The 72,089-nt window shown below is 36.6% G+C and overlaps 1 protein-coding gene across 3 annotated transcripts; it reads left to right on the forward strand.

The window, feature by feature from the left end:
* Positions 1–5,398: 5,398 nt before the first annotated feature.
* Positions 5,399–33,092, forward strand: VSTM2A (V-set and transmembrane domain containing 2A). Of its 3 annotated transcripts, none has more exons than XM_058812159.1 (5): positions 5,399–5,862; positions 8,863–9,029; positions 9,976–10,026; positions 13,357–13,693; positions 29,425–33,092. In XM_058812159.1, the coding sequence occupies exons 1-5, from the start codon at positions 5,784–5,786 to the stop codon at positions 29,499–29,501; spliced, it is 711 nt and encodes a 236-aa protein (XP_058668142.1). In that variant the 5' UTR covers positions 5,399–5,783; the 3' UTR covers positions 29,502–33,092. The 3 variants fall into 3 exon arrangements, with proteins under 3 accessions (XP_058668142.1, XP_058668134.1, XP_058668151.1); XM_058812151.1 differs by having other exon boundaries at positions 29,547–33,092; XM_058812168.1 differs by lacking the exon at positions 29,425–33,092 and adding an exon at positions 29,287–29,424.
* The last annotated feature ends 38,997 nt before the right edge of the window (positions 33,093–72,089 follow it).

The raw sequence follows: 72,089 nt of genomic DNA on the forward strand, positions 1-72,089 counted from the left end.
CTCCCAGCCGCCTAATGGTACAGAGACAATGGTACAGAGAGAGCTATAAAATGTTCTACTATACGTAAAAAGCTGTACTGAAAGACCATTTTTAAAGTTTCAAATCAAGTACTCAAGAGACAGCAAAGCAAGAATTAACTTCCTCCCTTCGTATCCAACAGCAATGTAGTCTTTAAATATTCCATGACACAGGGATTTTTTCTAGATCCTCCCCCCACCTCATTATGGACATGTGAAAAATGGAATTAATTAATCAGCAAGTTTTCAACATTTGGCTTATTTTTATTTTTCAGTGTGTGTCCCTAGGCCTCAACCAAGCACACCACTCCAACACTGAGCTGAAGACAGAATTATTCATTCCCTTCTGGGCTTCCCTATGGTGCTCATCATGCAAAGCTCTGAGAGCTTCCTGAAGGTTAATTTATCTTAACAAAACCTCTCCGAAGTGACAAGGTAATATATTCCACTTCACAGACAGGCAGCAGAGACACATAGACAACAGCTAGTACTGAACTACCCAGGGTCCAAGTTGTTGGATTTTGTCACATTTTATAATAATCTGCATCTTCAATCACAGCATCTCTTCACTTTAATTGCAACTGCGACTGCTCAGTGGTTCTTCATCTGAGCCATCAGGGTCCTGAGGTGGGCATTCAGAAATGAGAAGCACACTGTTATTGACCCTGTGTGAAACATCTGATGTAAGGGACTGTGGAGAGTCCCTCAGGAGCTCTGATGGTCAGAGACACACTCTGCTTCCAGGCAGAACTTACCTTTCCTGGGAGGAAGACATTAATTCTCTTCCAATACATCTAAAGTGTAAGTGCCACATATGACAGCATCCATTACCTTCCAGGCCTAAGCAAGAATCCATTCTTAGACTAGCAGAACTTTGTCTAATGAGTGAAGTATGAATCCAGGTTAAAAAAAAAAAAGAGGGATTCACCTGAAGTAGATCATAATTGCCTGGAATGAAAGGAATGGATTAATATAATGGACAAATTTCATTATAATATTTTCTGACTTTCAACCCTTTCCTTGATGCCTCATTTTGTTGTAGAATCTTTCTTTTCTCTTACCTTTCTCCTGTTTCTCCAGATACTAATTGCAGGGGGCAGGGAGGATTGTGCAGCTAGATCCTTTGCATGTCTGCTCACTCTGTGAAAATGTCATATATGTGCTAAGTCAGCATTCAGGGCTTTGAGGAATTTAGGCACCATGAATGAATACAGATTCTAAGGGATGTGAGCTGCTATTGAGCATATGAAATCCATTTTTATTCACATTTTTGATAATGGCCAAATGTGCAGGAATTTTCACAAGAGTGAAATGTCCAAATACAAATCATACCTCTATAAAATATCACGTTTGTGATTTGAGGAGGAAGAGTGTAAGAGTATTTAAAATAAAAGATCTTTAAAGTAAAATAGAACTAGTTTCTAATATTTTTATAATACTGTCTTCTTCCACTGCTGGTTTCACAGATAGTTGATATACATTTGAATAAGTGGAGAAACCCCAAAGGTAACAACCACCACTTGAAACCCTGAAAGGCAAAGCTAGCATAGAAGCATTACAACCCAAATGTATAGTTTCACAAAATATGGATCTCCAAACTATGAGTATGGCTTATGTTTATGCAGAACAGTAATCAGAACAAGCAGTCTCATGGAAATAACAAAAATCCGCACTTGGCAAGTGTTCTTCAAATAGGCCATTGTCTCAAATGCTACTCATTTTGAAGGATTCTACATTTATTCTTGGTCATGAGTTAGGTTAGGATATTGCTTTCATCATGAAATTGCAGCCAATTGTATTAAATTTCAGGGAACCCACAGTGACATCTCACATATACAAATGTGAGAAATTCTTGTACTCAGAGAACTGATACAAAAATTTGTTTAGATTTTCTCTCTTTAAAGATCACAAATTCTCTGAGACTAGACAAGGCTATCATTGGATTGGGTATTAATAATTCTATGTGTGTCTTATCTCCTTTGACTGCGTAAATGTGCAATTGTGTAAGAAGTCCTGATACTCTCAGGTTTGATAGTCAACCCTGCACAAGCTGTTTTCCAAATTATTACCAAAATAATTGCTACTGAGTTATGGTGCTACTTCCGACATATAATTGCATACTATTGAAAAGAAACAACGGTGACATGCTGGGAGAGCTTCATATGAGCACTTGGGTTAACAAAACCAAAGAGCAATCCCCAGTGAGGAGAATCAGCCTCCATTTCAACTTTTATAAGTCACAAATTTCATCAGACAATAAAAAATTTGCCTTGAAACTGTAAAGAAATCATTGAAATAATGATGGAAGAGCTGAAAATATCAAACAGTCGACACAAAATAATTTAAAAAATAACATTTTTGTTTTCATTTTTAGTTTGACTTGTTGGATAGCAACACAGTCATGGTCTCAAACATCAGCTGATCAGTTTCCTGCAGGGCAAAGCAGCCCATATCAGTCCATGTCTTTATGGGACCAAAGCACTCCAACCTTGTTGCTGATTAACCAAACAATAACTTTCATTTCTAACCTTCACTCATCTTGGAATCTCCTCTTCCATAATCACTTTTTTCCTTAAGAGTTAGAACAGATGCATAGACCTGGGATCTCTAAGCTAGGCAGAGTGGCAAACATGCAGAGCCATTAATGATTTTGAAGGAGCATTTGATATGGAACATGTATAGCAGTCACAATAAGATACAGAAGAGATCTACATAATTCAGCTCCAAGGTATCATAAATGGGTCTTCCATTTTTAAATTTCATTGGCATGTTTGAAAAGTAATTCCACTGTGCATGGACATTTTTTTTTCTGACCTGGGAGGATGTCCTGTGATGTCTCATCTGTTAGAATCATTGAGAGGGAGGAAAAAAGGCACCAGGAAGCTCACAGGTGCCATATCATTCATGTTATAAAGCACAACTGGTACTTCTCACTTAAGTTAGACTATATTAAAAGCCTTTCTACAGCACAAAAGGCAGACATTTCATGCAAGGTAACTAGAGAAATTCACTGCCCAGATTCATACAGCATGGTTGATTGTGGAGAAGTCACACCCACCAGGATGAATTTTAACATTGATAATGCTAGGTGGATTATTTCTGCTTTCTCTTTAAGGTATTTCATAGAATCATATGGCTTGTTGCAGCACATGGAAAAAAAAAACATAATAAACATGTAAACAAGTTAAAGGATTCTTTCCATTAAATCCATTTCCTAATACGTCTTCTGTTCTGATATATTAATAACCATATATATTATTTTATATGTCCCTGGGACATTAATTTAAGATTTCATTAGTTCCATTGACTACAAGTTATTTGGGAGAATTATTCTTCTTTTTAAATAAAAAATTGATAAAATTAAATTTACCTATTAAGTGTCTTGAATTGGAAGAAGCAAATAAAAGAGAAAAAAGTGACCTGTTTTTGTTTTCTGCTTTCCTTCTAAACCAGGTGATACTGCTTAGATTCTTTTTCCTCCTGTCTAATTTACATTTAACTTGGCTGCTGATAATATGTCTCTAATTTGTAATTTCAACTGATTACTGATGACGTACATGGGTTTGAAGTGAATCCTATAATCAGCCTTCATTTTCAGGAGTGACTTAGGATTTTGGCTACCCATCTGAAAAGGAACTGAGTTCTTTTACAGAAATTATTGAAACATTCACCATCTGAACCCGTAAAGATCTCTACAGTGTGTTTTTAATCATTGAATAACTGACAGACCTTGACTATTTCAGATAATTTAGTTCTACCACCTTTAAAGACTGGTGCTTCTCTTTGGTTTAAAAGGCTTTCTTTGGTTTTGAATATATCCATCATGACCTCCTTTAAAGTAATTAAATCTCTGTGCTAATAGGAAATCTTTCATGTAACACAATTGTTTTCCCATTTGGGGGATCATTTTAATAATTTAAATTATATTTGATTTATTGTATTAATTTTTTTATTCAGAATTATTGCTAAGCTTAAGTTATTACATGAGTGGAATAGGCTAGTGCCATGGAGAAATGGCTCCCTTATTTTCATAAATAAAAATGGGAACTCATGCAATTATGAAAAAGAAAAAGCTAAAATTTAGACAAAAAGATTGTTCTCCAATCAGATACCATTAGTCCTGTGAAAGAGATCTCTGCAGCTATGTCAGATGTTTTGTATGCATGCAATAATTTGACTAGTGCAGTGAGTAAGGTGAAAGTTGAATTTTGTGCCATTGTGCAACTGCTGCACTCCCATTGCCAGGAATGACAGAACCTGTCCTGTTCCAGAAAAACATACTGCCAGTGCAGATAAAATTTTCTTAATTTGGTACCATCTTGTAGCTTTTTTTAGTTTGTGATGTGTGATTAGCAGTTAAGTTCAGCTATTTGGCTGAGTGATTATCAGGTGCTCTTTTCAGTTTCTATTTAATCTCTGTCTCAGCTATCAGAAGGTATTTGGTGATTGCTTAGTGCAACAAGCACTTTCTAGATGGCTTCTTACTGCAAGCAGCAGGGCAATTTCAGCCAGAGAACTTCTCTCAGTGCAGATATGTTTCAGGGTGTTTTGAATACCTAACACAGTCAAGGTTAGTCTCTTATCTGAACATTATTAATATACATAGGCAGAAAACAGGAACAAGGAAGAAAAGATTCACTGCAGGAGGAAGCATTCTTTAATATACTGTAAACACCTTCTCTGGTGCACATAAATATATGCATTAATGTCAGTAATCTGTAAGATATGAAAATCCATTTTTATTTAGTTAAATATTTTCTGTAGAAATGTGTATAAAGCAACCTAAGCACTCTAAGTATCATCCTCTTTATCTGCCTTTGAAGACAAAATGAAGTAATTTTAATGTAAGATGCTAGAAGCATAGTTATTTGGAGCAGGCAATAGCAAGTGCGACAGGATTACTGAGCTACTATTTCCCCCTCAGATCCTGTAAGAGGAAAAGAAAAAGAAGAAAACAGAAACAGCTTAACTCACCAAAAATCAAACCACTGCATTGCCTCTTAGCCACTGAGTGTTTTGGGATGAAAGACTGAAGATTACATCAGTACAATAAAAGCTCCCTCTGTCATAAGCAGTACACTATTCAAACACCCCCCCCCCCAACCAAACCCCAAAGAAAAAAACAAAAAAGCAAACCCACCAAAAACCCCGCAGATTTAGCCCAGCATCAGAGGCAGTAGAAGTTAGACAAGTAGAGGTGTAGAGTATGAGGAGGGAGAGGGAAGGGTTAAAGGCATTATTGCAGCCATTAGAAGGAAAAGTTGTGGCAATACAAGCACAGTAGACTTTCTTCCCCCCCCCCCCGCCCCCCTCCTTTTCTTTCCCCTACTCCTCTCTTCCCAAGCTGGATCAGTGTGTAGGGAGGGCAGTCATCACGCCATCCTGAGCAGCAAGAGCTGACGTTGGACGAAGCTGCCAGGTAGCTGAAAAAAGGCACAGAAGGCAGCTGATACCCACTTTTCAGCGGTTTGTGTTTTTTTTAGTCTGTATCTGGACTTCAAGCAACACAGCGCCTGAGACAGCTCATCTGAACCACGCTGTATTGCAATACTCGCTCTTCTCAAAGAAAAAGACTCCACTGAGCAGCAGAATGCTGCCAGTGTCGCAGCCAGGTCTACAATACAGAGCCTTTTTGTAACATTGCACATTTCTTTCTGTTCAGATATTTGAAATACATACATACACTTATATATCAGTTCTTTCTTTTCTGAGGACACCTTTGGCTTTCTTTTTTTTTTTCCCTGATGTGACTTTTTCATCTTGGAATGATGGGGATCTTTCTAGCTTATATTGGATTCATTTTCTTTTCAGTTATGTATATTCAACAAGGACTTTCTACCCAAGGTAAGATCATTTATTGTCAAATATGTGTGTGTCTGGTTTTCTATGCTAAAACAGACTGAAAACAGGCTGGGGGGGGGGGAGGAAGAAAGGGGAAAAGAAGAAAAACAACGAAAATGTGTAAGAGATGAGAACACCAAGCATCAGGTTTACATTTAGTTTGTACAGGCAAGATTGCCTGTAAATAGAAAAAGAAGTGAGAAGTTTCCCCAAAGTAGAAATAGAAAAGGCTTCCTTTACCCAAATGCAAAGAGGGACATAGCAGGCACCTTGCAGAAGAGTGAAGGGGTGCTGGGGAATGGGCATGCATGTGTTTGAGTTGTGCATGTTGTTACAGAGGCATGTTTGCATACAATAAACACCTACCCGTGCATGCATAATTATTGCATTCAGACCAAGTACCGCCTGGCTAAACCTACTGCTTCTCTTAAAATATTGCAGTGTCCTTATTTGCTGCTTTCCCTTTCCTCTCTTATTGCCCTGCAATCCTCACAGCCAGACCTTCATTCCTATTCCGTGACTATGTGCGCTTCTACCACTCTCCCCCCCCCCAAGAAAAAAAAAAAAAAAGGGAGAAAAAGACAAAATCGACTTCTTTGAATACCTCCCCCACCCCCGTCGCCTCCCTCCCTCCCTCTCCGCCGAAAGGCGCGCCTTGCATTCCAAGCAGCCCCGGCGCTGCAGGAGCCTGTCGTTCGGGACCCCGAGGCTGCGGCGCCGCCGTCAGCACCACGGACAGATCGCGCCCGCTGCCGCTGCCCCTGCCCGCTGCCCCTGCCTGCTCCTGCTCCTGCTGCCCCCTCCCACCGCCCCTGCCCGCTGCCCCTGCCTGCTCCTGCTGCCCGCCTGCTGCCCCCTCCCACCGCCCCTGCCCGCTGCCCCTGCCTGCTCCTGCTGCCCGCCTGCTGCCCCCTCTCACCGCCCCTGCCCGCTGCCCCTGCCTGCTCCTGCTGCCCCCTCCCACCGCCCCTGCCCGCTGCCCCTGCCTGCTCCTGCTCCTGCTGCCCCCTCCCACCGCCCCTGCCCGCTGCCCCTGCCTGCTCCTGCTGCCCCCTCCCACCGCCCCTGCCCGCTGCCCCTGCCTGCTCCTGCTGCCCGCCTGCTGTCCCCTCCCACCGCCCCTGCCCGCTGCCCCTGCCTGCTCCTGCTCCTGCTGCCCCCTCTCACCGCCCCTGCCCGCTGCCCCTGCCTGCTCCTGCTGCCCGCCTGCTGTCCCCTCCCACCGCCCCTGCCCGCTGCCCCTGCCTGCTCCTGCTCCTGCTGCCCCCTCCCACCGCCCCTGCCCGCTGCCCCTGCCTGCTCCTGCTGCCCGCCTGCTGCCCCCTTTCACCGCCCCTGCCCGCTGTCCCTGCCCGGTCCTGCTCCTGCTGCCCCTTCCCACCGGCCCTGCCTGCTGCCCCTGCCCGATCCTGTTCCTGCTGCCCCCTCCCACCGCCCCTGCCCGCTGCCCGCTTCCCCTGCCTTTTCCTGCTCCCCGCCTGCTGCCCCTTCCCAACGCTCCTGCCCGCTGCCCCTGCCCGGTCCTGCTCCTGCTGCCCCCTCCCACCGCCCCTGCCCGCCGCTGCTGCCCCGGCTGCCCTCCCTCCCCTGCCCGCAGCTCCCCGCGGCTTCGCGCTTGGCGGTGCCACCGGGGGGATGCCGGCAGCGCTCCCCTCGGTGTCCCCAAGCCGCTCACGCTTACTGACAAGGAGGGAAGAGAAGGAGCAAACGGAAAAGAAACCCCAAAACAAACTTACTAGCACCGAACACACAAAATGCACGGTCCTTTTGGCAGTTTAAGTCGGTGACTAGCAATGGCTGGCTGGTGGGCGGTGGGGGTCTGAAAAAGGGGCACCGTGTAATATAAAGCTAGCAGTTTTGAAAGTATTTGTTGCCAGGCACAGATGTAAGGGTAAAGAGAAGTAATACTGGTTGCCAAAATATCCCACCAATTTCAGGTTGGCTAGGAAGACTGTATATAGAGAGGGGAAGAGGGGAGGAGACAATGAGCAATATCTCTTTTGCATCACATTTCCTTCAGATCATAATGTGCCCTAGTCAATCTGTAGCAATTCATAACAGAAAGTGACATTGCAGCGTCTTTCCAATTTTTCCTCTTCTTGAAACACCGCATTTATTTATTAGATTGTTTGTCTGCAGTCCCCCTCACTTGACTATCATGATTCATTATGTAGCACAATTTTAAAGTCAGTGATAGGAATGATGAGAAGGAAGTAAAGATTGAGACTTAAAGAATTACTGATGTCTTGGACAATGTCTATCAGCATTAGCTTTTATACCTAGCAGTAGTAAACTGAAATGGGCAGATCCTGTTGAAGGACTGAGATACAAATATGAAGGTTAGTTCTAGAAAGTGTCTGCTGGGACTGAGAGACAGAAGGTGAATTCACTTTTGGTCTGATTATGCAAGCAGAGGTTCTCAGAATCTGAGTAGCTAAGTCAGGTAAGGCCTTTAAAAAGGACATTTGAGGAGTGATTGTAACACTTACTCGGAAGAGTACCCAGAGGTGCCTGTGCCAACAGCTGCTTCAGCTAGCTGTGGAATGTTTAACAATTTACAGGTCTACAGCTCAGCCCTACAAAATACAATAAATCACGTTGATTTTTTTCCTCTCCTAAAGTGGTCTTGTACAAAATCCCTCAGTGAGTCTGGTGAAATACTGCATTCTGCCCAAGGGTATTTGGACCTAATTTTGTGAAACTTCACCAGCTCATGGGAGCAAGCAGGGGGATCTATAGCATTTCCCAGGAGCAGAATTGAGAGGGTAAAGAGGGTGGATTTGTGCATAAGAGAGGAAGAACATACCCGGGTGTGAGAAAAACTGGGGGAGATAATGTGTGGCACACTCAAGAGATAAAAAATGAAGAGAGTGGGAATAAGAAAAGAAAACAGAGAATTTAAAAGGGGGGGAGTGGAAGGAACAATAAGAAAAAAAAACACAACATAAGAAGCAGAATATAAATTATTAGAAGTTAGCAATATGTTATGCATTTGTTTTACAGCAAAATTCACAGAGTTTCCCCGAAATGTCACGGCCACTGAAGGGCAGAATGTGGAGATGTCTTGTGCTTTCCAAAGTGGCTCTACTTCGGTGTACCTTGAAATCCAGTGGTGGTTTCTGCGGGCAGCTGAGGACCCAGAGGCTGGAGCTGAGGTGACAGGCACTCAGGTACTCATCCTCTGCCATGGGGTCTTAAAACCACGTGGAGAATGCTACAGAAAGGTTGGGGAGGAAAGGGGAGAAGGAAAGAAAGGAAGAGCAGAGGGAAGGAGCAGAGAGAGGCACTGCATTTCCCTAGGGACTTAATTTTGACTATGAAATGACAGAGCAGGAACCTGCAGAGAAAAATGCCCACCTCAAGGGTTGGTGCTTTTGGTGTCTGTCACTTCCACGATGCAGCTAGGGCTGTTTACAAAACCATATAGGTTTCCCAAAGTCTATTTCCTGTCACCCCCTTCCCCTATTATTATTATTATTATTATTATTGCTTTTCCCTATTTCATTTTCCCTTGGAAAGCAGCTGTTCAAAGACTGCTCCTCGTGAGAATTTTATATTTCCCATGTGGCAAGATCCTACACGTGCCTTCCAATTTCCAGCTAGCGCAGTGGAGTTGGCAGCCCTAACTCCGTAAGCAGTTGCCACAGGAAGGCACACGCAGGAGGGGGCTGGGGAGGCAGGGGGTTACCAATGCCCTTAAAGAATTTAAAACCCAAAATCAGTCAAGAGCGTGATTTCATCCTTCTGAGTGGGACAGGATGGGCCATGTCCATTCACACTGCCATCAGGGGACGCTCCTATGGCCGCTGCTGTCTCCTCACCAGGGGCGGCAAAAGACGCCCATGCGAGGCAGGAAGGGCGGAGGGTCCGCGGGTCCGCGTCCCTCGGCCGTCCGTGCCGGCCGTCCCCGGTGTCCCCGGCTGTCCTCGGCTGTTCCCGGCTGTTTCCCGGCTGTCCCCGGCTGTTCCCGGCTGTTCCCTGTCTCTCCCCGGCGCGGCCCGCAGGTGGCAGGCGCGGCGCGCCGCTCCACGGGCTCCGCGGCGGGGCGGGAGCGGGAGCGGGAGCGGGGATCGGGGCGAGGGCCGGAGACCCACGGCGGCGCTCCTTTCCTTGCAGATGGAGTTCCTGCCCGAGCGGGACCTGGACAACGACGGCACGAAGATCAGCGTAAGTGTCGCCGCAGGGCGCGGGCAGTCCCCGCCGGCCGGGCGTCCCTTCCCCAGTGAGGGCCTCCTGGGGTGCTGTTCCTGCCCCGCATCTCCTCCCCATGCCACCGCAGACTCCGGGTGGCTGGCAGCCCGCAGCTCAATGGTTGGACTCAATGGTCTTAGAGGTCTTTTCCAACCTAAATAGTTGATTTTATAATTCTGTGACTACTTCCTTAACAGTCCTGGCAGAGGGTGTTAGGACAGCCTTTCCCCATGCAGCCCCCACACCCTTGGACGTGGAGGCATCGACCAGCGCAGTCGAGGCAAAGTCCACTGGCAGACCCTGTTTGTACCTGTGAAAAATTCAGCCTGCACCAATCCTTGCATTTCTTGTTCTCATTTACCCTGGGCAACTGCTGAGTCTTCCCCAGCAGGTCTCCAGAGTTGGTTTTAAGGCTGAAATTTGTCCATGAAGCTGCACTTTCCTTTAGTGGGGTGTGCGACTGCTGAGATGGGTGTTTTGTCACGTCCATACCCACTGGCAGAAAGAGAGCTCAGAAAGGCTTTGGACAAAACCTCACCATTGGGAGCAGTCTCAGCTCTTTGCCACAGAGACTCAGTTTTACGAAAGTGAGATTCTGACACCAGTTACCAGTCTGCTGCTTGGAGATTACACCAGAATCTTAACAGAATTATAAAGCAGCGTTGCTCTATTCCCCCTGCTGCTGCTCCCTGCAGGGAGAGGATCCCTTCCACAGCCAACTCATGTCCTGAGTCAGGCACAGCCAGAAGGCTGCTCCTGACCTCAGAATAGGTCAGGTCCTCCTCCCTCAGCATCCCAAGAAATGTGTGGTGGTGGGATGATGGTGTGGTGCTCACTGCAGTGGAAAGACAGAGATACTAAGCAGATACTGCAGCATGAATATTCCCTTTGAGCCCAGAGGGGTTTTCCCTTTCTCTGGCATAATCGCTTTGGAAGTGTTTTTTAGCTGCAGACAAGGCTTTAAGTACCAGCAAAGCTTAAAACAGCAACAAATAAAGGGGAATAATTTCTGACAAATCCTTTACTCAGCTGTTTTTTGATGCCTACAAATAACAAACCAGATAATTACATCAGGTCAAAGTACACCTAAGTATAGCTGAAGGGCATTTATAAATGAGGGCTCAAGTTTGCTGTGTTCAATACAATACATATTCTAGCCAAACTTACATTTTCTGTGATACTTCTTACCATCGACTAGAAACGATTTGTGTCAGGGACCATATCTTCAGTTGCATTTGTAGACTACCTTACAACTAAGGCTCTCATGTGGACCTTGGATACTGTTCTACTAGACATAGGGCTAGCAGATAATTCATTCCTTATCAATACTGGCTCATTTGAAATCCCTGAAGTAATCCATAAGAACTGAGACACAATATAGACTATAAAGCTTGTCTCATCTTTGAAGTTACAAATCTCTTTCATTATGTATAATACTAATTCATGAGAAGGTATTTATGGTGCTCCTATAAGCTTGCATAAAACATTTATTTTATATTTGTAATAAAAACAGTCAACATTAGTAGATGTCTAAATCTACTTTTTATCTACATTTTACAATGTAGCCTTTTTTTTTCAAAGGCATACACAGCTGCATTGGTACTAATGCAAATTATCATAATGAAGAGAAAACTAAAGTACATTGAATAAATATTTTTTAAAATTATAGATGAGGGCTGAAATACACCAATTCTATCTGTTCTAAATGAGAAAGCAACACAAACTGAAAACATGCATATGTGTTGCCTGTAAGAATTTCTAAATTTCAAATGCAAAAGTCAAAAACAATTCTGTTGTTAACCAGGGCTATGCAGCGCTGTTAATTTTCAGGCTCTTACATTGGAACAAATGAAGTCACAATATGACCTACCGATACTCTTTCCATTCATATGAATCTTCTTTAATCCTTTTGCTGAACATGAATTGTTCAGTAGAGATATATATTGTTATTGAATATGATTTAAAAAACTATCCAGCACTTTCTGTGCAATTAATATTGCATACATTATGCCTGTAAGTACGTAATCTATACTTTCAACTCCTTTTGCCAAGTATAAATTCAGAGCTGGATACAACACAACAGGCTATAAAGTCCATCCAGTACCTTAAAGCAATGACATATTCACGAGTATTGCTCTTCAATTTATCAAGAAAGCATAATAGGTGCCTTGCCAACACTAGTTACCACAGTAGGCCAAGCTGTCAGAAGAAATTTATTGTACAGTCCCTAATAACATATGTCTAGCTTCTATCTAGTGGTTCTCTATTTTTTTGATCCATCATGTATTCATCATGATGTCTCCTTATTGGCTGTCACTGATATGACTCAAAGCAACCTTTGCATCCATGTTTATGAAACGGTGGAAGTAAACCAGGTCAGGAGTTCTTCAAAGCTAAAGATTTATATCCCGTGGAATACCTTTTGACTGCCTTCCTGTGGGGCAAAAGATATTAATTCAGATAGAGAATAATAGGAAATTATTAAATATAAATTCTCTGAAGTGATGAGCATACAGAAAGGAATCTGTTTTAGCTTCTCCCAATGCATCTTAATACCTGTCACACATTTCTGGGTGTATAATTTACTCATGTGTGTTTTAATTATCAGAAATAAAAATATGTTATGTTGCCCTCAGATATTAGAACTAATTAAAAATAAATCAGGAGCCTTTTTTTAGCTGGCAACATTTAACATGTGCTTCTAATAAGTACACAGATAAACAAGACAAAAGAAACAACCTGACACAATAGGTCTTGTTATCATTAACAGAAAAAAATACCAAAAATTTAGACACACTTAAAGGAGACAAACTGAATGTAAAATATAGTTTCAATATAGTGAAGAGTACAAGCTAGTCTAATAAATAGTTATTTACATGGTTTAAATCTTCATGTCCAACAAAATTGTTAATGCACTAGTTTGGAAACTGAATTATTCAATAAAGCCAACTAACTGGAAAGGTTTAACCAATAAACTGCATGGATACTAGGTTTACATAAGAAAGCTCATTAAGAATGTTCATGATCTTAAGCAATTAATTGGAATGAACATGGTAGTTTGGGCTTTTTTTTCTGAGGCTAATGAAATTTCAGAGCAAACTATCTAAGCAGATTTGGAAGGAAGATGTCAGGCATCCTCACAGATACAGTTAGCCATACTCATCCTTGATGCAACTTCCCTGCAGTAAGCACAATCACACCATTGAGCAAATTGGTGCCATGCCCATAGAGTTTTTCCTAAGAAAGAAGAATTCATGACAATGTTTTTTTCTCTGTTTTTTTTTTTTTTTCCTGGAAAATTTGCAGACAGTGAAAGTACAAGGGAACGACATCTCCCACAAGCTGCAGATTTCAAAAGTGAGGAAAAAGGATGAAGGCTTGTATGAGTGCAGGGTGACCGATGCCAACTATGGAGACCTTCAGGAATACAAGGCCCAGGCGTTTCTCAAAGTCAATGCTAACAGCCACTCTCGGCGAATGCAAGCCTTTGAGGCATCCCCAATGTGGTTGCAAGACATGAAACCTCGTAAAAACATCTCAGCAGCTGTCCCAAGTAGCATCCACAATTCTGCCAATCAGCGTGTACGTGCCACCTCCAGCCCCGAAGCAGCAGCCAAAATCCCCAAACAAAGTCCACAATCAGGTATGGTAAAGCATTTTGAGCTTTCATTTGATTGCTTACCAGCATGTAAAAGGAGGCTAAATCAACAAGGTAACCAGGAATTGTGACTAGGAAGAGTGTGGTGCTCATTTGTTCCTCCTTCTCTCTGGTTCTATTCATCCTGCTATCTCTTTACTTCCTAAAATCTGAAGAATAAGTTTCTGAGCAGAAGAAACAAAAAGCCTTAAACTTCTATATGTGGATTTTATCTCTACCAGTTTTACCCACCTAAGGCTAGCTCTCAAATCAAAGCTTAGTTTTCCCTGTAGTGTGGGTGGAGAGACAGAGGCATGTCAGTGAATGACTCATCTCATTATAAGATGTTTTGCATGATAAATTAAATAAAACACTCATCCAGATGTTTTTCTTCCTAAGTTGTTTTACACCAGTCACCTAACTTATATCTTCAATACTTGTTAAAATTAATCTACTTTCACTGACAATCCTATTTTCTTAAGGAACTTGACTTGTAAATCTAAGCATACTATACAGACACCAGATAGTTTCACTGTTGTGTAGGCTTTAGAGAGACCATGGGTGTATCAGAGAGTGTGTGTTTGTCATCTTCAAGTGCTTGATCATTGGCTTTGAATCAAGGATTAAAATGTCAGTGCCTCCATTGTCTGTCATGTAGAAATTAACATTCTGGACATTTTGTTGGGGAGATTTTGATCACCACTGCATACATAATCTATAATCAATATAAGTTTTAATTTTCTACATTGATACCATAAAATTCACAGCGATGCAAAAGTACATGAATATACAGGAGATGCAGTTCTATATGATGGCGGTAGAGAAATGGACAAGATAAAAAACTCAGATGTTTTAAATTATTAAATATCGTCTGGAAAATAAACTGCAAGTTTGAAGGTTTCTGAGTTACTTGTATTTAAACTGAGAGCCAATGAAAGGCACAAAATCACAGCATACCTTAAAATATGTAATGGAAGCTAATTAACTCTGATGCATCATTTTTCTGCTAGCATGTTGTTAAATCAAAAATTGAATACAGCAAATTTCACAGCGCACCTATTGTGAAATTACTTCAAAGTTACAGGCAAGAAAAGTTAGAAAGACTTTTAATGAGGAAAATGCATTTTTTACAAATTGGAACAATATGATTATTCATATAAAAATTCTTATTGCTGTTATAAAAGGTGATGCATATACTACCAATATTTTACCACTGTATACTCTTTTTAAAATTAATGTAAGTTACATTCAGTTTTCTTTCCCTCAAATGGAGCCACTTTCCTTTTTAAGCTCTTCCAAAAATATCTAAGCTCTTAGAAGAAAATAAATATTTCACTTGATTTAAAACCACCATTCTACCATGGCTTTCCTTTCAGATAAACGTATACACTTCTTATTTTCTATTGGACTCATACACTTCAAAGCAGCAGACTTTTCCATAAAGGAAAAGCTCTGCTTTCTATTCCATCTTATGTGAAATTAATTAAAATAGTCAGAGGTTTATGAAATATGTAGCAACAGACTATACTGCATTGCAGCTGAAGTGTGCACAAAACAGCTAATCCACTAAATCATTTTGGATATATCATTTACTTTATAGTATTATGTCCTTAGTCCAAACAATGTCTTGACTGATTACTGGACATTTTTTATTTGAGATCTTATAGGTTATTACATGGAATGGTCCCTCTCAGAGAAAAAAAAAAAACTTTAATTTTTTTACTTGAGCAAAGATTAATGCAGATAAAGTACAGACAATCCTAATCAAAAATAATTTAAAAATTGAACAGATAAAATATAATTTAGTTTATTAGTTCATTTTTATGACAAAGCACAGACAAATGCTACATTCATCAGAGGTGTAGCTTATCTACTGAAGAAATAAAAGTGTACCAGGAATCACTCATATGCCTAATTTCAATTTAAAGGTCACTTGCTACACAAATTCTTTGGAATATTTTTGACATCAGATTTTAAACATCAGTTAAACTGTTGAGAACCAAGATTTGTTTTCCTTTACTTGAATACCTTGGCCTGGCTCTTCCAGCTGTGGTGAGATTTGGATTTTCATTCCATTTTACAGTTGTTCAACAGTAATAGAAATACCCTGAGGAGCACAAGGAAATGGGGAGTTTATCTAACTTGGAGGAGCAACTTCAGCTCAGGGAGGGGATATGTCAGTTGTGAGACCTCAAATAAAGCAGAAATGAGGTTTCATAGATGTTAATAGTCTATCTTTTTATGATGCAGAATCAACACAGCCTCCTCACTTTATCAGAGTCTTCTCCTCTTTAGCATCATGCTAAGTGTATTTATGCATGCACAAGACTGCTGTGTGATTACATTATATGTAAGCAATGTATTCATTCAGCCTAGAACTTTGAAACACATTTGAATACAAATGTATCATAGTTAAGTACATATTTGTACTTGAAAGATGTACAGATTGTGATGCTTGTTCACGTTGAGTAAAGCATTGACTTCAGCACTACTGCTTGAAGAGAAAAATACTACTAACCCTAGGTAATTATATCAAATATCGAGTATAAAGAGCTGGTATGTAGTTATTGGCAAGCAATACATTTTACTGCCATGCTCACAGATTATTGTGAAATGCATTTACAACAATGGGAAACATGACACTGTGCAGTTATTGGGAATTCTGTATTCAGCTACTGCTGAAGATCTCGGCTACTAATATATGAAAAATTGATTGACTGTTTTGTCCCTAAAAATTATTTTTAGAAGGTAGATAGCACTCTACTCGACTTCTTCTATCCTGAAGTACACTGCATAATTTTTTTTTTATTTCTTAACAGTAGATATTTAATAGGTAGCTCTGTAAAAACATTTTACAATCACTACCATTTTAAAACGTCAGCACTTCCCAACTGAACAGTTATTTCTGCTATTCTCTTACTCTGTTCAAAATTAAGAATATCAGTGATAACTGTCAGGGAGCTATATAGCCACAGTTGACAAACTAAAGTGCTACAAGGCCCATTCAGTATTTTGCACTGCTCTGAAATATATTATGTGAGTGTAAAAAGAAATATATATTTATTACTGTAAATATAATGGAGATTCAATACAGGAAGAAATAGCTAATAAGAACATCTCCCGCAGAGTCTTCATATAATATACTAAGAAGCACTACATAACTATCTCAAAGTCGAAAAAGTCAGGAAAGCAGAAGTCAAAGCCAACACAGCTTGACCCTTTCGTTTCATAATTATGGGCTGCAGCAAATGAAGTAACCCATCACAGCTTAATAGGAATCTGAGTAATTTGACAGAGTAATCTGCATACATCCAAAAAATATCCTATGCTGGTGGAGTGACAGACATATTTTTTCCTTAATTATTCATAACAATCTATCTTAGTCCAAAGGTAAAAGTACAGAGTTATGACAAAGCTTTGCAATTCTAAGGAATTAAATGGGGTCCAAGAGCTAAAATGAATTTAGGTGAAAGGAAGCTAAATAATCTCCAAGCTGCAGCAAGTGTCATTGTTTCATGGATACAAATCTAAACTAACTCTTCTGTCTGCATTCAAATCACTCAACATTTATAGCAACAAAACCAGCTGAAGAATTTTTTGTGCTGAGGATGAGTATATCCCCCAAGCTCTTCCTGTTCTGCCAATGCTCTGTTAAAGCTCTCAAAGCCATTAGTTGCTTTTCAGACTCAAGATCAGTCTCAGAGAATTACAAATGAAGAAGTGACAATTAGGTCAATTTTCTGCCTGCTTATATACAGACTCTGCACATTTCTAGCAACTTCTTGTTCTTTCATGAAGTAACAAATTCATCTATTAAGCTATCTACATGCCAAAACTTCCTGTGATGATGGCAGAGTTCCAATGACTTAAAAAGTAACTGAAAGGAGAAGGTGATACTTACCTAGGCAGAACGACTTGGATTCTTGGCATCTTAAATCACACTGAGAAGCTTATTGTCAGGCATGAATGCAAAAAAAAGAGGATAAATTTTTTTTCTTCAGTCTGTTCATCCTGATAAACTGAGGATATTACTTCCTGTCTCCATTTTTATCTAGAGAATCTAGGAAACGTTTGTCATCAACCAGTTTTAAGCACTAATTTAATATCCAGTTTGGAATCTTTTAGGATATAATCCAGTTTCCTTGTTGGCGTTTTTTTATTCTTTTTAATTTATGTTCCATCTCCTGTCAAAGCAAAGGAACAAAGTGTCTGCTCTAGCCTCCACCAATGTGACAGCCACCATTACTGCTTTCTTCCCTAAAAGAATCTTTGGTTTACATAGTTCCTGTTTTAGAAACTGAGTACCTGTAAGTCTGGGAGGCACCAACCATTACTGTGATTGTGGCAGAGCAAAATGTCATGTCTCAGTTTTCTTTGGACTTCATGAAAGCAAAAACCCAATACGGTTTTCTCCTTCTTGTTCTCAACCTTATTCAGCTGTTCTCAGAAATGCTTGCAAAAACATTATTCCAATTTACACCTGTATACACTGCAACCTCTCTTTGTAGTTGAAATATACACTTTGATTCCCTCTTCATGAAAAGATGCTGCTCTACTTCTTTTAGCTTCTAATAATAATGGAATTAATTCCAACCATGTTAGTTGATGTAGCCCTAATAACTGGTTAGCTCTTGACCTTGAAATTGTAAACATATTTTGAGAAGTGCTAATGTGCTCTGAATGAATTAATTGACAAAGCAACACCTTTGGAGCAGCTAACCCTTCACCCTTTGTTTTTTTTAAGGCCAGAATTTCCAATGCAATATCAACTCAACAATGCCTTATGCTTCTTTTAAAAACCTCACATCTTAATTTCTTGTATGTGTACTTACAGATAGAACAAAATACATACAAGTACCTAAAATCCTGTTCCTAATGCTTAGTTCACCTAGACCTAGAAACAAACTCTTCTTGGTGTATCTGCAGTTCTAACTCCTATCACAAGCACAAAATTATCAGCTTTTTGTAGCCATCCCTCATTGCCTTTGCGAATCACTGATACTATACCACTGTAAATTTCCATTCATTTCTATCCCTTTTATAAAAACACAGGTTTGGGAATTAAGAAGAGAGCAATCACCAGGCAGTACTTGTTCGTTTTCCTTTTTTACAAGTTTGAGCAGTTGTGCAATCCCACATGCCCATACCACACTGAGTATTTGGGTATGCTTCATTACAAACATATTCTTTCTGAAATCAGAGATATTATTTTCAACCTTAGTATGCCCATGTTTAAACACTAATAATGAATCACAAGGGAAAATAATGTTTTTCTGAAATTTCTTGAGGCAATATTTGGGATTTGTTGTTAAATATATGACAGCATCATAACTCATATTTCTGTAAAAATGATGGTATTTGGATGCTGCATTAGTTATTTTTTTCTTATGAAGCTGTTCATGAAGTGAGAATAGACACGAAACTAAATGTACAAAGTCTAAGAAAATAATTTTGCCCTTTACCCATCTACATTGTAGTTTATATAATGCACATGTACTGAGATCTTTCCTATTCTTTTAGTAACATTACCAGTGTGTTTCACTGACTGTCATTGCTACACATCCACCTAATCATATATCCTCCTTTCTTTTACCTATTTAAAATAAACCTTTCAGACCAACCTCTTGTTTAGAACAAAATTCACATAGAAAGATCTGGCAAGACACCACTCAAGAGGTCCCAGAGTAGCAGAATCACAGTAGTTCTGTTCTACATGCCTGATACAACTTTCTTTGGTAAATACTACTAGAAATATTGCAGGTGAGAACACATTCAGTAAACAAAGAGAAGAAAATAAAGGAAGAAGAGGAAGAAAAAGGGTGGGGGAGAAGCTATGTTGATTTGTTTGTCAGCTCACTCAAATTGCTTTTCATTGCTTCACAATCAGACAGATTGCACTGGGTCATCAGAGATTGCAGCATATGTGACAGGGCCTGCTCTTGAAATAACTGATGGGATTTCCTTGCTTCAGAACACAACCCATTTGTTACATGACAGATATACAGCAAAGCAGAGGATATTTTCATTTTGTTCCGATGAGAAGCAGGAAGTTTCCCTTCTATGGTGTCCCACTTCATTATGAAAATTCCTTGCATCACATAAAATGGAAAAGAATGGGTGCAATTATCTGCTGGCTGGAATGGATACAACTCTGCTGAAGTCTAAAGGATGTCTTTCATCTAAAATAGCAAAAAATTTGGCTAAAGGATGAGGATGAAGATAAATCCTCCTCTACTCGTGAAAGTGAATTACAAGAAGAATTGAAGCTTTGTTCTGCTTGCACCACCTGGTAAAGTTTAGGACAGTAAAGGTTTCTGGGAACTGAATGAAGGGAAGAAAAACACCTGAAAACTGCTCTTTTCAGAATGCAGATTCAGGGAGAGAGGGGGTTCTTGATGGGTTTTGTTTCTTCAGTTTTTTTCTGTGTGCTTTTTCTTACCTTTGATAACTTTTTTCTAGTGTTTCTCTTTGAAACCTTGGCCTAGACTAGCTAGAAAGCTCAGCAATATCAGTATCTTCTTATTCTCTAGAGAGAGATTTTTTTATTTTATTCAATTATTTAAAAGCTTCGAAGATACTCCAGAGATTGTTACTATATTTGTGCTAGAGTAGTAATCAATTTTTCTTTGTTGATGATAAAGCTGGATGGTATTTGAAGAGAAGCTAATGATCTTGCTGCCTTCCTTGAGAAGATACTCCAAACTCCAATTTATTCTGTTTTAAGGAAGTTGCCACTGTACTTTTTGGCAGTGCAAATTGTTATCTTGTCTGTGTGTGGGTGTTCTAGTCAGATCCATCTCACTGAAGTTTGATCCCCCACCTACTCACGAATGCTACTATCTTGGAAAAAAGCTGCTTAATTTTCTGTGAATAAAAATGTGAAAGTTATTTGCACAGCCCCATTTACAGTGCTTCAAACATTCAATCTGTGTGTTCATCAACCAACAGAAATACAAAGAAAAAAATCTGGATGCTACTTCTGCTGACATTCCTATTTTTACTGCTGTTATTACCTCAACTGCTGTTGTTTCCTGTGACACTGACTGAGGATTTTGGCCACCAAATCACAGCCACGGGGCAATAAGGATTATAAAAATGACTTCAGCAAGGCTACAGAAGATGGTGTATCCATCTCCAGTTCATTCTGTGCCTCTGAAAGAAAAAGTTGAAAAGACAAGATATTTTGTCAAGGAGCAACAATAAATCAATCATGAAGCCAAGAACTAGCAGAAGGTCTCACAGGGAGCTGTACATTCAGAGGGTGCATGGCCCTTTAGTAGAATTATAATGTTAGATAATATGACTACATAGGTTTGTGCCTGTCTGAAATGCTGACAAAATAACAGGTCAATTACTTATTTTGTACTTTTCTGAATTATTACAAAACATTCAATATTTACTATTCAGTGACCATCTTTTACCTGAAGAGTCTTTGAATATTGATTAATATTTCATGTTTATGATTGATCCCACGTCTCAGATGTATTTGGCCAAATACTTTGAGCTTCATTCTCACAGTCCACAATTTCCAAACCAGTGTATTGTGGGTGTAGGGATGCTTTTTAATAATTTTATTTTGCCTTTTTTTTTTTTTTTTTTTTTTTTTTTTTTTTTTTTTCTATTTGCAAAACAGAAATACCAGGGGTGAAGGCTTTGGATTGTGAACACTGATTTAGCTCTAGCAGTTTAAAATGTTGCCAGACAAAGTATTTGTCTTGCTACAATCAGAAGTTATTGCCCCAAATCTGGATGGTAGGAGGAAATAGGTGTCCACTGCTCAGCTTTCCTAGTTCACAGTGTCAAGCCTTTATATTGTCATAAAGGCATCAATGACAGCTGATAAACTAAAATAGGGCTCTTAAACTGAGATAGGTGAAGAGATGACATGGGGTTTGCTTGTATCACTTTTACTATTGGGGATTTAATTTCCATAAGAGGGGGAGGCAGAGAGGTGGAGGCACTATCATCTTAAACTGCTCCAGCTAAACCCATTAAAAACTTGTGAGTCATAGCTCTTAGACTGAGGCACCTTCTGTTAGTCATTGTTCTAATCTCTATAACAACTGCATTATTCACCAGGCAAACAAAGGATCAGAGGAATGGTCCCTGCCTCAAAACACTTGCTATCTAGGAATAGACAGAGAAAAACACACTCATCCAGTGGAAACATTGCTGAATTTCATGAAAATAGTTCTTATATAAATGATATAAACAGGAGACCGGGTTGACTGTATGTCAAACATAAGCCTAAGTGTTAGGTATGAAAAATGAGAAAAGGGGAACTGCATGTCACAAATTGAAATATTGACAAAAAATCAGAATTTTTATTCTGTCTGTGTTATAATACCTTCTTTGCATATGTTTTTCATGACAGTGCTGTTGAAGATGATAGTGTAATATTAAGTATCACCCACTTAAAGTTTTTTTCCAATAGATGAGAAAATTAATGAGATACAAAGAGCAAAGGGGCAAAAGGACAAGTGCAATTCTCTTTTTCTTCAAATAAATGTCTTGTTGTAACTTTATGGTATCTTTTAAGAATGGCTGTTTAATTAAATGTGGTATATATCAAATATACACAAATTTATATACACATTACAAAAATGCTGAGCAGTTTGTGTTGGAGGCATGTTTATCTGCAACAGCACAAGCTGGCTACTAAAAAAATGAGCCAATTCAAGCATTTTTGTTAACAGCCTAAATTCAACCTTCATTCAGTAGAGGGCATAACGATATGAAAGTATAGTAATGATATCAAAGTATGAGGATGAGTTATCACAGAACAGTCAGAAAAAACTGCATTTGCTTTAGAATCAGCCATTTAGTACAGATAAATACAAATGCACTAGTTTATATATTTTCTGTCACACTTAAGAAAAGGTCTAAGATATTTTTTGTTCATGGCTTTGAGAGATAGGATGAAAGAGAAGAATGACACGAAAAAGTGCCTAGTGCTGATAAGAGCAGTCAAAAAAACTACTGCCAGTTGTTCTGAAACAATAACAATTATCAATTGCATTTGGTTAAGCTTGCAACCCTCCCCCTCAGCTTTGAAATAGTGCAATAGGCATTGTTTCCTGGACTGCTTCTCACACAAGTTTTATTTAAATAGTTAGCACTGATATTTCACAGACTATATGCAAACATCTCTTTCAGCATCGCTTTTCCCAAAAAGTACTCTTTCACTGAAATAGAAACAGCTGAAGTCAATGCTTTACTTACACATGTGAAAAGATTTTTAAACTTTGCAAGTCCAAACACCAGCTAAAGAATGGAAGGGAAATAGGACGTCTGCTACAAATGGCTGATGCTTGTACATTTGTGACTGTAGGCAGAATGTCATTCTCCTGAAAAAGTCAGGAAGGGTGGAGAAATTGGCTAAGTCAAGTATCCATTTAATCTTTCTGAAAAGCTGTGTTCAAACTCAGCAGTCACTTTTAGCTATTTTCATCAGAAAAGTACAAACATCTATAAATGTTGACGAACTGCCCATTTTAATTATATGTTTATGGATCTTACACCTCCCTCCTGTCTGTTCAAGGCAAAAGGATGACAGGGTTGAATAATTTTGGTGATCTCATTTTCATCTGTGAGAAAGACATTAGAGATTCTCTTAGCTTCTTCATAGTGCATGATGGCCCAATTAGGAAGCCTGCGTCTACTCATGAGGCTTAAAAATGAGATATGAACAAGAGCACTGTTTTAGGAATTAAACAGGGAATGATGACTCTCAAATACATTCTAGCAGAAAGACAAAAATGACAAGAACTAAATATTTCTCTAGGTAGGAGTTAATGTCAGGAATTATGTAGAAAGTAATCTGAATGTAAAATTTCAGTTTATTTCACACCAGTTTACCCTTAATTCTACTTCTGTCCATCTTGGCATTGTGAAAATGAAGAAGTCATTCAAAGTCCCACTCCTCTTTCCTTCTCCTTTCATACTGCTATCTGTTGTCTTTTTATAGTTTTGCTATGGCTTGTTCTGGACTGCTGAGGCCCAGAATAATTTTTCCTACATGCTACCAATATTTGAAGTCTCCTCTGGTTTTTCTCTTCTGAGTATTTCCATCTCAAGTTTGCATAGAACATGACCTGAGGTGTAGCTGGCAGCAAGGTAAAGGCTGTGACCTGCCTTAGCCCACCAAGGGCTCCAGAAGTTATTGTGGAGCAGATTTCTGGAAGAACTCTCTCCTCTGTTTAGGGCTGGAAAGTTGTAACTTCTTTCTGCCCCATTACAAAACTGAACACCTCTGGGTGCCTTATCTAGTAAAAGCTAAGGATTAAGCATCCATCTAGAATCCCATTTCTCTTTCTCATCTTCTCTTCTGGGCATCACTAAAAGGAATGGATATCACATGAACAGGGCTACATGCTGAATTTAAAGTCTGAGTAGACTTCAGGGAAATTCAATATGTAACCTATTGTAAATTTCTTCTGGTACGTGACACAAATTCATTTGCCCTCTGCAGTATGTGATGAGCAAATCACATTATTTTAAGCTGATTACTGTACAACCAATGGAGAAAGATGGAGTAAAAGTGTAAAAAAAAGGGGTCTCCATTGAATATGAATGATATTTACTGCTCATCTTCATTCAGTCATTCAGTTCCCCAAAATTAAACACAGATGACTGAGCCCTAAAACACAGTGGAGAAGTCATTCCCCCAAAGAAGGAAAGGGGATTTCACATTTGTGCATTAGAAAATTTCTTTCTGAGTGTGGGTATATTTATCCCATCACTATAGAGGAGATATACACCATTGCAATTTATGCAATTCAGAGGAATAAGAATGATAGCAATTGGTAGGCCAGAGGGGAAGAATCTATTTATTGAAAACCTGTGTGAGACATACTCAAAAAAAAACTTCAAATAAAATCAGTCATACTTGGTTTTACCTGTCTTCATGGAAATAGAACTGCACATATCCTCTAAGTAATCTTATGGTTCATTTATGTCCCCAGTAAAATTAAGGCAGGTATCACATGAACTTTTACTTACTTTTCCTGGAAATAATACAAAATTATGATTTTGTCTGGGTTCAACTGGGTTCAATTTCAAATCTAACAGTGTAAAGCAAAGCTAAATGTTGCAAAACCAGGCATTTAAAGATGGAAAACCTCAGCACAAATTCCTGAAAAATTAAGCTTCCAAGGTTTCAAGAGCTCTGTAATTTCAGAAATCAGTAGAACAACAAAATTAACTCATACCCAGCACAGCCCAAATATATGTCTCTGAAATATATGTGTTGATGTTTTGGCCTAATGTAATCTGGACGGAGAATCTGGGATGAATTTTGTGTGACTGGCTGTATTTCTCGTGTACTGGTCAGCACAAAGCCAGGACTCTACTAAGGCATTACTGTTAGTAATGTTGTGATCAGTGGATTACTACTTAAGGAAACTCTAGGATACCCTAACTAAACCTATATGTTTAGTAAAGTACTAAAGAAATGCTGTTGAATTTTCAGATTCCTTCTGTTATTTGTATGAGAATTCACTGTGCATTGTACACACAACTGTAAGGAGACCATTTTCAGAGGCTCTGACAGCTATTGAGGCTCAGCTATAGAATGCTGGATGCTATTACATCCCAGAGAAATCCTAAACCTTACAAAGCACAAGGAATGCCAAACTTGCTAAACTTCAATTCTGGCAGATGCAAACTGTTTGAGACCCAGGGTGGTTTACCATGTAAGGTATTCTTACAAATAGGAGATGCTAAATTTGTAGTTCTTGAGGCAGCTGCTTTATTCACAATTCAGTGTTTAATCCAGTTGTGAAAATAAATGGGCAAAATTATTCAACCATCCCTGCTTGCATCCCCAAATCCCATGTATCATACACAAATTTTGTCTGATCAATATCTTGATGAAGGCAAGGGATCATTTCCCTGTTTGCATTCAGGCATGGAATGAGTAACTACCTTTTTGATCAGTTGCATTTTGCTAAGAATTTATAACTTCTGGTGGCTTTATTTTATAATTAGATGCTCCAAAATTCATTTCATTAACACATCAAAATTGATGTTTAGCTCTGGGTTTCCTACACCAGAAATACAAGCCTTGAAATACAAGCATTTGTGACAGAGACTTTTTTTTTTATTTTAAACACTAGGGTCACAATTATTTATGACTATTTTTTTTCTTTGTGTTCTTAACATTTAAGTAAATAATAAATTCGAATAAAACACATTTTCAAACACTTTAATGTTATGAACTAATCTTTCATGCTGTTGCATAAAAACTCATCCTCACATGCCTTTGGCAATATAACATTTGTTTACAGGAGAAAGCTAAGTATTTCAGGGACACTTGCCCTTTTGGATATATGTTAGGAGCAGGAAATAAAAGAAAACTAATGGGGATTTACATATCACAAGAAGAATTTAACTGGGTCCCCATGGCTGACAGGTGAAACTGTGAGAGTGGTGAGAATGTCTGACCCACACATCAAGTGGAGTTTAACTAATAATGTAGAAATTATAGACACATACATTACATGACAGTTCTTCTGAGTGAATGTCTTTGAGGATTACATAATTGCAGCTCAGCTTTACCCAGTGTTGTTGACCTGCAATAAAATTTCTTTTAGCTCTCATTATGCTAATTAGAAAATAATGCTTGAAATGGTGGGATAATAAGTAATCAGTTTATCAAATCCACAGTCAGATAGACAGATTTTAACTTACATTAACATGCTCACAGTTCAGGTGATTCTATTCAAGTCCTAGTCAGAATGGTGGACTAAAAACACACCTGCATGGGAGCCTGAATTTGGATACAGTGCAATTGAGCTTCTGATTTAAGCATGCTATGACCTCCAGATTCTGATTCAAAATGAAAATTTATGAATAATTTTTGTCACTTTGTTTTTTCAAGATGAAAAACAAAATAATAAAATATGAGCAAAATGGCAGAACAGGAAAAGGAAAAAAAATATGAAAAAGCTGCTCTCAGTTTTGCTATGTGCTTGTTCTACCTTTACAGCTTTGACTCTTGCAAAATCTAAGCAAATACTTAGGTTCATGAAAGAAAAAATACAGTTCTTCTTCTCTGAAAAAGAAAAATTAAAACTGAGTATTTTACTTAAACTTAAATTTTATTTCATAAAGCATCACTGAAAAGGTGAGAGCACACCTAATAGCCACATATGTCACTGTATATTTCAAGTAAATTTTGTGGGGGCTGATATATGACTGAAAATTTCTCTGTTTGGATTAAACATCATTTTAGAAACTATTAAATCAGTTTAAGATCTAATAAGCAGTTCCCAAAACCTTTCAGAAGATGCTGTCTGTTGCAGTTTTTTCCAATAATCCTAATAGCCCCCTTTTCACATAGAAACTGAATTTTTTTAGTTGTTATTTCTCCTATTTTTTGCAATATGTTTACAGCTGTTTTAGCTTTCACCTACTGCATGTACTCTAGTCTAAATCCCCTGCAAAATAAACAAACTTGCTGTTTAGAGAAGAAAATAGATGCAGAACATGTGAAATTAATTGGATGGATGTCATGATTTATTCAGAAACTTAACATTTTAAATAAAAAGGTTATGTGTATGCATTAGATATTACCCCTACTTTGGGGTTCCACACATTGTTTTATTGAAAAAAGAAAAATGAAAACAAAAATCAGAGAATATTTGGTCTGCAGATACGGTGCTGCTTTTTTCACTGTGACATATTTTAAGTTAAACTTATTTTACATTATAGTTTTTCTTTTCTGCATAGCTTTAAAATTCTCAAATTGTAACATCATTAATTGTTATAAAAACTCTTTTAAAATACATTCATGAGCTTCTTCGAAGTTCCATTATATGTATTTTGTGTAGACAAAATATATCTCAAAAGACCTCTTTAAAGTTGTATTGAGACATGTTTCCTTAGTTCAATTAAAAAAAAATAAATGGATTAAAGCAACTAAAAATAATTCAGTACATCAGAAAATGATCTAACACTAACAAAGATTCTAACTCAGTTTTGCTAACCTTGTTAGGAAAAGAAAAGCCTTCATAAAGATCTGTCAATTGCCAGCTTTTGCAGAGAGACAGAACAAAGTCATGCTGCAGTAAAACCAAAACCAGAAATTGAACTCTTGGGTTCAGGATCATAAATACTGTGTGAGAACAGCACACAGCAAAAAGTTGCAGCAAATTTGCTTGTGCATCTGCCTGTTTGTAATGCAGAACGAGAGTCCCGAGAAGCACAGCAAGCTACGGCAGCGTAGTACGAGTAAGGTTATCGGACAGGCAAGAGTGCAGTAGGGCTTCCCAATCGCATCTTGTTTCAGTAGAAACTAAGCTCAAAGTTCCCTTGGGCTTCTCTTGGAAAAATGTTCTCAGCGTCTTTGAGACAGGTTTTCATTTAAAAGTTAATATTTATTTAGCAATTCAGTTCACACATGTATTATTGAAATATCACTATTGCTTCGATATTCTTGTGTATGTGACAGGATTAGGGGTGTTTTATGGAAACTGCTATGTATGTAACATCTCACACCACATATTTAGCAAAGCAAGCAGTGTTTATCTAAAATCTGTGGTTTAGTTTAATCCCCATTTCAAAAAGGAAAAAATTACTAAAGACAGGAACAGAAAGACTTCTTGCTTCACTTATAGTTAGCAGATAGAACAGTGTTACATCTGGAAACTTTAAAAAATTGAACACATGTCTGGATTTCTTTTTGCTTTCATTGTGTATATTCTTTATGATAAGATAAAAGTACTTTTGGGGGCTGCAATGAAATCCATAATTTAATTTAATATTAAGTTCTTTACAAAAATATCTTCTACGTGATTAATATATTTAAAAAAAAAACCCAACAGTGTATTACAAGTCCATCATTCATTATGGATTGCTTATAACACCATTGTTACCCTGTTATAGGACTGATGCCTGTAACCATCAATAATATTTATCCTTTTCAAATACATGACACAAATATAAAATCTGTCTATAAAATCATGCATCAACCTGTTATAAGCTGAACTTTTACTTACAGTGCTACTAAATTACATTTATAGTTTTGACCTCAAGTAATTAGTTTCAAATTCTGAATGTAATTCCAAATGATACAGGGAGTTATCAAGCACTGAGACTTCGCATGTAAGACAGCTAAATACTCATGCCCTTGGTGTGTGAGCATTTCAGTTTAATCAGTCTAGCCTGAATGGTTTCATTCTGCTAGCATACTCAAGTCATGGGTTTAGAAATAATTATACAGACCATTGTTTTCATAGCTTTTTAAAAAGAAAACAAAGTCTGGGATAATACAATTTCTCAAAAAATATATAGTCCAAACCTTTTGGCAGTCTGTTTCCCCCTTGTAAATAGCACAGTCATTTGCCTGTACCTCCCCCGGTTATAAGAAAACACTCTTTTGCCACTGGATGACTTTTTGTTAGCAGTCAATGATGTGATACTGGAAATGATTTTGTAAAGAACACTCTGAGGTGGAAGGTGGTTTGGTTTTGTTCCACTTGGTTTATGGTTTCATTGGGTAACATTGTTTAAAAAGACAAGGAAAAAAAAGAAGCAAATCAAAGCAAAAAAAAAACCTCCCTGGGACTGAAATACTTTGTATGTGTTGTTGTTTGCAGTGCATGCCAAGACATTCATGGGCACCAGAGCCAACCTGGCGAGCTAATTAAATAAATAAATGTATATGTTTAAAACAGCCTTATAAGGAGCATTGGAAATCTGCAAGATGAGCGAATATCTTATAACTTCTTCCGCAGGTGCGAGGATAGCTACAAGCCATGGACTTTCTGTCCTGCTTCTTGTTTGTGGCTTTGTGAAGGGTGCTTTGCTTTAATCTAAAAGTGCTGACTTTTTCCAATATCACTTTCTCTTCTTAAAGCAAAGAGCAAATCGCCTGTAAAATCCACGGAGCGGACAGCAAAGTTGACCCTAACCTCCAACCACCACTCTGCACCCAATGTACTCTAAATCTCTACACAAGGAGCACCTTCTTCAGGAAGTACAAACAAAATTACTAAATAAATAAAATAAAATAAAATAAATATTATAAAAAAGAAGAGGATACCACATGTTTTCTTGATATATCTTATTTTCTTTGGCTTATCACTGATATTTTCTTTGAAGAGAACTGGTGTGATGTAATCAAACGTTTTGTAACAGCAAGACCTAGTTTCCTTTTCTTTCGGCAAGGAGAAGCCTCATCCTTGACTTCTCAGGGGTTGGCCTGCGAGTCCTCAGTATTACAGAATTAACCATGGATGACATTTGGTTTCCTACGCTGAAGGAACCGTTCCAGCCTGGAAGCAAAAAGAGGCCAAATAATGAAACAAACCATAGTGATTGAACATAAATAGAATACACACAAACTTTATCAAAAAGTCTTTTTTTCCTTTTCTTTTTTTTCTTTTTTTTTTTTGCATGAGGAGTAGGAACATTCTACTAAGCAGCTCAGCAGATGAGGGGATGTTGTTTCTGAAAAACCTATGAGGATATTTTTCTTTTGAAATTTTTTTTTCTTTTTGCTTTCCAGTATATTTTTCTTTCCCCCCTTTGAGGTTTTTTTCCTGTCTTTCTGTTTGTTTCTTGTTCAGTGATGGCAAGTACCAACTTAGGCCAACCCCTGATGACTACGTGGAGGTTTATATATATACATCCCTTTTTTTGTGTGTGTGCGTTCTATATTTCAGTGTGTTTTCTCTAATTTTGCAACTCCTGTATATGCAAAACCAACTTAAATTCTGTAAATTGCTTACAGTCTGTGTGATATAACTTCAGAGTAGACATACTTTGGTCCTCATGCAAGCCAGTTTTTAATATTATCTATATGTCGTGCCACCAAGAAACATCTTTATTTCCTTTTTTGACAAAACATCACTTTTTAGTTTTTAATTCAGTAATGTGTGGATTTTGTAATGCATATCTTCACTTTGACTGGTTTGACCCCTTTCAGCCCTCTGTTTACTCTGTAAATGCACATTAAAATTTGTTATGGTCTCTAGACAATTATTTTAGTTTGTATGTTGTGTTGAAGTTCAGATGCTGAAAGCTCTTTGAACTTGTGATGTTTATAGAAGATGAAGTGATTCAATCACTAGAGACTGTAAAATGCAGCTTTGCAGTCAAATGCTGCACATAAAAGAAGGTTAGAAACAGAAAACAGACAAATAAACCAGAACATGTCTTTAAGGATGTTCCTTTGGTAAAGAGTTTTAGGAAAGTGAATTTCTTACACTGATAAAATATATTTGCATCACAGCTCCTTCTACATGGCCAAAGAAGTGTCTTTCTTTGCTTTTTCTGAAAGTGGATTGTCATTACTCATTGATATTCTTAATTAAAATACTTTTTGTCTGTGAACTGAATGTGAGAATTTTGCTGTTGAATGATGTAATATGTGTTACATGAATTACATTCATTAATGCAGGAAGCAAAAATTGCTACCATTTGCAGCTGCAATCAGGAAGGTTTTTTGCTTTTTCCCGTCTTTCCACTGATGCTGAAAAATTCACACCCTTTCATTTATCAGCACAGACAATCACATACACCACATGCTTATTATGATCTATTTATAGCAGCATTAAGTAGCTGCAGTGTGGTCAGCTGTGTGATTTCTCCTCACTTTGTAAGTACTGCAGAAGAAATTTTAAAAGTATGTTTATAATCTCACCAGTCTGTGGTCTACAGGCCTAACATTTTATTTCAAAATGCTTGTAAGTCCTATGTCTTCCCCCATTACTTTCAAAGGATGAAGAACAAATAAAGGCATAGAATCAATATTTTGTTAACCCAATGCTTCAGAAAAGGATAACATATTTGTGCAGATCTAATTTTCCATAAATTCTGTAGTATAAGCTTGACTGGGAGTAGTCAGTCTTCAGTTTTAGACAAGTCTTAGCAGTAATGAAGAGAGCAGAAGTTCAGCATAATACAAAAAAAATAAGGTGTAACCATCAGTAGAAATAAAATTGCTTTTATTTCAACATAAAATTTATGACCCACTTAAAATGTTGTATATTGAGAAAGGTTTTCTCCATAGTTATAACAGTTTATTAGGCTACTGACAAAGAAATTAAAAACTGCCCCATTAAAATGTTCCAAAGCAAAGCCAATATTGTGGATCAGAGAGAACACAAAGAGGAAAGAAAAAGTCAAGGGTGAGAGCTTTTTAAAAGTCTTGCTTTCTGAACACACCTGTGGAACTTTGAAGGTTCTGGAGAAAAATTTCCATTTTCTTTCTGAAATGGATATCTGTGACTGGATTATGTGAGAATCTCTTGCTTGGAGCTTGGAAACTTCAGTTTCCATTGGTCTTAACTGGAACCAAATGCTTAATGTCCCATTACTGTATTGCTTACTGTATCCATATATCTTGTATGAATATTCTATGTATGCACATAGAGACTACCCATCATGGCATATGGAATTTGACAGCAGAGTTTAGCCTCACATTGCTGAAGTTGTTACTATGTTAAACTGATACTGTGTTTTGCTTTATGCTGTTAGCTGCTTGGATATAAATCACCATGTACCAGGAATTCAGATTAAAGAACGAGCTGAAATTAAAAGCAGAATTCTAGATCGCTTGGATTAGTGTGATGCAAGCCCAAAGACAATGCCATGTTGGGATCTGCTATTGTACAACTGTGTCAGCAAAAAAAAATGGGCAAAAGAAATCTGTAGGACTTTTCAAAAGCCTTTACAATTTCCATGAGATGCTAATGGGACACAGAAATTGTCCTCCTTTCCCTCTTGAAACAACATACCCAGATTCTTCAGATGAGGCTGATTGAGCCCTTCTGGTTGCAGATCTAGAGCACAGCTTTAGTTTCGGCCAATCTGTGTGGATGCAGCAGCAACAGGAGCAGGTACTACATTTTTAAATTTTAAACTGTGTCTTAACAGCTATTCTTCAAATTAAGACTCCACCTGGATCTCCTAGAATTTCTCAAAATGGAAGTTAAGATACAGTAGACACCCTTGTTTCTAAGAATTCTGTTATGAATAATATTTGGCATAGGAATGAAACTACTACCATTTTCTGCCAGGTGCAGTTCTTGTTTGGACTTAACACAAATAGATTTTAAAAAAGGAGCTTAATTAAATCCTGAAAAGCTCCTTGCTGAGTGGGGTATCTAGAAAAGCAATTTGTATCTAGCAGTCGTAGCATGTCTCAACTCAATGTCCTTATCCCTTTTACAAAATGAGCCCAGTTTTGAGGTGGTCTTTTATATGACTCATGCTTCTCAATTTGTATCCTCAAAGCCTCGTTGCATATGGTGACATTCTTCAGGTCTTCCCAACAGGTTTTGCTTTTCATAGAAGAATAAACATGGGTGAGTATGAAACGCTTTTGTATTCAAGGTATATGCCACCTACACGCACACACTTTGAGATCTGATGTATCATCAGGCTGAAAGAAACATGTTCCAGCCCCATGAGTTGTCAGTGACAGCATTTGTATTACATGGAAAAAGTATCCATGACATTTTGGTACTGCTACCAGGGATTAGTACTGCAACAGAGCCTGTCTCAAAAATTCTCCTCTCCAATGGTTACTAATTATTCTTTTAAGCTCTGAAACCTCATGCATAGAAGTTGCTGCATAAAATATTTGAATGTCTCTTTCTTAATTGTATTTGGTAAACTTTGCAAATAAATTTGTGGAGCATGAGAAGGATCAGACCACGGATTTAAAAAATCTTAGCAGACTAATTTAAGATTGACAGTTCCTCAGAACTTCTATTAAGAAAGGTACTAGAAAATTTGAATGGTAAACACAGAATCTATCAAAAGTAATTGTTATTTCTTTTTCATTCTCAATATTAAATATTTACATTTCAGCACTACCTGAAGGCAAAGATTAGAAGTAGGTATAAACATGAGACACCATGGCAAAAATGATAGGACTCTTTGGAAGTTCATACTTTTTCATCTAATTCAGTGCTACTGTTATTCAAGACCAGAACACATGCTAAAAACAGGGTTTTTTCACATTCATTCTTTGAAGTACTTTCTCTTCATTCAAATAAAGTGAGGAAACATTGGCCAGTGCAAGAAATCTGAATGCTTGCCTGATATTTTTTAACTTCTAATGATCTTTCATTTCTAATGATCTTAATGTCTAATAATCCTAAGTGATGTCGTCATTTAAATCCTTATTTAAAAAAAAACAACAATATCCCCCTCCCCCCAAAAAACCAAAACCAACACAGCTAACAAGCTTAAATTCCTTCCTAAAAAAAAAAAGTCAAACCTTTGTCATTTGCAGGATATGGGAACATTTTTCCACGACATTACTGTTGGTAAATGTCAAATGTTGTTTATAGAGCTAAAAGCATTAAGAACCACGATTTGGATCATCATACTTTGTAATATAAATTTTTAAAGGTTAATCTTACATGATTAGCTCAGCTAAACAATGCTAAGCACACAGTAAATTGAATTAATGCAACTCACTATAAATGCCTTCAATCTTTTGTTCTGAGCTTCCTAAATATTGATTTATTTCATTTCACAGTCATAAAGTTTGCACATACATTGACATAGCTGAAAGATTATACATAGTTTTTTCTACTGTTATTCATGCAAAGAAATGTATGAAGAAAGTTAAAGTTGTCTGTAACAATGAATTACAATCAACTGGAGAAGATACTTGCAAAGAAACAAATGTGTGCTTTCTCGAGAGTCAAGTTTAATTGCAATGCATTACTTGAATTCTCCTTTTTGTGCTATTTTTTTTTGCCAACATTTCAATCAACTTCTAAAACAATACTATATATCTTATTACTTCTTACAAGGTGACAGGACAAAATAATGTCACTTTGTTATGAAAAATCTAGGAGGAAAAACAAATTTTTGCATTCAACAGCATTTTAAACTCTCACTGTTTACTTTGTCCTATCACCTCAAAATATCTTGAGATATATTAATATATATATAGAGAGAGAGAGAGAGAGAAAGAAAGAGAGATAGATAGATAGATAGATAGATAGATAGATAGATAGATAGATAGATAGATATAGGTAGATATCGATGATATATATAATTTGATTTCCAACTCTATCATGCTGATAGTTGAGATGGCCTTCAGATAGGAGCAAATGAATTTTTAGTTATTGAAATACTCCTTTACATTGATGTTACAGCAAAGAAAGAGGTCTTATGTATATGTGAGACTATTTACTGAGTGACAGCTCATAAGGAGGCCAAAACATACATAATAGACCATTAATTCCTTTCTTGTTTTTATATGCCATGAACTTGAAAAACAAGAGAGAAGATTGCGTCTGAAAACTAGCTGCCTAAAATAAACTATTTCATTCAGATCTTTGAAGAAACAAATTCCTTATTAAAATGACTTGTATAACTATAACCTTTTAAACTATATGGGGCTTAGATTTTTAAGAAAAGTATATATATTATATATAATATCTTTGTATATAAAATTGGGAAGGAAGGAGATAATAACTTCTTTTGCTGCTTCTGATAAAAGATTGTTTATTGCTGCTGATTGTCTTCAATACCAAATTATTTAAAAGACCCTTTACACTACTGGCAACCATACTTTGGAAAAAAAATATTCCAATTTTTCTGATTATCTACAATACACTTTAGTTTCTGCATATTAACCAGCACTTGTTCAGGTTTTAAAAATGTTCTTTTTTCATCCTAATAGAAAAGAAGTAATCCATATTTTATTAAAAATAAATGTCAACATGTTTATGAAACCACCTTTATGTCTTTTTCTTTGGTGATTCCTGCACAAGATATGTTTTGTTCATATATTTAATCTGCTCAATGGGGCTAAGCACTGAAAAAAAGACAGAAGAAAGTTGTTCCTAGTTGTTCCACCTCCAAATTGCAATGCTGTGCAAGAGGGGAAACAGAGGTGTGACTGTTTCTGTTTCCCTACAACAGCCAACAACAAAGAACCTTCACAGTGTCTAACAAAACAAATCACTGCTATAAAATATAAGAGTTGTAGTTCACCTTTTAACAACATGAAAAACAATCAAATTGAGCGCAATTTCTTCAGCAAAATGCAAAGCATTTTCTTCCAAAATTATTACTCTCCTCACTGATATGAAAGAAGGTCTTGCAGTTAGGGCTTTGAACAGGCAAAGTATTTGTCCACCTCTTGCAACTGCACAATGGCAACCCCAGAGAGACTCAGCAGTCTCCCTTTCACTATCTCTGTCCTACGTATGATTATTAATCATGAAGATAGATTATATATTGCAGAAGATGAATATATATTGCAGAATAATAACTTCCTATACTTACACCTTTTTTTAAACAGTTTTTAACAGAAAAATCTTTTTGTCTCAGTTAACTTTATTTTAAAAAGCAAGGCAATGTTTATATAATTCATAAGCATTGTAGATAGTTTGTTGGAGTTTTATTACTGAATATTTCCCAGCATTCAAGATAACAGAAAAGGCTTTAAAAGTCTCACAGCAGTATTCTATAGCTGTTTATGTGTCAGAAATACCTGCATTAATGAAAAAAAAAATGAAAACAAAACCAGAAAAAAACCCAAAAATCACAAACAATAATCTTCCTCTTCTGTAGCTGCTGAGGAAAGAAGGTCACCAAAAAGCTCTTGGAGTGATTCCAGTGATAGTGATTTGAAGTTTACCTTTAACCTTTCCAGTATACTTCCTGGATGTAGAAAGGGAGTAAATTTTGAAAGAACTTATGATGCCTGTGCAGCAGCAGAAATAATGAATGCAATGCTGCTGTCATTCTTGTGTGAATCACAGGACCTACTGAGTTTGCATATGAGCACTGGGCACAAGGGCAGAATACCTGGCCTTGTCTGGATTCTAGAAATCTTAATGCCTGGAGCTGCTAGATACAAGCTACTGCCGCCTCTGGACAGGATTTGTGTAACTAGAAAATCTGTTTCCTTACTAAAGTTCCCAATCCAGAGGACAAATAAATATAGCATATTGAAAAATAATTAATATTGAACAGAATTCCTCGTGAGTCTCTCTTACTCTCCGTGTTTGTGATTGACACTTCTAATGTAGACGTCCAGCCAAACTGATCTCCTCAGCAATAACCTCCACACATGGACTTGGAGAATACTATTTGATCTGAAGTTTATATCCCAACTTTATTTCTTTCAATTTTGAAAAGGATGTCAATTCTGAAATGGAATATAGGCATATAGAAACTAGCCAAACAACACTCTGTGCCAAAATCCTCAGTAAAAAAATATTAAATATGATTTATCAAGTATATCTAATATTGAACTAGACTCTTTTATTAGGCACTTTAAAGAATCATTGATTTGTAGTCAGGAAATTTAAGGAGAAATCTGGGAATTATGCTCTATTATGCATTTTGTTTCAAAAAATAGCAAACTTAGAGCTCAAATTAAATGCTATTTATTACATTTATCTATAGAGTAAAAAATATAGATGTTTAAGACATTTGTCATGAAAATGTGCATAGAAGACAGAATTGTAGAGACAGATCTGCTAATGGTAACATAGTTCGCTTTCTCAGCAGATGGATGAAGCAGATGGAAGACCTGTGTTTTCTTCACACTTTTCCTACTGATCTGAAGTTGTCAGCAATAATGTCAATTCTGTTCTGGAAATATGTATGCAGTGCTTTTTTTTTCATATTAGCCTAGTTTTTTTACAACAGACTAGGCTTTTGGTAGTTTTTGGATATATGTAGCACGGACAAAAGATAGGGCGGTTGAATAGAAAGAAGTATGTGGGCCTTTAAGTATATTCACCAGACATACAATCAGATTTTCCTTAGGAAAAGAAAGACAAAATATTGTCCTGTAAGATGAATTTTTTTATATAAAATTAATATTTGAGACACTGTTCAGAAAGATTTGCCCTTACATATCTCAAAAAAAAGGAGGATCTATTTGAAAAGTTCCTGCTACAAAATTCTAAAATGTTTTTTTTTGTCCCCATTTTCTTGTGGATAGCTCTATTGTAGTCTGTATTCTGTTTCAACAGTTTAGGATAATAAGTTGCACAACCTCGCTGAAGTGGATGAGAAACACTTGTGCAATCTGTTCCACCAGGTCATCACTGAAGGCTCAGACTGCCCAGCTGTAAAATGGTAACAAGCAAGTGGTGTGGCAGAAATGTTTTAAAACAATCATAGCTGTCAGGGGGCATTTCAAAAGAGCACACCTTCAGGAGGGTGACACAAGATCTGCTAATGAACCAGCATACAAAGTTCCTAACATTGGAATAATTTGTTTCTGTACTAACTGTAGGTATTCCAGAAAAAGGCGAATGTGCTCAATGTGTCAGAATCAATGAAAACACCATTGTAGTAGTTAATGGGCAAACAAGCAGAAAATATGTTATGACATATATGAAACAAGCTACATAATAAACTCTGCAAGTAATAAAATGACATGACATATGTTTGTTTTAAGCTGCTGAAGAAAACTACCTGCAAGTTTAAATTCATTATTCCTGACAACACTGATACCAGAATGTGGCAGTGAGATAAAGATCTAACTCAAAATGAAGCTGTGATGGCTGAAAGCACTGTATCCCAAGAGCTAATTATATGAGTACTAAAGATAAATAGTAAAATTCTAAGTGAAACTGGACACTTAATAATGAAACCTACAGATCTAGTAGAAGAGTTTTTTAAAGGTTTGTGGTTGTGTAGCAAGCAGGACTGAGGAACATTTCATCCCCCTGTACTTGGCTCTGGTGAAGCCGGACCTCAAATCCCTGTTCAGTTTTGGGCCCCTCACTACAAGAAAGATGCTGAGGTGCTGGAACATGTCCAGGGAAAGGCAACAAAGCTGGTGAAGGGTCTGGAGCACAAGTCTGACAAGTCTGATGAGGAGCAGTTGAAGGAGTGGGGGTTGTTTAGCTTGGAGAAAAGGAGGCTTAGGAAGAACCTGATTGCTCTCTACAAGAACCTGAAAGGAGTCTGCAGTAAGGTGGGGGGGACGTCTCTTCTACTAAGTAACAAGCAACAGGATAAAAAGAAATTACCTCAATTTGTGCTGGAGGAGGTTTAGTTTGGATAATAGGAAAAATTATCTCACCAAAAGGGTTGTCAAACTGGAACAGAGAAGTGATTTTCACCATCCTTAAAGGCATTTAAAAGACATTTAGATTTCTCTTTTAAGGATGTGGTTTAGTAGGAGATTTGACTTGTTAGGTTAATGGCTGGACTTGATGGTCTTACAGATACTTTCAAAACTAAATTATTCTATAACTCTGTGTATACAAATCTTCATGTTTAAAAACTAAATATAACAAACCCCTACTGCTGGTGGGGAATGAAATAACCCTTTGACATATAATTCCTTGTGCAAATTATTCCAGGAGAATAGTTCTGCTTATCTCTTTGAAACATATAGATACAGCTGCCCCTGAACACTAGATACTGAATAAGGTGGGCCTCATTACATTCTGCAAAAGTGGACAATGCAGAGATTGCAGAGACTTTTCTGACTGGGAACACAGGAAGGACCATGGCAATTGATAAGAATGTAATGCTACACTATGCCTTTTTAAACTACTCTTTCAACAAAGTCTTGTTTCAAAATTTTCAATATTTTTTTGCACTATAATTCCTATTTCCTTTGAATAGAATGGTGAAGACAATATGCTTTTTTATAGTCTTCTCTGTAGAAGTTTTTAATCTTCAAAAGGAAGACACTGGTGGTTTATGGTGACTTAACTGACAGCAATTCTTAGTGGGAAGAAAGGTATATATGGTAGTTTCTTCAATGTATTACAAGTAGAGCATTAGTACTATCCTTTAAGGCAGAGTAACTGAGACTCTTATTTTAAAATTCACAAGATTTTGTAATGAAATTGATTGACAATATTATTTTGCTCTGGTTGGGAGTACAGGCAAATAATTATCACATGCCAAGAAAAACTATCAATTTAGCCTAAGATATTAGGTCATTCTGCTGACTACCTAGAATCCCATTTAGAAGAAACATACCATCTATTGATTTTTAAACTGGCTTCTATCCCCATTAACCAGCATGTATTTTGGGAGAGTCTAGCCTTAATCCTAGTGCAGTTACAACAATCTTTCTGATTCATTTGAGCAAGTGTGAATGGGACATGTATGAAAATGAAGGAATGTAAAATTAATACATAAAAGTTAAACACATGTAGATTGGCATAAAATTTACCATCACTACTGGCTCATGTCTTTCTGGCAGGATCTACCATAGAAACATATTTTTGCCTTTTCCTCCCCTACCCTCGTAATTTTCTGGTTTCTTCTCATGCATCTATTGTAAAGGGAAGTATAAATAAGATGTGCTCAATTATTAATCATGTATCATTCAAGCCTGAAGCAAGCAGTGTCAGAAATAAAAATGCAGAGAAGACTTAAAATTATATCCCACTTCAGGAATTTTACCTAAAAATAGCTGGTTCCTATATGAGCCACATCCTGTTGATTTTTATTGCAGAAGTACCAGGCTGGAATTTTAAGTATGTACATACTGTAAGACATATTTGCTTAAAAAAAAATATCCAGACTCAGGTACTTTTCTCTTCTGCAGTGGTGCAAAGAACCTAACAGGAGCAGAGAAAATGAAAAGTAAGGAATGGCTGGAGGAAAACACTATGTACTGACCATAACTCACATACACACACACACACACACTGCCCCAGCCTTGCATGGTGCATTGCCTCCCTGTAGGGAATGAGTGTAATCATGGCAATAATAAGGAGGAAACAGGAATTTGGAGTGAAGCTGAGTGTGGAAAAAAGGGGAGGAAAGTTGTTTTCTCTAAGTATGCAAATGTTTATTGTCCTTCTCCTTCCAATACCCAAATAAGTAATTACATATTTATTTTCATTGACAATAAATTTATTCATCTCAAATAAAGTCTGTTTTGCTGACAATGATGATTAGTAAGTGATCTTCCTGACTCCATATTGATCCAGAATGTTTCTCATTCCTGTTTTTTCTTGTCTTCCCCTGTCCTGCTGAGGAGGGGGACTGAGGGAGTAGCTGGATGTGAGATTGCCTGCCAGCTAGGACAAAACATATCATGCCTTTCCCTTTCATGGAAAAGAAGAGTGGAAAAAGAGAAGTAAAAAAAAATTAAGTCTTCTCACATATTCTTAGTTGCAGACTACGTGGGATGATGTGTCTGATTTTTCTTTAATTTCAATAAATCCTTACTGGTTGTTTCTAATCTTCTGGAGTGGATTGTTGGATCTCAGAGGCTAGTGACCCAAAGGCAAGTATAAGACACTTCATAAGCTCTGTCTCCCTGCCTGATTTATTCCAGGAAAATGTAGGAATTATTTAAGCAGTTCTGGAATTTGCATTCAGATGCAATCTCAGACTGAGCTAATTCTCATTCTGTCAACAACAAAATGGGCAACTCCCTCCTTCATCAGGGTCAGAGCGCTCAGAGGTTTAGAGCACTCAGCTCTAGACCACATAAAGTGAAGATATCTCAGGTTCTGGGTTCTTGTTTCCTTACATTCTAACAGCTTGGGGTGAGGGGAAAGATAGTTCTTTTCATCCTCCTACAAAATCTCTATAATTTCCTCAAAAGAGTTGCTGGTGTCAAAATATACAGGGTTAAATATCAGAAGGTGTAGAATGAAGGTTAGTTAACAAACTGGTCATCTGTGAAACTCAACCTTTACAAGGAATCATCACAGAAGCAAACTAACAATGTTTCTCCAGATGTCCTTGTCCTGTACTTGCCATGGGTGACTACCTCAAACAAGTAATTTTTTTTCCATGATCACTGCCTGCTGGTAAATATGATGGCTCTTTCAGCTTCCTTCTCTGCATTGCTTTCCTCCTGGATGATTTGTTGCTGGATCCTCTGAATGCTTATTTATTCATGCATTTATTTTTCATTGCAGTTCTTTATGTCTCTTGTAGGAAGGAAGACAAGGAAAAGGGAAGAAGAAGATTTGATGTGTCTCTTGACTAGAAATATTTGTCCCCAGATGGAAATGAGTAAGGTTCTTTGCATGGGTAGCTGGGGAAAACAGTCAGTGCCAGGCCAGAGAGACAAATTAAGACTATTTTTCTTTAGAATACTGCGTTTTAAAAATGAGAAAGTCACAGTATCAAAGAAATCTCTCAAGGACTAAGATTTGGTGAGCAGGGAGCTCCAAAAACAGATAGAGGCTGGAGCTTTTTATCAATGAGGGCACCTTGTCATAAATATCAATACCTGAATTAGATTCAGGAGAAGAGGAAAGATATGAGAAAGAAGAAATATATTTCTAGTCCTAAAAATAATAGTTACTAAAGCCCAAAAATATCACTAGTCAAGAATGGGCATTCAGAATAAATAGGAAATTGAATATATTTAGAATTTGGTCTTGAAACACATATTCACATGTCTTTGAATGACTACTTGTGGTACCGTTTTCTCTCAGCAAGCTAAGGGACTTCAGTAGTGATAAAAGTTTTTAGCTGGTAGGAGGCTTTTCAGTGTCAAATTCTTCTCTTAGAATTTTTTCTAAATCTGATTTTGTAGTGAGAAATGAGAGGTCTTGAAAATTGCCTCCCATAATGCTTTAACAGGAGGTTCAACTTTTCTTCAGAGTCATTCTGAGCAGCAATAATGATAGTCTTAAATAGCATAGAGGGAAATCATTAAAGATTTCTGATCACTTAATCAGTCTCAGACCAACAAGGGTGAAAATATATGAAGAGTTCAGACTGTGTGAAACAGGGGAAAAAAAAAGATGGTCTGCAGTGAATGGACAAAAAGAAGAAAATAGAGAAAGTTCTGATAACAACAAACCTATTACAAATGGTTTAGAAGAGCACAAATAGTAAACACAAAATATTCCAGTTAATCTGATGAGAAATTTGAATAGCTCAACAATCAACTGCCTCTGTTCTGTGGCACTGGTTAAGCTATGTAACACCAAAGGAAAAGAGAGATAAAGAGAAAGCACTCTTCAACACTTGCTCAATTCTGCATGGTAAAGGAACAGAAATTATCACATAAAATTCTATATGCAACCAATAAAATCAACAGAAGTATGTTGATCCAGCTAAATATCTGTGAATATATCACATCTCTCTATTATTGTATTTGGTGAGTGCTAAATTGGTAATCACTCAATACAATTAATTATATTTTTAAGTTTTCCTACGCATTTGAAAACTTCAGCACATTATAGATGTTTTAATTTCATTAGAAAATGTCTCAGTGATTTCTGTATACTGACCTATGAAGTGACTTGTCACTTTTTCTTGTGGAAAAGAAAAAAAATCAAAGGAGAAATTACAGAGGATAATAAAACTACAAGTGGCATAAAGTTAGATGGACAGAAATAGTTCATTTTCTTTTCCAGTGCAGGAAAGAGGACGTGCCAAATTGAGTCAGCAGGAATGCATTTCAGGACAGAAAAGAGTAGGTGCAAGAGACCTTGTAAAAAATAATGTGGATCCAAGAAGTTCATGTAGGTTGGTTGATTGGGAGACTGGAAAGGTTTATGGAAGAGAAATTCATGGTGGGTTGCAAATTAATAGGACCACACAGACTCAGGAGATTTTCAATGTGAAAATAGCTGGAGCATGAAATTAGCATTACACAGAAGTGTCATTTTATAACCTTATCCTGCTCTTCCTTTTTCAAGCCATTCATTTGTGGATGTTGAAGGATACAGAACCCAACTCAGCCTTTGGCTTGAGCCACTACAGCTGTTAAAAGTGTGTTAGGTTCTATAACTGCTGTCACTGATGTCTCCAGGTGAAACCATAAATGTGCCTTCAAATTTATTTGACTCCATGAACATAATATAGTCTAAATAACTAATCTAAGAATTCTTAAAATTCTTTTAATACCTGAAAGCTTTACTTATATTCCTACTGGATATTTATTTATTTATAGCATTTTGTGTGTATTATCCACAACCTCTATTGTGACCATATTTCTTCCCTCTGTTTCTTCTGACAAAGTTTTCCCTTTCTATTATTCCTACCACTCCCAGATTTTAGGAGTGCCTGATGTACGTGAACTGAGTTTTACAATTGAGCTGAAATAACACTCTGTTCTGTTTTTGTTTCTTCTTCTACCTCTAAGTTGAAAATTGGCAGCACTTTTAATTTGTGAACAGTTATTCTTGGATTCAAATTCTCTTTTTAATCCTGTTCCCTGCATTATGTAGAATAAATTTTAGATTGGTAACTAAAAGGAGAATTTTGTCCATATCTACAAATATTAGAGAAATATTTTAAAGATTTGATGGCCCCTGAAAAATTCTGCCAGTAAAATTTTAAAAACAAAGTTCTCCCTTTTAAAACAAAAATTTTATTTCCATAGTTTTATTTCCCAACAGGAAGCAGTCTACTATACCTGGCTTGTTTAGACAATATATCCTTGCTTAAGAATTTATCTCTTGCTGGGCATATACATCAAGCTATCTATCTTGCCAGTTCTTTCTCTTCTGAAGTCCTAATGTACTTTATAAATTCTACATCAGAAGCACCTTATCCAACACTGAATTTTATTCACATCTCAGCTGAAGCATAACTGTCTAGAAACCTTCTGCAACACCTTCACAGCAAAAGAAATCAACAAATAAAGATGAAAATGCAAGGATAAGTTTTCAAATATACACAAACTAAGTAACTAAATTAGTGTAATGATCAGTATACTATCTTTACACTTAAGGAGACCACCAAGAAAAAATTAATGACCTATAATAAGCAGAAGTCTTAATATTATTTGGCATTTTACTTTTATCACTTAACATTCAGTAAACAAGCCACTTTTTAAGAGCAAATATTTACCACTCATTTATAAGATGTCATACTTATTTCCTTCTTTCATGTTAGAGAATTATGATGGTATTAAGATGCTGTCTTATGGTAACTGAACATACTTATTCATTCTGGTAACAGAGCTTCTGCACCAGTTTCAAAACAAATGTGGCTTTCAACATTAAGCATTGAAGTGTCAGGCAAGACTTGTTTCCATTTGTGTCTCCTGAATTCTAAGATCAAAATGAGAGGATATTTCTTTAATATTAAATTAGTAAATAACCTATAGCCTTGCTTTATACAGTGCTTGCTTTCTACAAAGTGAAATGACATCCTTTTCACTGACAGCAACCAACTGTATATACTGTGGGAACTCAGAGTTGCCTGCTTCCTTGCTTACTTCTAAATGCTGAAGAATCCAAATTAAGTTGTTATACCTGCATACAGTTAATAAAAATCAATGAAGTTCACCACATGGAAAACCAGCTATAACAATTTGCTACTCCATCTTAAAAAACAGACAAGCTTTTAATTAAAATAAACCTAACACATTGGAGTATGTATTAAAATTATTCAGTATGTCAAACTCTAAGAGGAAAAAAAAAACCCAAAAGTTATTTCAAAAACCATAATCCACAAATATTACAATTACAATTAATTTCTACTTCCTAATTTGTGCAATACTATGGCTTAATAGCATGTATCCATTGACTGCTCTAAATGTATTTTTTCCATACTGTATCTACGTACATAAATAGCAAGACTAGACATGGTTCAATGAAAAGAGTGTGCACTGTACAGTGAAGTCTTCTCTAAATAAATATTTACCTGCAGAACCTGGATAGTTTAAAGCCCATTTCCCACAGTGTTCTTTAGTTTCTCACTGATTTATTGAATGTGATCAGAGAGTCTCTTTCATTAGAGGCTTTAAGAAACAGATTAGACAAACAGTGATCAGAAATTTTGTTGTACAATTTGTCCTGTATGGGAGCAGCAAAATGAAACTGGTGGCTCTCAAGGATCCTACATCTTAAGTGCTAGACTTTTACAAAATTTAGCAACAAACTCAAAAGTGAAAGAAGACATTGACATTTTTGAGCATGAACAATTGCCTTGTCATATCAACAATAGCCTTTTCAATAAGTTCCAAACAATACAGGATTAAGTAATACAGCACTGATCACTCTAATCCATGTTTTTACAGTCTGTAATATTTTTCATTATTAGACCATAATTTGCAAAAGTGTGAATTTAATAGGTAATGTAAATACATTTGAAAGTATTTGGACCCACACATACATTAAAAGTATCAGAAAGCAATGTGTAGTCTCAGTTGTGAAATATGTTTTGAACACTATGTTTATAGCCCAGAGTTACTCAATGATTTGTAGAAGGGCAGACATCTGGATCATTATAGTATCTGTATGAACAAAAAATAGAGAGATGATTTCACAGCCATTTTTGACCTCTCTGAATAATTTCAATCTGACTTTGCAAAAACTCTTCCCCAAGCAGACAACAGCATTGTACCCATGTCAATTATTGTAGGCAGTCAATGTATGGCTGCTGAATAAGTGATTCAGTCCTTACAGAATTGGTATTTAGATCTGGCATCTGTTTTTCTTGGCTTCTTTCACTGCTGATTCTGCCAGCTTCTTAATCGGAGTCCCTTGCTTTCTCTTACATGCATAGACATTTTTCCATTGCCTCTAAATTTTCTGCAGCAAGCAAGCAACAAGTTGACCTGCCTTCTTTTCTGTGATCCTGTTTTGTTCAGACACAGTGTGTAACACATTCTATAATCCTATCAAGGATATTTCAACCTTTAGCACATTGTTTGATTTTTCGTTCCCCTCTCTATTGCTCCATACACAAAGGACTGTGAGACAAAATGAAGAAAGATCTGAATACACTGTAAAAGGTAAAATACTTTAAGTAACAATAGGAATTTTTCCTCCCAAGTAGCTAATCCTTAAACAGAACAGAAAAAAAAAGTAATAGGACACCACAAAAGACATTCAAAACCTGAAAGACTGCAGAGTATTCAAAAGTCTTGCTGATAACAGATTTCTAACAGTGTTTTCATGTCATCACTTCCTTCTCTTTAATTTAGAGGCAGTAAAGCCCATTTCATCTCTTTCCATCCTGAGAACCTTAACAGCTATCAAACTTAGACCCACCAGTTTCCTGAACATTTACAGGGAACGTCAAATTTAGCCATGGAACAGAACAATATGAGGCGAAACAGTGTCTAGTGTGATACAGTGTAATGTTTTATAACACAGTGTACATATTATATAGGGTAGCTCAGTATAGTGCAATACTGCCTAAAGCTGCTCAGAATCATCCCTTAACCCACCCAAATTCGGGCATGGTAGTTTAAAATGCAAAAACATTGAGAGTGGCCAAGGTCAGAGACAAAATGCAGCGCTAAAATTCCCTCAGCTATCATCCTGAAGGGCATTTCTAGTGTTAATCCAGAAATCTAATTAGGCAGCCTGACTAAAAAAAAAAAATCCCACTTGAAAAACCAGTTAAGGTCATTAAATTGAATAGATTCCAGCTACCATGTGGAATAACACTAATCATATGGAATGGTTTTCACTGCTCACTTTAGTACTACCAAGCCAAATATTTGCATGCAATGTAAACAGAAAAAGAAAATAGTGCAATATTAAGTCCTTGGAAATGGAAAACAGAAGAACAATTGGTAATGATGGCCAATATGACCAGCATTTCCTGTACAGATGTACATGCAGGTGGCTCACAGACACGAGTAGATGAGCTTAGAGCACATTTTTGGGAGGCGTTTCAAAGATGGTTGAAAGACTGCTTTCCATGATAATGAGAGGATGGAAAAGAGTTTCTAGAGGCATCTGTTTTGCAAGGATCTTATGTAATATTCATTCCAATGCTCTGGATCTCTTGCTGCACCACAAGCAACAAAAAGGGACTTGGAGAAAAATAGAATCTTAAAATCTTAAAATAGTAAGGGAGGTAGTTCTACAGAAATATTTTATTACTACTTATTTGGCATTGTTTCAAGAAAGGTCACAAAGCCCTTGAAAATATGCCCAATTTTCTGTGAACCTTTCAATAATGCCAGGGCAAAAATAAAGAAAACCATGACCTTTCTGATTCTTACAGATACTTCAGAAAATGACCTCCTCATTTCAGTGTATGCTTGCCTCCTGGACTTTTATAAAAAAAAAAAAAAAAAAAAAAAAAAAAAGATAAAAAGCAAAGAAAAAGCAACAGACTTATAATCACCAGAGGTATAAAGAGTATATTTTATTTTTACTGTATCCTTTCCATAATCCCTTCTAATTTATTTCATATTATTGAATGCTGAAGTACAAAGGCCTGTTGAAGTACAAAGGCCAATTGTAATTTCTTCTACTGGACTGCTCAATTAAACATCACTACTTTTCCTTGTGAAACTAAAGGATAACTGTTTCATTCCTTCTAATTTTGCGGGGCTTTTTTCTCGTGTTTAAAAACTTGATGACATTTGAAGTGCCGCATCGTTCACCTTAAGACCTGAAAGTAAAGTAATAAGGCCGACTTAGATAATTCCATCCAAATCCAACAACTGAACTCTTGAAGTCTGTGTGAGCTCTGCTACTCTACTCACAAATGAGGAGAGCTCCTGCAGAAGTCTGCTTCACACAACCTCATGTAGTAAAGGTGTGGTTCTCCCCTCCTCCTTCCCCAGGCAAAATGAGCCTTCATTATTTTCCCAGGATATTTTCTCTCTGTGTGACTGGCACCCCTTGCTCCTCACCCCGGGTACCATCCTGCCAAGGAGCCCCAGAAAAACCTGTCTGTCCGCATAGTGTGTCTGCCTGCTGCAGCTCAACTTTCAATACTGTTGGCCATAAATTCCAACATTAATAGAACAATTTATAATAATTAGTGTATGCTTTTAGAGAAAAGTGGAACAGTTTCAGAAAGGTTGGTAAGAGGAGCATCAAGTAGGCACATAGGTCATTTGGCTCGACAGACTTAAAAATTTTCTTCCTTCTGCCAAGATAGCTGTTAAATAAAATAAAGTTAATTCCTGAAAGCATATGTCAGCAAAAATTTTCCAGGGCTTTTACAGTCTCTTTAATAAAAACATTTCTTAGAGGCATACCATTATTTCCTACTCCCTAAATGAGTTATTTACTGACTTTTACTGACTATGAGAAATCCTAGTAACATTTTAAATACTAGTAGAATACTTATTTTGTTAGCCAGCACTACCTTTTCCCATATTTCTACTGCATATCACCATACAGGAAATGGAACAGATAAAAACAATATGCAGAGAATTCTTTTTGAGAAGTCATATCATATTCAGATGACTGTACTCAGGAGAAATATCTTTGAATTTAGGGGAGAATCCCTGTCCTTTTCAAATCTTTCTTTTCTGTCTTATGTATACTTCCAACAGTCTTGTGATTCTGTACTGAATAATACTGATAAATTCTGTACTGAAATTATATTAGCCTTTCATAGGCAGTATACTGATGAGAAAGAGAGTAGGATAGAAGGATCATCATTCACTTGCTGTTTCCATGTTATGATTTTTTTAGGGTGAACTCTTTATGCTATTCATTAAATAACTAATTAATGAGACCTGTTTTACCTTGGCTAGCACTCATAGACCAGTATGGTTCGTCTGATGTTTGTGAAAGTTTCATATTTAAAATATCATTCCATTTAAAGAACTCAGTCTTCTACCTATATGCAAAGTTTGCTCACCTAAGTCTCCATTTGTAATTAAGGGGACTTCAACAGTGCTTTTTCAAAGAAAAGAGATTTTCTTATAACAGATTTGTAACTTCTATATGTGACAGCAATGGGTGGGGTTATTTTTACCTGTAAAAATAGGCTAAATTTTATCCTATAATATGTCTGTACTACTTTGTGGGTGGCTTTGTTTTTTCCTGTGGGTTACACAAAAACACATTATTAAATTGATATTATGGTCTGTGAGTCCCAAGCCTAGTTATCAGCTGTAAGCAGGAGCAACTCTGAATCCATTTGAACAGTATCAAATTACAATCTTAGAGTCTCATTCTTTCTCAGTCATTTAGAGTTTAGAGTGAGACTGCCTCCTGAAAGGCCCAGGCTGATTTCAAGCTCTGATTTGCTTCTATCATCTCTGGTTTTTTGTGGTCTTGCAAGATTAAAACACCTAGATGCTCAGTTGACAACATCACTGTAAACAAAGCCTCTTCTAATTTGCTTTTATAGTTTGGATTTTGCAGACACTCAAGGTTTTGGTGACATTGACTGCATACAGTAGCGCCAGCTGAGCCAGTTTTTAAGACTACCTATGACTGTACGTTATGAAGCTGTTACCATGAGCAAGTGCAGGAAGTTACAACCTTCCACATAACCTACCAGATCCTTTTTTATAACAATGAAATATACTCTCTTCTGTCACAGTACAAATACAGCTATATGATTTTTTATGTTACTGAAGTTGTATTATTCATCTTAGGCTATGCATCCTGTATCTTAGAACAGTGAATATCTTGCATATTCTGCCACCAGATCTATAATAAATCTTCTCTAATCATTCATTTCTACATCTGATTTTTATCTCTCATTTACATAGAGCTCAAAGTTTTGGTGGTTTTTTACTCCCTTGGATTTACATGTTTTAACTTGATTAATTGAACTGGTATATTGCTGGTAAATCTGAACAATTACAAGCAAGCACAGCAGGAACAATATTCATTTTTTCCCTGGTGTTCTTGAAGTTCAACAGGTCCTACTGCAACAATTAGCTGGTATGCTCCTCTTGCTGCCTTTTAATAATGTGCTAGCATTCCAGGTGTTTCACTCAACAGACAGAGTCTTAGGAAAAAAGTCCACCGCATTTTCACAAAAGCTTTCTGCCTTTCTTCTGAAACTGTGAAGACCTCTTCTGTTGCTGCTTTATGAAAAAAGGAAGACCCAGGAACCACAGGTAAAATAGAATAATTATTTATTTTAAGCAACTGCCTACAGATACTACGGTAGAAGGATATCACAACTTCCTCTTTTATTGCCTTTTAATTTCTACAGAAACTGAATGCAAGTGGGTTATAAAAGTCAGTGTGGTATTTCCTGAACAGAAACATAAATAGAAAAAGCAAGAGATTTTCTTAGCTCTTCTCAGCTAAACTCTAAATGTATCACTTTAACTAGTAATAAAGAGATTGGGATCTACAGATACATTTAACTTATATGAGTTTCCGTTATATTGCAATAGATGAAGCAAAATATTAAACTGATTTCTATACTTTGATATGGCAATCACCCTCCTCAGAAATGCTGGACCAGATCATACATCAAAACAAGAGGCTCTTTCCATACGCCACGGCACCTGCCAGTGTCATTTTGGAGGATGGCTTGGGAGAGAGACCCAGGCTATTGGACCTACAATCACAGAAACTTGGAAGTAAACTTAGCTAAAGAAATTCAATCTAGTTGCAATTATTGACTATCTCACAAGAATCTATGTGAAATACTTTCCCTTACGAATAGCAGATGGTGAAAAAAGGATTAAATTTCTTGAAACAGATAATTTTGTTATTTGATATTGGCATGGAATTTACCTATTAAATTATGTGAATTTGCAGATGGAAACAGACATCGCTTTGCAGTCAGTCTTTAAAAATTCAGAACTAGTTTATAATTTTGATATATCTATTCTACTCAATCTAGCAGAACAATGAAAAATATGGAAGACAGAAAATGAAATTGAATTTTTCTTGGTCAACTGACATATGGTGAATTTTCTGTTGATAGGACGTGCAAATCCATTGCAATCACTCTTGAATAGTGGTTATAGGAGCCCCAGGGCTGAGCAGATAATCTTTTAAAAAATGAAACAAGAATATATGAATAGATAAAAAATAATTTATCCCACTATTTGAGCAGCAGGCCAGTACCCAGTATGTTCAGTACAGTCACAATGAATACCCAATGTATAGCAAGCTTTATTCAAAGCATAGGCTGTAGATTGCTTTTTCCCTTCCTCAAGTTCTTCACAATCGCAAGCATTTGAAGATGTTTAAGCAGTTCAGACAAAGAAGAAGTTTAGACACAGAAGCACGAAGTGTTTTCAAAACTTTTTTTTCTAAAAGCTTTGCATGTAATTTATATATTTGCTTAAAACTGCTCTTTTGCTAATCAGTTGCAACCACAGACAACATTTCCTCTTTCTTTGTTATAAATGATTTGACTATGAATTACAGCTCTGACACATCTATTCAATGTGACAACGTTCTTAATTCTAGAGACAAGAAGCTCTGGCAGTCTTCTGATGATCTATTCATATGAGGTTCTTTTACATACTTTTGCATTTTTACTGTGAAGAAACATTAACTCTTTGAGTTGGAGTATCAACTCTCAAAGAATCTCCCCATCAAGAGTTAGGTTCCCCAAACACTGATTCTTATTCTGGTAATTATCTTGGAAGAATTTCTACTCTTTTATAGAAGACACCCCCAGTATGAATGGATATACTGGTGTGAAGGAAGCACCATCATACCCAGATTCCACTAAAGGCCACCATGATCGTCGTCAGCATTATGTTATGGGTAAGTAGATAAATTAATATATGCTTCTTAGGTCTTGCACTCCCCTTGTGATCATCAATCTATTCAACTGGTGCACTTAATTCTGTAGAACAGAAGAAAAATTTTCTTTTGTGGTTGAAAATTTTGCCTGTTTTTCTAGAGAGAAAATTCTGTGTTGATGTTCCATTAACAGCTGTGACATGATAGGGAAATTTTTACTGGAATATATTAATTTTTTCTGGTGTTTATTACCACTCCTACAGACTTACATTCTGTGAATTCTGTGACTTTCTTTTTAGAATACCAGCCTAATTTGCTGGTAACAGCTGCCTAAATATGAACCACAAGCACTGACCAAATGAAAAAGGTTGTGTAACGTTTAGGAGAACGAGCTTTTAGATAATGATTAGTGAACTGTTTCTGCACGAACATGGGATAAATCATAGAGCTACTGCAATATCTCAGGACCCTTCATGATGGTGTGTTTTCCCATTCAGAAATTCTGTAAAAACCAATTGTCATTACATATATGCAAGGTTGAAAGACCCCACAAATTTATAATAGTTTTGCAATTTCAGAAACTGATGTTCAAGCTGGTAAAAGTAACACCTGCCTCATGTGTTATGTCAAACCAAATTTTAATTAATATACTGCATTTTTTCTTGAGAGTTCAACGCACTTACACAGGGTAGAAAGATCTAAAATGTTCTCTAAAGCTTCTCTAACTCTCTAATTAATGTCCCTATCTAATGATTCCATGGTCTAATTAACATATATGACCTATCAGTAAAAACTAGTTTTCAGGTTTTCAGGATGATTGTGTATATAAGGTGTACATTATATATTTCATATACACAGCAAAATCATATCAGCTTTAAGGCCTGTGAAGGGAAGATGTGATGTCATGCATTTCACCCACAAAAAAATCAGCTTAGTGAACTGCACAGCACAGAAAAAACCCTGTCATTCGTCCGTAGGTGGCACATCCTTATCATGTCAATTAGCACAGGGGGGCTTGTGTGCAGATGACAAACTGAGATGAGATACGTGAGATGATGTATCTCTGAATGTATAGAAAGGAAACAACACAGATAAGTCCACATGTAAATCATGAAAGTGAACTCACAGCCATCAGTCAACAAGCAAGCACAGCCTGTAGTGACAATATACTCATGGTGATACTGAGAAGGAGCACAGCTCTCACAAGAGTTTCTTCAAAATCAGCGGAACAAGTGGTGGATCCAAAAAGAAGCATACAATCATGGGGTGCTAATACATTATAGGAAAAAAAAGAGGGTTTTGGCTGAGAAATTAAGATTTTAGAGTATTATGCAATTTTTATTGAAATATGCTATCACATCCAACCAAGGATCCTGAAAGAAAAATTTAAAAAAAGACTCCTACGTGTTTTCAGTGCCATCATTCAAAGCAATCTTCACTTAAAATGAACCAGAGGATAAGTAGGATACTGTCTAGATCAGCAATCATAATTACTACAGTGCCAAGGAGTGGAAGGTCATTGGGCAAGTTCCCCAATGTGCAGCATATGCTGTGGTCATGAAAGCTGGAGCCTCATGACCTGCTATGAACACAAGCTGTTCCCAACTAGTGGTCGATAATTTTCTGTATCATTTACCATAAATATTAAAAATCACCAACACAGTATGAAATTATGTCCACCTGCTTTCTAGGACATATTTGCATATTTGTTAATGAAGAGGCATTAGCAAAGAATCACTCTGTAACAGATTTTATTGAGAAATTCTAGAAGCATTTAAGCTTAAGAATCAAATTTGGACTTAAAGTTCAATAAATACAGGTTTTTAGAAAGCTTGTCAGCCTTCTCTATAAAAATTTTACTTCATGTATAAATCATGGGTGGTTGTCATCGTCTCTAAAAAAAGTAAAATCACACCCTCCTTTCACAACCTCTCAAATATTAGACCATAGGGAATTCAAAACTGCTTTTCTCCTCACGCATAAAATCTTCAATAATATATAAAACACTATTTTTCTGTATACTGTAGCTTTTTGACTTGAAGACCTGTGTTTCAAAAAAACTAATTCTACCAGTTTGTATTGAGTTATAAGCTTCCTTCTAGCTTGTTCTTGACAGTACTAGATCTTAAAAAAGTATCTCTCTAGTGATTCAGACTGGAAAACCATTGTATGTCAAATAGTGATTTATATAATTGTTTGAATGACCAAAAAGAGGATTTGCATCCACAAATAAGATCTGCACAGCATGTAATGCAAAAACATATTTGGGGTCAATCCAGTGCTGCATAAAAGCAGGGGTCCCAGCCTCTTGAGGGATAGAAGATTTACGTGCTGTCTGCATTCCTCTTTGTACTCTATCTTATTAAAACAGCTATTTTATTGAGCCATTTGTTGTCAGATCTTTCTTACCAAGATCCAAAAGAACCCTTCACCATCTCGCTCTTTCACACACACTCTTTGTCTTGGTGCAAAACTATTTTTCAGGGATTCTCTTAGCTCATCTGACTTTTATATTTTTCTGTTCTTCAAACAAAAATGGATTTGCAGTGCTATGAGGCTGATTAATCTTTTCCCCAAGAAAACAGCCAAAATGTCTACAGTTGCAGATTCTGAGGTAATTTACTTTCAGATACAACAGTTTGAAGGCTCTTTTAACTTTTGGTGAAAATAAGGTTTATTGCTACACTATTTCTGAGGGGCTACTACATACTCTAACCTAACCTGATTCACCAAGTATCTTCAAGGACACCCTAGTTGAGAAAAAACTCCGGTAACTGGAGAAAGTCTTGACAGTGTAGAAGTTAAGACTCTTTTGATAGTCAATGGTCAGATGACGAAAAGATCAGGCAATATTACGGAATACAGATTTCAAATCGAACTATTAACTGATTGTTTTCTTCCTCAAAGACTCACTTTGAGCAGAGAAAAAATAGCTTCTGAAATATCGTTGCAAAATGCAGCTTCTGAAATATCGTTGCAAAATGCAGAGCTGACAAAGTTCAGGAAGGCTGGAGAATGAAGACAGCTAAGCAAAATCTACCAGCAGACTCCTTCAGATTAACCTAGCACTCCATTAAAAGGGTTCCTTGGTTAGTAAAAAGACATTTCAAAAGAATTATTATTTGGGGAACTTCACAATCAATCATGCTGATAGATGGTTTCATTTCTCTGGGAGAGGACTGTTTCAGTACTGTGACAGGTGAAAAAGGAACAACAGCAAATTCGGCTGTGAGCCACTTGGCACAGTGTTTCAGCATATGCTGCTCTGCATCACAGTTTTGGAAGGACAGAAAGCTCTTAGAAAAGTAAGTGGACAGAATCAATCTCATATGAGGCAGCCAAAGGCATAAATGCCATTTTCATCTGAAGATTTCTTACGTAAAAAATAAAACTGATTCTCTCCATTAGGCAGCAGTCTTTGCTAATAAATGTAACTTGTATTGTTCAAGCGTTCATGGAGTAATATTGAAGTGGCAGATTTCCTTACTGAGAATGACCTGAGCAAGTAAGTACTAAATTAACTGCAGCTACAGACTAGGCCACAAACTCTTGCACATAGGACTATTCAGAATTAAGCTACGACTCAACTACACAGTTTTCACTCAGTACAAATGATGATGGTCTTTAGAGAGCAGATATTCTTCATCTGACAATCTGCTCCATGGCCACTGTAATGCTAGTGACACTGGTCTTTAATGAAGCCAGTCCCACTATAGGATTCATCTGGAGTGATGAAGGTCAGCTACATCTCTCTCAACATGCCTCCTACCAGCGCAGGACCCGAAGGGGAAAAACTAATGGCTCATCAGTGGCACAGATGTGCCTGCAGGAAAATGTTCCTCTGGTTATTTATGGTTGGATAAAGTCATTTACAGAGTCTCAGTGGAGCCAAAGGGCCATAACCAGACTTGAGAATCTATTTTCTTTTTTAATCTCCACAGGAATTTCCATATACTCTAGCTATATTGCATTTATAGAATGTTCCCCTCAAAGAAAAATCTGTTTCATCCAAACCCATTATTTGAAAGAGGATTCTGGAGGGGGTTTTCTACAGAATATTTCCCACTAAAAATCAGGGTGAAATGAAAAATTGGCATGTGTTCAGTGTAACCTACCCATTTAGTTGGGGCAAAAGAAAGCAGGAGCTATAAAAGAGAATGAGATAAAAGAGACAGTCATCAGAAATACCTGGTTAATGTACAGTTTATTATTAATGTTACTCAAGCAAAATATTCTAATGTTTGCAGAGATATTTTTGAAACAATTTTCAATCAGAAGAAAGGGGGTTCTCTATTTTCATTTTTGAATAGATTGAGGACAAAAGAGCATTATCTCAACACTTCCTATGTGACAAAATTCCTTTTGCAGAAAATTTCTGCAAAAAGCAATGATTTGCCTATGGATCCTTGGCAAGGATTTCTCTTTGATAACTGTAAATAGAAGTTAATCAGAAGAAAAGACTAGGTGAACCTTGGGATGGAAAAAGCTGAGGTATTCAGAAGATGCAAACCAAAGATGAAAAGAAAACATAGAGAAGTCAGCAAACAAATGAAACTCAGGCTTGGGAAGCAACTGAAAAAAGATGGCTAAAGCTTAAGTAAACTCTTCCTGCTAGTGGTCTTGAGTATTTTTTCTGTCTTAAACCTCCAAACATAATTTATTAAGTATTCTCATTACAGCTACATACTAGTCCTAGTACATAATTTAACAATATTCTTTAAAAAATTAATTGCTTAACTTTCATAAGACTTTCCCCCCCACCCCACTTGAACAGTGGCAAATGATCATTCCCTAAATAGCTTCAGATATTTAAGACACTTTCCACACACAAGTGCACCAACATTGAATTAATCTATTTATCTTCATATTATTTGTCATACGCAAAACAGAATATCACTTTTAAATTTCAAAATATAAAATGTCTGTCTCAAATTAAATCCCCATCATAAATTTAATTCCCCGTCATAAAGTGAATCATCATTTCCTTCAGCCACCACATCATAATGTTTATATTAAGAAATAAAATATTTTCCTGATTTCAGTATCCATTCTGCATTAGCCTTCTCTAAAAAGTCAAGATAGATTCTGACACTTGTGCTATATTATATAAATAAAGGATTTTGATATTATTTATCAAATTCTGTAATTTAAAACACTGTCTAAATCCTGCGTTGTGTTGTTTTAATTAATTGTTTTTAACAGAAAAATGTAAACTCAAAAATAAAAACATTTTGGTTTTCAACTATATGTTGAATCTACTTAGTCAGAAAGTACTAAGCAGATCCTTAGTCACAATGCCCCCCAAAACAAAACAACAATCAAAGATAACAAATAAAACCAAGCAAACAAAAAAAAAGAAAAAAAATATTCATGAGCAGGATATATGTGTGCACAAAACAGAGTAACCAATAGTTAGTATTTTATATGTAGCACATATGTTCATGACAAACACTTCCATTCTCTACATAATTTCAATAAATCCTGAAGACTATTGTGATTTTTTGAAACAGTGATTAGATTACTCTATTGCAAAAATACCAAGTAATTTAAAAGTATTTTTGAACATTTGTGTGCAGATCTGAAATTTATAGTTGTGTTTTAACTTATTAATTATTTATTTATGCATTTAAAAATATAATAAAATGTGGAACCTTTTAAATTTTTAATGATGACAAGAAAAAATTAAAGAAAGTCAAATCTGGATCTCCTCCATCAATGAAAACAGTAATGAAACTTCTATGTGATTAAAACACTACCCTTAAATGATGATGCAGTTCAGAAAAATGTGGATTCATATTAACAAATAAATTTTTTATATCAGATATAGCTTTTTAACCTAATTTCCTAGTGGAAAATACTGTGGTAAATTACAGAATTTAGAAAGCCATGAAACAGGCAGAAGAAGCATGTTGAGCATGATAAAGAATATGAGATGTTTTTGTAACCTTTTTTTGTACCACTTATATGATACCATATGGTCTGCTACTTCAATAAAATGAAGGTTCACTGGCCTAATTTTAAGTACAGATTTGAAAATCATAATGCAAAGTGTAAAATACTAATTAATGTATTTATTTAGGGGTACTTTTTAGAAGTTTGGACAACATTGCAATTACTCAACACATGACATTTTGACATAAAGTCAGGATAGACTCCTCAAATGCATAAAACACAAATGCACCTGCTCAAGGTAGGATAAATATTCATATAGGAAAATGAAGAGTCAAAATAAAAACTGTGCCTCTTCACCGGTACTTATTTTAGCTCTACCACAAAATACATTAACCAGTGAAACAATCCAACTGCTGATAAACAGCTGCGAGCTTCACAAACTGTCTCTGGACCTACTAAACTGGACGTAAAATATTGCGTACACTGCTTCTAAGCAAAAATTTAGAGTGCAATTTTAATTTAACAACATGGCTTTCCTGTAAGCACACTAAAACACACTCTAGCCACCGAATAACCTTCAATAAAATCAATAAGCATTAAGAATTGAAATAGCTTCCAGACTGGGGACTACAGGGTACCAACACTCTCAATTTGGCAAGGCCAGAGTGCTTAGCTGAATAAGCAGTTCAAGATATACATAAAGTTTAGCTGTAAAATATTTTATCAAGTAAGGCCCATAATGATGAATTAAGTGAAAATCAAGAATGTTTCTAATTTTTCTAAAGTACTTTTAGCTTAAAATTAATTAAAGTTCTTTCACAACATATTTAATGGCAGAGGATTTTTATTTTTATTTCTTCCCTTGAAATCTCTTCAATAGACTATGATTTTAATATTTGGTTCATGTCTTGTAAATTGATCTATGAAAAATCAAAAGGGTTAAAGAAATCAGTTGTAGCCTAAACAAAAATCAAATATTAGCTCCTGAAGAGCATTAGCTGGGATTTTCTACAATAAAAATTATAACCTGCCGTATTGAATTCCTTGCAATAAATATATTGATAAAATACTTTCACTTTTAAAGTTTCCCTGAACAGTTTTCACAAAATCTAGTGCCTAGTCCACAAAGTCCTTGATCCTTATTTAAAATGAATGTGGATTTTGACACATGTTCACAGATGGTTGCCTAGGAAATTTTAGCATGCTTTGGACATAACTGAAAAAAGTTATTCTTAGAAGCATTTGCAATTTCAGGTGGCTGTTACTTGAGAAGTACACGTGCAAAAAGGTGAAAAGACTAGCTTCTGTCACCATGGATGTGTCAGTGTCTCCATTACCCATGTCAAATTTAGCTTTAGTTTGCATAAAGAGGAAGGGTGATTCACCTTGGGTCAAAGATTCAGTGCTCTGTAAAAGGGCAAAATTTTCAGCGACCTTATCTATTGCTGGTGGCTGTCACTGTGGGGGTCAATTTAACTTTACAGCATTCCTTTTTGCTGCCACAGCACAACTCCACACAATTCCTTCATTGAGTGCTCTTAGATCCCCAGTGGGCACTTAAGACTCCCAGGGAAATTGTGTAATAGAATATAATCTGACTGGCTGCAACCTACTGCATTTCTGGCACTCCACAACAAAAACAAATCAAAATAAATCCCCAGCATTCAAAAACTTCCTTCACTCTTCTACTCTGCAAAGCATGATCATAGGAGACAATGTTTTGTTTGTTGTTTTGTTGTTTTTTTTTGTTTTTTTTTTTTTTAAGAGGAACAAAAAGGAAAAGGATAAATGCGAATAATAGGAATATCTATGGAATGCTAACAAAAATCAGAAAATAATAAGAGTTGGCCACAAGCATTCAGTACAAAATTGAATTAATTGCATGCAGAGTAAAGACTGATTTAAATTCACTCATAAAAGCAGCATTAAGGAGGAATCTAGGTGTTCAGACAAGAAGTTCTGTTGTAAGATAAAATGCTATACAAGGTTATACCATCCAAAGCCTCAGTTTTTTATGTATGTTTTTCTTTAACTCACCTGGTAAATCTGGCAAACAGAATTAGCTGTGTAAGCCATCTACTCAACATCTCCTCAAAGTCAAACAGAATAAGCAGTTACAGCAGTTCTTCATCATATGCTCTTTTAAAAAGTTATTTCTTATGTATTTTTATTGCATACAAGTGGTTGCTGGTACACAACAGCAAATTGAATATGTTTTACAAAAACTGTTATAGATCTCAATTTTTTTCAGTAATTAATAACGTCTTCATCCACCTTGTTTGCAACTTAAAAAGTCAGATTTCATGGGGAAGCTGAAGGAGAGATGATGAACCCTTTAGCTCTAAAAAAACCCCTACATGAGAGTCCTTGATATTTTGTTTTTGAAATTATTTAGGGGAGGGAGCTTAACAGTAATAAATTATTCAGTAAAATGTGCACAATTAAATGCCATTTAGAATATTTTAAACATGGATTTTCAAGCTTTCTTTTAAGAAGGTGTAGTCATAGAAAAACAGGGCTAGCAAGCTAAGTCACTTTAATGCTTTAAAATTACCACCTTCAGAGGGAGGCTGTAGCTGTAAATAACACAATATGATGTTTTATTTGATTTGATTTCAAACCTCAAGGTCTGTATGTTCTCATGCTGCACCCTGAAATTTTGCAAACATGAATTTATTTCCCACATTCAGTGAGGCTGCTCAAGCATTTGACTACATATTTATATGGTTTTTGAGGAAAACACATAAATCATCCATCCACTGTTAGGTGACAGAAAAATTAAAGGAAATACTCACTGGTTTAGTATCTATCTATCTATCTATCTGTCTATCTATCTATCTATCTATCTATCTATCTGTCTGTCTATCTATCTATCTATCTATCTATCTATCTATCTATCTATCTATCTATATGTGTGTATGTGTGTGTGTGTGTACATGTATAAATTTGTTTATTTTTTTTCCCCTCCACCCCCAGTTCAGACACTTAAACCAATTCAAGGACCTAGGTGGGTATGGAAAGTTTGTTACAGAGACAACTGGTGTCTGAATCAGCAGGATACACATCACTGTACTGCAATCTAGATGAGGTTTCAAGATTAGGACAAGTCTCTCTCACAAACAAGAGTAACTCATGTACTGATTGTGGTGTTTTAAAGTACAGTCTTGTCTTTAAGTATCTAATTACAGCATACGTTTTGAGATAAAAGTATAAATAATGGGCTATTTCCATCTAAATGTCCAGGTCTTCTATTTGAGGCTGAGAACCATCTCTCCTTACAGCAATTATTCTGGCTATATTCTCTTGTTAAAGAGATAGATCACCAAGACCACTTAAAATGTTCTTAATTTTTTGGGTGGAATTGCAAGCAAAATAGTGAATTCTCAATACAGATTTTAGAATGTGTATTTCAATACTGATTATTGAGAGAGTTAGAAAATTATAATGCATCTTTTCAACTTCAAATCATTTCAGCTCTGATGAATCATTGTGAAATATAAGAATCACACAGGTTTTTTTATATATTTGTGACTTGATGAGTACTGGAAATATTATTATTTGGTGTGTACAATGTGAATACACAGGCTTATAAATACAAATTGGTCAATTCCATCCTTTAAAAGAAAAATTCATGGTTTTTGCCTTACTTATTTTCTAAGATGTTTTAAAGAAGGAAAAAAATTATAAAATCAATCCTTGTCATGGATTTTATGGTGTATTACATATTACACAGAAGACTTTTTTCATATGCAACATATATATAAAAAAAAGCAGCCTAATAAATTCAAGAGGCACCTTAATCAGAAGGCAAGTAAGGAATATGAATGCCGCAGCTAAGGAAACAAAAGCTTCTTGGTGCTAAATATATCTCATCCCAACAAAAGAAATTCAGGAAAACTTTAGAAAGACAAACGAACAAAAACAACTCACAGACTTTAAAAACATTTAAGAGTTCTGTCTTTTCAGAATATGAAATTTTCCTTTACTGGAATTCATGAACTGCATTCTTCCCCTCCAGGTGCACTACATAGAGGTCAGTATAACCCCATAGCCCACCAAACATAGTATTGCAAAGACTAGGCCATATGTTTTGTACTGGTGTTGCAAGGACTCAGAAAACAGCTTTGTCAGGAATAACTTGTACTTTTCTTGACCTGCCTGGAACTTTGTTTTCGACTGTTCAGCTATAAAAGCCTGACTAGGTGTCTATGACTGTTTTGCTTTATTTTTGTACAGCTCTGTATTATATAACTGTAATCCTGTTCATACTCTTGCAACAAGTAGAACAAAATATTCATGGCTCTGACATGATAGTGTAAAGCAGAGAAATGCAGGTTTGTTATGGCAGTGGAGGATTTAAAAGCGGGTTGGAAACTGTGTGGAATGTAGAGGAACCCAGGCATGGGATGGTAAGAGAAGTGACCTAGGGTTGGCTCTAGAGAGCCTAGACCTGTAAACTTAACTATGGACAATTAAAGGAATGCAGAGTAACTCGGAAAAAAGCAAGAAGTGCCCAGTATATGCAACACACTTTCTAAATAATAAATTCAGCTTTAACATGGACCTACAGACCTGCAAAGAAAGAGCAAAGTTTGCGTGGTGTGTTAGAAGAACAAATAAATGACCCAAACCAGCTCCTACAGTGAGGGGGACGCAGTTACCATTAACATTATATTGCTCTTATCAATGCATTCAGGATCCCAAAAACTTGCATGTCCAACTGAAGATATCAACTGCAAGAGGCCAAGTTGATATAGAAGGGTGAATATAAATGCAAGGAAAGGGGTAGATAAAAAGAAGTCCATGTTTAATAATTTTTCTTTATTACTTTTACTGATTCTTCCACAATAAAAGAGAGTTTGTTAATTTGTTTTTCTTTATTTTCCTTTCATTTCCTATATTCCTTTATTTGAAGGAATAAATATTCTTCAAATAGCTATTTAGGATTTAAATTACCCAAAGAAAAAATACTTGGTTTACATATATAAGATTTGGGGGATTTTTGCCTTTAGGAAGATAGAAACTTAAGTTTAGATCCCTGAAAAATGGTACTGAAAGATTTTTTTAGTGTTTCAACACAAGGAAATAACCTTCTAGTTCAGTTAAACTCATGCAACCTGATGTTCATTCTCCTACAATCTTCTACACATTGTTTTTTTCTTCTACATACCCTTCTTTCCAATTTGTATGTACCAACCTTTGCATTTAAAAAAAATCCACAGGGCTATATATATTTGTTCAGGCATTTGAAGAAAAAAGACTTGTATGACTTTCTGTCTACGTCTAAGATATTTAATCCTAACAGAATGCTATTGGAATAACATTTTTTATTTCAGTTTCAAGAAACATGGAATGGAAGAAACACTTGATATAATGCATTTATTTCTATAACAACTTACTCTGACAAAACTTCATTATACTTCAGGCTATCAGCTGGAGCATCTGTTCACATATCCCTTAAACTGTAAAGTGGGCAATGTATCAGCACAAAGTGCATGTTAAAACACCAGAGTGATATTAGGATCATCCCTTCTCAAGTTAAAATGAATACTTTTAGCCAAACTTTTGCATATGTCCTTTCCAAAAAACAAAACAAAAAAAGAGGGAGTGTATACCCTACACATTACCAGAATATATTGGCTGCTACCTGCAAAAAAAGTAGCACGTAAGTGAAAACATTAGAAGAGACTACACAGAATATGGTTTCCCCATGGAAATATTTCTGCAGGACAAGCAGCCTATAGGCAAAGTAGGTTGAAGCTATTCCAGCACCAGGTAAAAACTTTCAAGCTGAAGGCATCCCAAAAATCCACTCATTTTCACTTTTTTGCACACGTTACAGCTACTTCAAGCAGATCTCAAAATCTGAAAGAGTATGAGCTTTGATTGAAACAAGTGCTATTTCCTTACTAACTGTGCTAATTCAGCAAAATGGTAAAGCTGAGCTGAATCATCATGCAAATCTGTGAGAAGCTTTAAAATACTAGCTGCAAAATGAAAACACATTTTATATTTATTTGTAAAGCCAAGAGACTAAAAATTTGAACCTTACGTCTGCTGAACTTTACAATATACTACAGAGCAAGAATAATAATATTAAAAATTTTAAAATGAACCCTAAACCTAGTAGGAGGCACAGTCACAACCATTTGCAATAGAATTGGCTATCCTTTATGTCACATTATTATAATGTACAGAAAATACACATTTCCTGATAGACCCATCAGTTATGTTTATGTTCCAGTACAATACACATTCACAACATACTTCATTAAAAAGTAGCTTGTAAGAGAAACAGACACACAGCTTGCATCAGAATTCTAGCTGCAGAGGACCTTAAAAATATCTACAATTGCACTTCCAGCTTCATGTTTAGTTTTCAATCTCCTATAAACCAAAACACCTGAATGAAGTTGGCCCCTATTCTGAAACCCATTGACCACCTTTTCTCACAAGAGAGCAAATGTGGTTGAAGCTATACAACCACATTCAAGTGTTGTCCCAAAACAGACTGCTACATGTAACCAGAAAGCTCCAGACAAGTTCTGCAGCTTTCAAAGCATGCAAAAAACTGATAAACACTCTCAGCCTTCCAAATGTCAGAGAGCATTCAGGCATAACTCCAGAGACAAGATATCCTTGTTGAAGATACTGCTCCAGAAAACAATTCAGAGGAATTGAACTGTCTTCTACCTGAAATTGATCCACAGAATTCCTTCTTCACTAACAGCACAAAGAGATAAGCCTTCCTTAACTTTTCTTCCTGGAAATTGTATTTTGTCTGCATAGGCTCTCCTCCAGTAGGGAAATATGCCTAGAAGATTCAAGATAAGCATCTTCCATTGCTGCAAATTGTTGGTCCAAAAGTTGTGACTGACCAGAAGGCACTATGGTTACATGCCAGCATTTCAAGGGTTGTGCTTGAATACTCAGCTGCTGAGCAGGCTGGAAATATGAGGCTGCATGCATCTGGTCACAATTGACCCCAAACCCCTTAGTCTGCTATTTCCTGTCTGCTATGTCTCACTGAATACCCAAAATCATGAATCAAAACAGTTCAACAGAGAAGGAAGAGAGAAATAGCACCCAAAAATTTTTAAAGGTAAGAAAAAAACTAAAGTAAGAGCAGTTAAGGGGTCAGTTAACAATTTTTCTGATCAAAATTATGGTAAAATTCTTATTTTGCTTCCAGGAAATTGAATTAAAATGTGGTGAGATTTGATGTAGATGAATTGTCGTCTACAGGAGGACTCATTACTTCAGTATGCCTAAAGACAAGAAGCTTAAGGATATCTATGGATTATATTTCCTGGTAAGTTTATTATATGCATTAAGGAAAATAAAAAAACTGAAAAAGAAAATGTCTCAGAAAAGTGTAATTCTCCAAAACGTATGGAGAACCTTATTCTTTCTAATAAGTGACTTATTTTCTATGTCTGAAATGTCTTCAGTTCATAATTTATTTTAGGGATTAGAAATTTCTAAAAGTTCAAACGAGTCCCAGTTGTCATGTTATGCCAATGTAATGACATTGTTATGTGTAATATATCATCAAACTGACAATTTTGTAGCACAAAGGGGAATGAAAGATAATGGATTAGAATGAAGGACCTTGAAAAGGTAGGTTTCAGAGTTTAATGATTTCAGTTGAGGAAGAAATCCTTTCTCAGGGTTGTTCATCTTGTTATTGTATTTTCTCCTTCATTTAGGCTTCAAATGCTGGTAATAATCTAATCACTATCAAATGTTTCCAACAACTGTGTTTTTAATAGTGCTTCAAAGCATTGCTTCAAAGCATTCTATATTGCTGCCAATACCCTGGCAAAGTCTCTGAAAATTACAGACATTAAAAATGGTCATTCTCAATATATAATGTTTTGGCCATTGTCCATTTTTTTAATGCTAAATGAACAAAATCCAATAAATGATTTTTCCTCAGGCTCAAGACAGTCTTTCTCCTTAGAATTTATGTGAAACAAGTATGCATGATGAAGAAAGTAAAATACATTTTACTGATTGTGGCATGTACCCAAAATCATAACAGAATGCTGGAAATGTATAAATTTTCTAAATATCTTGGGATAATGTCTCTCCTTTTATTTGATAACAGGCATACACAGGCATATATCTTTTCTAAAATTAGAACTGCTACAAAAAGGAAGGAAGGACATAGACTGCAAAATAGCCCACAGTCTCATACCAACTTCCAACTGCAATTAGAACTGGAGTTTGTACCAGACTATCCCACATATTAAGTGCATATTCTAGCAATTCTGAGTTAGTTGCTCTATTTTTCAATCTGAAAATGGTCAGTCTGAAAAATTCCTAAAGGAGAAGTTGATTCCTGTTTTTAAACAAATCTTCATAATTTTGTATATGGAGAAAAGTTTGGGGTAAACTGGGCCATCTCTGAAAGCACTGAACTATCCATAGAATAGTGTTACTGGTAGAGTTTCACATAATTTCAGAAACAGTCTCTCAGTGTAGCTAAGGACACGAGACTGAGAATACATCCAAAGTTCTTCTCTTTATCATAATTCTACGTGATTTGAAGCCATTGTTTCTCAGGGATCAGTATTGGGACCAATGCTGTTTAATATCTTTTTCAGCAACACAGCACGTGGGATTGAGTGCAAATTTGCTGATGACACCAAGGCTGTGGTCTGGTTGAGATATTGGAGGGAAGGGATGCAATCCAAGTGGACCCTAACAGGCAGAAGTTGGCCCATGTGAACTTCATGAAGCTGAACAAGGCAAAGTGCAAGGTGCTGCATCTGGGTCAGAGCAATTCCAAGCTCAAATACGATCTGGGTAGAGAACGGATTGAGAAAAGCCCAGAGAAGATGGACTTGTGGGTGTTGGTTAATGAGAGGCTCAAAATGAGCTGGCAATGTGTTTTCAGCCCAGAAAGCCAATCATGTCCTGGGCTGCATCAAAAGTAACATGGCTAGCAAGGTGAGGGAGGTGTTCTTCTCCCTCTCCTCCTCTCTCCTGAGACCCCACCTGGAGTGCTGCATCCAGCTCTGGGTTCACCAGCATAAGAAGGATGTGAACCTGCTGAAGCAAGATCAGAGGAGGACCATGAAAGATGATGAGAGGGCTGGAACTCTTCATCTGTGAGGACAGGCTGAGGGAGTGGGGGTTTTTCAGCCTGGAGAGGAGCAGGTTCCAAGGAGACCTTATGGCACCCTTCCACTATATTAATGGGACTTACAAGAATGCTGGGGGAACTGGTCACAAGGACATATAGTGATAAGACAAGGGGTGATGTTTTTAAACTAAAAGAGTGTAGGTTTAGACAGATAGTAGGAAGAAATACTTTACTGTGAGGGTAAATTTACTGGAATAAATTTCCTAGAAAAGCTGTGAATGCCCCATTCCTGAAAGTGTTCAAGGCCAGGTTGGATGGGGATTGAGACACCTGGTCTAGTGTAAACTCTCCCTGCCCATGGCAGAGGGGTTGGAAGGAAATGGTCTTCAAGGTCCCTTCCAAGCCAAGAGTTCTTTGATTCTATGATCAAAGACATTGCATGTCCAAATTCTAATGGCTGCAAACAGCCTGAGAAACTAAATAGATCTCTGAAATTCCACTTGTATTGTGTGTAGGTGGCAAGATTTTGAGCAACATGAGGGCTACAGGGATGGCTGCTTTGGCAGGAGATCAGAATGAGTCTTTTCCCAGACTCAGCTGGTTTCAGCCTTCTCCACAATGGACCCACAACTGGCGGAGTATATTTAAAGAGATAAGAGAAAGGAGAAAGTGTGAGAAACGATCCTGCAAGCAACAAGGTCTGACAAGAAGAGTGAGGATGTGCTCCAGGTGATATACCAGACAGTCCTTTGTAACTCTTGCTGGAGCAAATTATTTCCCTATAGCCCATGTACTTGATCACATTGGAATAAATATCCATCTTGCAGCCCTCGAAAGACTGACCTCTGGAATGTTTTTGTTTATTCTCTTTAAAGATTAAGATATAAAAGAATGTATATTTTGTGAATATATTTTCAGATTCCCAGACCTACTATTTATTAGTCATAATGCATCACAATGGTCAAAATTGCTTTCTAATGCAAGATTCACGATGGTTTTGAGTTAAATTATTATACTTCCTGGAGTTCTGAATGCCACAGATATATAGCACAAGTTTAGGAAGATTTACTTGCTATCAAATATCATAGTCTAATGCAAAAATGTATATATTAGGAGATTAGAGGATTGAACTCAAAATGAAAGGGATAGCACTACTATTATGTGTATTTTATGAAGAATTATCTTTAGATTTTCACACTCTTTTTGACTAGTTAAATAACAAATAATTTCTGTACATAGATGTACAAATGTGAAGAGATATAGATACATGAGATAAATGCTTAAGTGCTTTCCTGTATTAAAAATATGCACACAGGTCTAGCCCTTGATCCAGCATGCTGAGCATCTGGATTTCAGATTACAGCACACATTTTTGATTATTTTCATGTACAAAGCTATATTTGGCAGTACATTTTAACTTCTTATAGTTAAGTGAGGCTCAGGTGAGAGATTATTCTGAATGCTAAGATGCCATTGAAGAATGTTAGTTCTCTGACAATAAAGAGATTGACTCTTGATTTGCAGTGCCGTGCCGTTCACTCTTGTCACTTAGCGAATGGAGCATACTGGGCAGCTCAAGACTGTTCCTGAGTCAGACTGTTTCAGCCAACTCAGCCCACCTCTATCCATTCCTGTCATTAAACAACACCCTAGTTCTATCTGGTCCAAACCAGCAGAACCTATTCAAACTCAGAAGATTGCTTTATTGGCATACAGACGTCTTCTCTCCCTTTTAGTCTGCTGAATATTTACACCCAAGAAACTTAACCAATAGCTACCTATTTGTTCTTATCAAAAACTGATGCACTTCTTGAAGAAAAAGAATTTTAGAATCTTTGCCAACCTTCTACTGCCATTTCACCACTACAGTGGAAGCATTGGAAGGCAACAAAACTGTGTAGAAAATGTTAACTCTTCAGCAATTGGGTACCACTTATCAATTTAAGTCCCTGCCACCACGAAAAAACAAAACAAAACAAATCCATAAACAACAAAAAAACCCCACCACACTTGCTAAGAACTCAATATATCTAGCAAGAATGTGCTTTAAAGGTTATGATTGCATATCACTTTATCACAAACAGAAAAAAAAAAAAAGGAATTGGATTTCCATTTTTCAAAGTTTTGGTTGTCAATAGCACAACACTATTTTCACAGAAAGAAAAATATGGACACCTGTTTTTATTGTCACATGAATAAATCATGCCAAAGATTGACATGTTCACAGGAGTGTGTGGTTTCTTCTATTTTGTTTTATTTTGGCAGCTGTGTGTACTTGTTTATTTCCTGTGGTGAAAATTTGGTCAGGACAGAAGCAATTTATTAGGGGAAGACAGAAAGGGACAAAATAACTGAAGAGAAAGAAATAAAAGGCCTATGAAAACATAGAAAGAAAGCAAATAAGGAAAATGAAAGGATGATGGTGTAAACACCCTGAAGGAGAAAAAGGTATGGAACTGAAGCAAGGAAAAAATGAACATAAAAGAATAAATGCCCAGATTAAAAGCTCTGAAAGTCACCTGGAAGTGATGGCACCCATTTCCATTTTAGCCAGTGTACTCTGCTCATATGAGTTGAATTTCTATGTATTGTAGCAATTGTGGGGGTTTTTCCCTTTCTGATTTAATGATTTGGGAGTTCTTTTTCTCTTCTTTCCACCATGACCAAAAAGACAGAGTAACTCTTGCGGTGTTCTAGGTATTTCACACAGAGGAAGCAAATTGAGCTTTAAAGCTCTGCAACAATATTGGTTCAGTTCCATGCTCAATAACAGTTCAATCACAGTCATAGCCCTGCTTTCCTCAAAACATCTTAGTGATTTCCCAACCCAGCATTAGCAGAGCCAGGTATTGCTTGTATGATGAAACCAGATGCAACAATATCTAGGGTACGGCAGCTGCTTGTGACACTGTTTTTTGGCTGCAGACTCTCCCTGTCTTGTTAGTGATGTGAAGAAATCTTTTTTTGCATATACATATGGTCACGCAAGTGAAAGGGTTCCATTCAACCTGTTTTGTACATGGAATTTTGAAATACTCAGAGGCCCAGACCAGAGAGTACCTACAACATTCCTGCTATTACAAATTCCATTATATCTGGTCCCATTTAGCAATAGGCTACCCTGGAGTAAAACTAAATGGTTCTGTTCTAAATAAAATCTGCATTAATGAAAAGATGTCCCTGAAGTCACAACGAAAATTTGATAAATAAGCAATACACCAAAAAACCAAGCAAACTACTTAGTTGTTTAATGAGTAAAATAAAATCTATTTAATGAAATTGTTAATATTTTCCCACTGCAGTGTAATGTAAGTAACTAGGAGATTTTCATTTAATATAATATGCTACAATATCTATACAGTTCTGATTAAAACCAAAGAGGGTCCAAATTATGAATGTATTAATTATAATGCTCTCTTCATGAAATCCTATAGCATTTTTTTAGCTCCCTAAGGATGTCCCAGAATACATCAGAACTCCCTAGTTATCCAATGATGTGTAGAGATGATACATTCTGTGTAATTTTTTTAGCAAATTAGTACTTACTAAAAATGACATGAATGAAACAAAGAATTAGAATTTAGGAAAATAGCACTCATTAAATTGGATGCAAAAGGGGAGGATGCCAGGGAGGAAAAAACCCTGGGATATGTTTTCTGTCATTTCTTCAGCCATTTAACTGATCTTTTCTGGATCAATGAAAATGGATTACACCTTTTCACAGATGCATGCTAATTTCCTGTTATGCCTCATGCTTGTAGTGTACTTTTGCAGGAAGACGGCATGACTGATCAACTGCTTTCCATGCACTCTATTTGGTTACTGATATTTTCTCAGCTGAGAAGGAAAACAAAGACTGACTTGGTTTAGCAGCTTTGCACCGACTATCCATTAGTGACTAACATCATTACCAGGGAAAGAAAGGTAAATTCAGGGAATGGGAAGTACCACCAAACATATGAGGTCTCAAGAACTATAATTCCTTCCCTTGGCTCCTAAGACAGGGAGAGTGCCAGAAGAGAACAAATCAAGGTCAGCAATTAAATGAAGCATTCACGTAAGCACTTGAGAGGAAGCACAGTGTAAGGGACAGTTGCAGTCTCACCAATTAAAGATGCCTTGAAGTCAGTACTTACTAAACCATATAAAATGGGCTGAAAGACTAATGACTCAAATCAGCATACACAAACTTAGATTTTAAAATGGTTGTCTTTACTGCTGTGACAGCTGCTTTATAGACTATTGCATTGTTAAATGGATCAGTATTCCTTTGATGCTGCGGAAAATCTGAGATACACTCGTAATCAGAGACTGACTAAGACATTAAATACAGAACTCATTTAGGCAACTGCTCTCTTTCTTTAAGGACTTTACTGTGAGCTGGTTAACTTCCAGTCTGATAAGGGAATATAATTGCCTGTTACTTTTCTGTGTGAGTTATTCCCTGCTATGGGCATAAAAGAGAATGGAGAATGTAGATGCAGCAAATCCATTGCTTTCTCCACAATATAAACAATCAGAAAACAGTCAAATGCAGGAGAATAAGGAGACTAGATCTCTTAATCAAAGGGAAAACCCTTTATAAGACCAGTCATTCTTTCAAATAAACAAACTCAAAGTCATGATGCAGTCAGGGAAAAAATTAAATTGATCTCACTATTCAAAACTATTCTCAGTATTCACTAGAAACATGCAGAAGAAGTAGGTTTAAATTGCTGTCCAGAAGTTTTAGGACAGGCATTTGTTCCCTTGAACAAATAACTAGTAGAGGGTGGGCTAACAACATACAGGAATTAAAAGTCAGTTTTTACAAAGCAAGGACTGAAAGCCCACTGAGTTCTGCAGTCAATAATATTTCTAAAATAGTGATAAAAATCTGGTGAATAGAGAGGGGATAAACCTGATAATGCATTATTCAAGGTCATAAAAATAAAGGTAGAAGGTGAAGAGCTCTAAAATAACTTTTCAAGAAAGGGCAATATGATAGCAGATAAAATTCAACAATCACTATTTAAAAAAAAAAAAAAACATTAATAGATGCAAACTGATTCATATGCTCCACTCAAGCCTTTTTTTTTTTTTTTTTGTTTAGACCATGCTGCACCACCATAAAACTAATGTTCTCTGCCAATATGTAAAATCTGTAAGC

This window comes from Ammospiza caudacuta, chromosome 1 (assembly GCF_027887145.1).
Source record: "Ammospiza caudacuta isolate bAmmCau1 chromosome 1, bAmmCau1.pri, whole genome shotgun sequence".
Taxonomy (NCBI): domain Eukaryota; kingdom Metazoa; phylum Chordata; class Aves; order Passeriformes; family Passerellidae; genus Ammospiza; species Ammospiza caudacuta.

What these genes read in the sequence shown, in the direction of transcription:
- VSTM2A (XM_058812151.1), top strand. Translation starts at nt 5,784, where the DNA reads ATGATGGGGATCTTTCTAGCTTATATTGGATTCATTTTCTTTTCAGTT. An exon ending in ACAAGGACTTTCTACCCAAG is followed by an intron (nt 5,863 to 8,862) that starts GTAAGATCATTT and finishes TTTGTTTTACAG; the next exon opens with CAAAATTCACAGAGTTTCCC. An exon ending in CTGAGGTGACAGGCACTCAG is followed by an intron (nt 9,030 to 9,975) that starts GTACTCATCCTC and finishes CTTTCCTTGCAG; the next exon opens with ATGGAGTTCCTGCCCGAGCG.